Source organism: Nilaparvata lugens, chromosome 8 (assembly GCF_014356525.2).
Source record: "Nilaparvata lugens isolate BPH chromosome 8, ASM1435652v1, whole genome shotgun sequence".
NCBI classification, from domain to species: domain Eukaryota; kingdom Metazoa; phylum Arthropoda; class Insecta; order Hemiptera; family Delphacidae; genus Nilaparvata; species Nilaparvata lugens.
This window is the reverse complement of record NC_052511.1, coordinates 40,931,109-40,987,511: the sequence shown is the minus strand read 5'-3', so window position 1 is coordinate 40,987,511 and position 56,403 is coordinate 40,931,109. Positions and strand designations below refer to the sequence as shown.

The 56,403-nt window shown below is 34.1% G+C and overlaps 2 protein-coding genes and 1 long non-coding RNA gene across 3 annotated transcripts; 1 reads left to right on the top strand and 2 right to left on the bottom strand.

The window, feature by feature from the left end:
- Positions 1-12,514: 12,514 nt before the first annotated feature.
- Positions 12,515-22,806, bottom strand: LOC111045425 (RE1-silencing transcription factor). The gene is made up of 4 exons (XM_022330838.2): positions 22,753-22,806; positions 19,318-19,572; positions 18,211-18,384; positions 12,515-16,363 (listed from the first exon to the last, which is right to left on the bottom strand). The coding sequence occupies exons 2-4, from the start codon at positions 19,415-19,417 to the stop codon at positions 14,220-14,222; spliced, it is 2,418 nt and encodes an 805-aa protein (XP_022186530.2). The 5' UTR covers positions 19,418-19,572; positions 22,753-22,806; the 3' UTR covers positions 12,515-14,219.
- A 1,618-nt stretch (positions 22,807-24,424) lies between these two features.
- On the bottom strand, positions 24,425-27,327 carry LOC120352742. Its single transcript, XR_005572080.1, has 2 exons — positions 26,997-27,327; positions 24,425-24,455 (listed from the first exon to the last, which is right to left on the bottom strand). It is a non-coding gene; the product is annotated as an uncharacterized LOC120352742 (long non-coding RNA).
- A 118-nt stretch (positions 27,328-27,445) lies between these two features.
- Positions 27,446-54,854, top strand: LOC111059922 (eukaryotic translation initiation factor 3 subunit B). The gene is made up of 12 exons (XM_022347549.2): positions 27,446-27,674; positions 29,553-29,865; positions 30,700-30,886; positions 33,376-33,533; positions 38,074-38,263; positions 39,417-39,562; positions 43,342-43,480; positions 47,390-47,579; positions 48,592-48,806; positions 52,315-52,518; positions 53,356-53,464; positions 54,319-54,854. Exons 1-12 carry the CDS (start codon positions 27,539-27,541, stop codon positions 54,405-54,407), a joined length of 2,076 nt encoding a protein of 691 aa, XP_022203241.1. The 5' UTR covers positions 27,446-27,538; the 3' UTR covers positions 54,408-54,854.
- The last annotated feature ends 1,549 nt before the right edge of the window (positions 54,855-56,403 follow it).

The following is a 56,403-nucleotide window of genomic DNA, read 5'->3' as shown; positions in this document are numbered from 1 at the left end:
ATACAAGCGCGATGAAAAATCGAAATTATTGAAAAGATTTGCAATAGGAGATGCGTTGAGTAGGTACTTTCTCTGACGACATTGTTGCAAGCGAATCAGCCTGCAATGAAGATAAGCATCGCTGGGAAAGGATTTGAGCAAAAGACAAAACCGTAAATGACATATACTGTTACTGGTACTATTATTTGATGACCTAGTCGAAAGTGAAAGCCTAATGGAAGGAAAGATAAAGGAGAAGTGATAGGAGAAGTTGCAAAATAATGTGTAATAGAAAAGGAGGAGAAATGGAGGAGGTGATCGAAGTGGAGGAAAGATAAATAGGCGGTGAAAAGAGAAGTTGCAAAATAATGTGTAATAGAAAAGGAGGAGAAATGGAGGAGGTGATCGAAGTGGAGGAAAGAGAAATAGGAGGTGAAAAGAGAGAAAAAGGTGGAGGAGGAAATATGGAATGGAGAGGATTGACTGTGGAAAGGAGGAGGAGATAGAAGAGGGAGAAGCTGAAGGATGGAAAAAGAAGGAAGAATGAAGGAGGAGGAGGTGACTGAAGTGGAAAAAAGAGAAAGAAAAATACAGAGAAGTTATGGAGTGGAAAGGATATTGACTGTGAGAGGAGAGAAGGAAATAGAAGAGGGAGAAGCTGAAAAAGAAGGAAGAATGAAGGAGGAGGAGGTGATCGAAGTGGAAAAAAGAGAAATAGGAGGTGAAGAGTAGGAAGAATGCAGAGAAGTTATGGAGTGGAAAGGATATTGACTGTGAAAGGAAAGAAGGAAATAGAAGAGGGAAAAGTTGAAGGAGGAGAATGGGATAAGAATGGGAATGATCGAAAGTAATGAGAGAATGAGAGAGCAGGGAATGTAGAAGCAAAAGGAGAAGAAAGATGAAAAGCTGAAGTAGTAGTAATAGTCTAGCTAGAAGTAGGAAAAAAACAACTGTCAAGATTAGTAGGGTTAAAAAAAGTAGATTGACAGTGAGAGTGATGTAGGAGAAAGAAAGAAAGAGAAAGAAGAAGAAATGAAGTAGTATGAGAAGGAGAAAGATAAGAAAAAAAAGGACTGAAGTAGGATGAGAAGGAGAGGATAAGAAGTAGAAAGAGAGGAAGAAGAAGAAGAAAAAGGAGAAGAAAAATAAGTAGAAGAAGATGAAGGATTGTGGAAGGATGAGGAGGATAAGAAGAAGAAAATGATGATGATGATAAGGAAAACTTATTAGAAGAAGAACACAAGTGGTAGAGGAGAGAAGAATAGAGAGAATAAGGAAAAGAAGCATGCATGCGTTGGACGATAATAAGAAAGAAAAAAGGGTCAATTCAGAGAAGTGGGTGAAAAATCATGGAAAAGAACAAAAATAACTTCCATAGTGGAGAAATAAAGATAGAAAGAAGATGAAAGAATAAATGGGAAAGGTGGGAGGTGATGAAAAAATAAACACAAAGATGAATAAAGAATATTAGGAAAGAATAAAAACTATTATTAGAAGAATGTGGCTAACAATAAAGAAAGTATAATAGATAAAGAGAGATAGGCTATTCAGGTGGAAGGAGCTGAACTGAAAAATGATAAGATTGGATTTCTCTATTCATGGATATAAAGCAGAAGAGAGATGAATGGAAAGGAGAGCAGCAGGAAAAGTAGTCACTTGTGAAGAAGAGAAGTCTACAAGAAAAAAGCAAGAAAGGATGGAAATGAAAGGTAATAGGAAGGAGAAAAGCAGGAGAGAAATAAGATCCTGAAGAAGAGAAATACAAGAAAATGAGCAGAAGAAGCTGTAGTAAGAGTAGAACGGAAATGTTGAAGAAAATGAGAAAGATTTACTGAAAGAAGGCGACGAAGATGATCTACCGAAAGAGAAGAAAAAAGAAAGAAGATGACGACGTCGATGAAGAACAAGAAGAAGAAGAAAAGAAGAAGAAGAACAAGAAGAACAAGAAGAAGAAATACAAGCTAATAAAAGAGAGAAGAAGTACAGTGAAACGTTGAACAGTTATAAATGTTTGGGGATGAGGTAAACGTTACTCTTCGTTTGGAGAAGAAGACGTCTTGACATTGATGTATCGATGCAGTCTCTGTGCCATTGTTCATTTCGTGCAAATGACTTCTTGGCAATCACAAATATTTTTCTACGCTGGAGAATCTTCATGAACGAGAGATTTATTATGTTGAAAGCCCGTGACAATGTAGGGAAATTCACTTGATTCTTATCTCAGTTTCACTATCATCAGGTGTCACCCACGCTATCACTGAAATGTCGTCATGTCATGGTGGCGATGAGTGTCATTGCTTTCTGATGACATAGACTGTCTTCATTGTGATGCAGTCTCATAATTCGATAATATCTATCTGGTTGCTAGATGAAATTTCAAAGTGCATAATTTGAAAAACTTCACTCGAGAGTAAGATTTAACTTTTCTTCATGTACATCTGGATAGTGCCTTTTAGTTGAAGGAAATATGATAATTATTGGACAAAAATCTAATCTTATTTTCTGTTTATTAAATACTGGCAGGTAACCCGTGCCCCGCAAGGGTCCCTTAAAGCACAAATAAATTGAATTTAGTTTTATAGTTTCATGTTTATAAATTTAGTAGTTTGGATGTCTCGATGCGTCAGTCATGTATTTCGTATATTTTAAACATGTAAAAGCCAATTCCTTCCTTTAAACCGTATATAGTACAGATATAGAGAAAGGAGATAAAGATAGAAGAAGAATAAGAACATAGAAGATTCAGAGGTAAAACCTTTGAATAAACACTATTTCATCTATGACCACTCTGAAGCAATGTATAACAAACTGGAAGCATGATGAATTGAAAACTTGACTTACTAAAATCTTGAAGAATATGAAGGCCTATTATAACCATCCTCGGTAGATTCAAAATTCCATGTTAATCTTCAATTCAGTAGCTCAGACCTAATGATGTGTTATTCGTGTGTACATGTACGGTTCTTTCGTTCAAGACGAATCTTTCTTTTATTATATTATTATATATTTATATTATCATTTCCATGAATGCAATCTCTCATTTATTTCCATCTGTAGAGAGAAATGCTAAAACTCAGTAGATTCCTATATAAATTTAGCTTCTAGTTTTGTCAATTCACTACTGGAGTGCCAGTGAAAATTTTAAATCCCTTGACTTTTCACGTAATGTCCAATGTACCTAGAATGGATATATTCTACTTTCATTGGTAATGGAAAATCAATTATCAATTCCAAAACGTCCTGCACATCAATGAAAGTGGAATAGATTCTAGGTAAATTGCTCCTCATCATATAATAACCACATCACATTATTGCAGCACACGTCCTCAGGAGTATTCCAGGTAATTTTGTAATGAGATGAAGAATATATTGTCGTGTTTCACGTTCCATTTTACACGTTACTCCAACACTAAACAGTCAGTACTTTTCACTATTCCAGTAAAATGGCTTACGTGAGTTAAATTTAGTCACCAGTTCTTTTCGTGACAACCTGGATGACAGTGCAAAAGATGCGTATAGTAGGCTACTAGATTCATTATTGCAACATACACAAAAAATATGATCTGGACATAAACAAAGATATTTCTTAATCTACATTAATTGAGAGGGTAATTGCTGGGATCACATACTGAATGAAATATGAATGAGAAGAAAACAAGATAAGAATTTTGCAAATGATACACAGCGATGAAAACAAAAGAAGCAAAGATAAAAGTTGAGAAGGAACAGAAGGTCTGCTTATCATCGTGACCTGAGACAGTCGTGATCCTTTTGCTTTATTTCTACGAGCTTTGTATAACAACACCCGTCTGTGTATTTCATCAGTTCTGTTGAGTTGTTCTCGTTCTCAGTGCTTTTCGTATCTCTATACTTGTTGGTTCTTTCGCATGAATCCTCCTCACACTCTCAGTTCGAGGTCTGTGTCAACTGAATGTGTCACGTTTGATGTCACAGTGTGTCACAGGGTAACCTGGCTAAACGTCTTCGACACTTATTCAAGACTGACGTGTGTTGTATGTGGGATGATGTCACAATGGTACCTATATATTACAACCAATGCTTCAGCTGTATATATATGTCTACAGGAATGTATGTGAATAAATACTGGGTCGATTCAGGATACTGGTTGATAATAAGTGGATGTGATATGCGGATTTCAGGATATGTGATATGTGGATAATACTGATATGTGGATATCAGGATTGTGATATGTGGATGATAATGTGAGCATTGAAATTGAAGTATTGTAGCATTGTAGCTTACTCATGTTTTGATGCTTACATACGTCTTGGTTATTATAAGAGATGTTAGTTGCAAGGATTATTAGTTCAAGTCACACTGACATCACACGTCAGTCTTGAATAAGTGTTCTCAAAGTCGTTTGGAAAAATCTGTGAATTCAGAGGTTGAAAAAGTAAAAAACTCTCAAAAAAATTTGGAGAAAGGGAAGTCTAAATTGTGCTGATTAGCCCAAACAATAAAGGTTTTTTAGATAGCTTAATGTAGCACCTCAAGTCACAAATCAACCGCATCTACAAAAATTCTTCTTACAAGGCAAAAATTATGTGATATTATTGATTAAGTTGAGGATAATTTTGTTTCTCAGTAAATTGTATTCTGTAATCTGTTATGTATATGGATAGGTCGAATGAAAAAGTTGGAAGTTTGATTATTAAAGATTTGAGAAAGATTATTGGTGGAGGACGAATAAAGGATATTGAGATGGAATTGAAGAATAATTTTACAATAATACAATAAGTACATTATCAAAATGAATCGAAGAATAATTAATTGAATGATAAAATATTGATTAGATAAAATTGATACATCTTGTAATTGTGATAGATTGACAGATAATGTTGAAGATAGGGGAGTTCAATCTTTATTGATTATTGAACTATTGAATTGGAGGAGTTGTATTGAAAATCGGTTATTAATGGAATACTATGAGGTATTTGAACAGGTTAGTTCGAAAAATTTGCATGCTATGATTCTCTATTTGCACAACTGAGCTATAAATCGTCGTTATTTTGAATTGAATGAATTTTCTTCTCATATTCAGGCCTATACTCAACTGATTTTTGATATTGAATTAACTTAATAATAATTGGGAACGCATTCAATAGTTAGTAGCTTCCAGTCATCCATATTTTCTCTCTTCACAGATAGTATGCAGATGTTTAGGAGTACCGTGATAAAGTTCATTATAAAGTTATATGTAAATGATAATAACATTTTTTCTTCATCATTGTTAGTTATCACGGCTTCTCATTGAAAAAAACTCACTGGAGAGAATAAACAATATTATCATTCAGTTAAGAATTCGTATTCCAATTTTAATGTCATTGAATTGAGACATCTCATGTAGGCCTATTGTAGAATCAGGCTAATAACATAATTTCCAGTAATGTAAGGTATTACAGCAGAGTTTTGTAGTCTGTTAGCCTTCAGTCTAGTGACAGTAAATGAAGGCTATTCAAATAATGACGAAAAACTTTGAGTATTGTCAATTGTGAAACAGTAGCGGCAGTAGAAGACTAGCTGTACTCTTGAAGATTGGATACGGCCCATCTATTTAATTCCCAAATCTGTGCAGAGGCAGAGACTAATAATCGAGGTATCTGTACTCTATGGTGGAGGGCTTCTGAGATGAAAAAGTAAAACGAAAGTTTCGAAAAAATATAGAGAAAGGGAAGTTCAAATTGTGCTGATTATCCCAGTCAATAAAGGTTTTTCAGATAGCTTGATGTAGCACTTATCAAGTCACAAACCACGCATCTACAAAAATGCTTCTTACAAGGCAAAAGTTATGTTATATTATTAATATAATTGAAGTTGAGGACAGTTTTGTTTCTCAGTATGTTTTATTCTGTGATCTGTTATCTATATATATGGATAGGTGGAATGAAAAAGTTGGAAGTTTGATTATTGAAGAAATGAAAAAGATTGGAGGATTGAAGAATATTGTTGAGATGGGAGTGAAGAATAATAATTGAGAGATAGAATATTAGGAAATAAGTATTAATTCAATATTTGTTATTGTTATAGATTGGCAGATAATGTTGAAGATAGGAGAGTTTAATCTTCATTGATTATTAAACTATTGAATTGGAGGAGTTGTATTGAATCGGTAATTGATGGTATATTATGAGTATTTGAACAGGTTAGTTCGAAAAAATTGCATGCTTCAATTCTCTATTTGCAGAACAACTGAGCTATTAATCGTCTTTATTGAATTTGAATTTAATGGATTTTTCTCTTTCGTATAAATTTGCTCGATTTTTTATATTGAATTAACCAAATAATAATTAGGAATGCATACGGTAATGATATTTTTTCTCTGCACAGAAAATATATAGGAGTACCGTGATAAAATTGATTATTAAGTTATATATGTAAATAATGATGATAACATTTTTCTTCATAATTTTTAGTTATCACGGCTTGTCATTGAAAAAAAACTCACTGCAGAGAATAAACAATATTATCATTCAGTTAAGAATTCGTATTCCAATTTTAATGTCTTTGAATTGAGACATCTCATGTAAGCCTATTGTAGAATCAGGCTAATAACATAATTTCCAGTAATGTAAGGCATTACAGCAGAGTTTTGTAGTCTGTTAGCCTTCAGTCTAGTGACAGTAGATGAAGGCTATTCAAATAATGACGAAAAACTTTGAGTATTGTCAATTGTGAAACAGTAGCGGCAGTATAAGACTAGCTGTACTCTTGAAGATTGGATACGGCCCATCTATTTAATTCCCAAATCCGAGCACTGTGCTGAGGCAGAGACTAATAATCGAGGTATCTGTACTCTATGGTGGAGGGCTTCAGAGATGAATAAGTACTACAGTAACAAAGCAAATACACGATTCTTTGTGTATGGTTTCGATTGTAGGGAGAACTTGTCCCAGTTATCTCTGCGAATCTTCAAATAGGATCGTGACACTCGTTAAGTGAATTGAGGCTCAGTGCTCTCGGAGGCTAGCCTAGAATTCAGTAGATTCCCACTCGTAAGGCTACTGGTGTTTGATTGCACGCCTTTTTTCTCGGATCGCCTACAACTCTAATCTCCGATTTGGTGACCTTGGATCGGTTGATTCTTGATTAATCGTTTGGAAAATAGGTTGGCTGCGATATGAATCATGGATTCGATCATCGGCTTTCATGGATCGTGTAATTGAAACTGAAATGAACAGGATGTGCTTGGTTCAGTGTGATACTCGTAGTAGTAGAAATATGTGAAATTCCAAATCAGTCATATTTCGAAGCTCCCATCATTAGTGTGTTACATTAAGAGTGCCTTAAGGATGAGCATGGCAAAGTTGAAAGTTGTAGGGTATAATCTATATAACTAAGGTCCAGCCAGCTGGTCAGCCCAAGATCAAAGCAGTGAAAAGTGAGCTAACTTGAAAAAAATGGCTGAAATGTTCTGAGAATAATTTTGATGTATATACTGCATAATGTCTTCTTCTCCTCATCTTCTTTGGCTGTGCCTTATCCCATTTAATGGGTAATATGTAATATATAATATATAATATATGTAATTACATACATATTGCCAACTGACTGATGACCTATTTAGTGTTAGTCCTATCAGTGTTGCCTGCTCGTTGGTTATTGCAATCCTTCTACTATAGTGAGGTCCACGTTATAATGGCAGTAGAGAAAGATAGGATAACAATGTTGCCGATCCTCACTGTCTTGTCAATGCCTTCTTGACGGTAGCTGATACATGTTTATTAATGTAATATTAATTGTTCATTCTCGTTTAAAATAATCAATTATATTTTATTAAGCAAGGAATTATATTTTTCAATAATTTCATAATGAATTTGCATAATTAAGATGGAATATTTTGTTAATTAATTATTAATTCTACATTGTTGAAAGCCGATCTGGCAACAGAGCAAAGCGAGAGAGAGATAGCGCTATCCGCTTTGTTGAATGATGAATAAGGATAGCAGTACCATTGCTAATCAAACACTGCCATTATAACGTGGACCTCACTATAGTATAGCTACATACTGTATATAACTGCACTAGTATATTGATTGCATTTATTTCTTCTAGCTGTGATGTGATCTAATCTGATTATCTCAATGTTTATCAAATTTTATTATTATAATCAGCAGCCTGCAAAATTTATATCACAATAGATAAAATACCAAAGCAAAAAACAATCTTGTTTAATCTTAACAATGCTAGAAATTTATACTGTAGGCCTACTGAATCACTACTGAAATAAAGTGTGCTTTAAGAAAAGTTGGACATTTTACTAGGCCTAATTTCACTATCAGCAAAGTGCCCACAGGGGGGTGGACACCCATGTCTATCATAAGTATATCTATGTATAGTACCTATGTATACTATGATTCATTTGTAATTGATGATGTGCTTCTTTTTTGAAGTGTGAATAAATTGTCACTTTGATAAGTGATAATAGCTTAACCTAGATTCTTATTTGGACTGTAGTATAAATTTGAAAAGGGACAGTTTTGGACATAAGAAGCTTCTGTTGTGCCTTCTGTTATAACTGTAAAAATATAATTGTAGGGTACCACTAAATATAAGAGGAAACGAACGAAGATGGCGCTTAGTAAAAAAACTATAAAACGTATTTGCTTATATGTTTTTATAAAAATCGGGTCTAATCTTCTAAAAATTCTTCATCATCTTCACTTCAGGGATTATATCAGCCGGGACCGACAGTTTAACGTGTCCATCCGATAACACGGGAGTGATCTGGTTAAAAAACTTTTGGTAATGAGAGGGTTTGAACCCGGGATCTCTATGCTGCTACGCAAGCACTCTATTCACTAGACCACGGATCACTCCATTCTAAGAGTGTGAATCCAATTATTCTCACTTCCATATAGGAGAGTCGGAATTGCAATGGTATAATAGAACGTTATTCTGGTTTCTTCTTGATCTTCTAAAAATTAACAGACGTAATTAAAAACAATATCGATTTCACGATTTGATATAATGTTGAAATCGAGCATTTAACAGTTTAGCGATCCATTTGTTAAAGAATGGAAACCAAGGAAATGAATGTAACTTTGATGGAAAATTGGAAATCTAGGCTTGAATGATTTTCATCATGATAATAGCGGCTAGCGCTTGCTTGACCTTGACTCAGTGTGCTGGCAATGTCAAGGTCGAGCGTCAATGCCCCATTAACGGTTAACGGCTGTGTTGTATGGTAGCCTACTCGTCAAATAACAGGAGTTTCGACTTGAAAGTCACAACTTTTCTCATAAAATTTATGAATTAAAAATAATTTATCATCAAGCTTACAACTCCGTTCATGTATCTCTTTTATGTTAGACTTAAAATATCGCAATATCTACACTTTATTGAACGAGCATAGTGAGATTATTTACTATTTAACTCAACCGGGATTTGCTCTTGTCTTGAGGTGCCTCTGTGATTCATTTTAACAGATTTTCATTAGTTTTGGCAGGATGCTCCTTTTTAAATTGCGCGTAGATGCATGTGTAAAGGTTTTTTTTTGTATTTTAAGGATAATAAGCCTAATATAAAGTTCGTATTGTAAAACATTGAATTCTATATTCTATTCAATCCCCCATTCAAATGCAAGAGAGCCAATTCTCGATTACTTGAAACAATACATGCAGTACCAAAACAGATGGAAGGTTTATCGGGCGAACTTTAGCGAACTTTGAAAATGCCAAAAATCTATCTTGCGAATCTTGCTTATCATAATTTTCAATGTCATTATCAATGGATCATTGATAATAATTATTGATAGTGTCATCATAATTTATTGGCGTATTATTATAAATCAATCCCCCTATTCATTAGCCCTGTTGTTTGAATGCACCTGAATTGTCCACCAGGAGATAGAAGAACTGCGAACCATTAGGATTAATTTCATTCCGGCAATATATCTTTATCAAAAGTAATCGAAATCCATTAATTGCATATAACTACTATTTTCTCATTTTTTCTCCAGCAATGGAAGTGAATCACAATTCAAAATTGAAATTCATTACATTTATATACTGTACCGTACCTATTTTGCACATGGATGAAAAACATAATTTCTGTTCATTCATTTTGTAACCATGTAACATTTGCCATCATCAATTCAATTATACTCATGATACCCTTTTTCAAGCTCAGTCACACAAGTATCTTATTCGTGACAAAATTTAAAGAAGAGTAGGTATCAGAGTACATTTCATTCAACAGACAAAAAAACGTCCTCAACTTGACCTTGTACCATTATAGCAAGGTCAAACTGTAACTGTCTCTACTCACTTTTCACTACTACCGTACGTCAACATTTGCTACTACCAATATAGCATGTGACATTAATGGTGTATTTGAACAAGTTCTGCGCATCACGATCCCTCTTTCTCTGTCAACGTTGACATAAATTGGACGCATCAAGGTGCATTTACGATTCCTGGATGCAAATTTTATGTGAAAGGAAAAGGATAATCTGGAATAGTGAAGTAGGGCTAATAAACAGTGGGTTTTGTAACCTTCTTATTCTTCCTCCTACTCCTTCTCCTCACCTTCATTTTAGTTATCATCTCCCTCTGTTTTATTCTTCTTTTTCTTCCCCATCATGATCGACTACATCTTACTCTTGACTTCTCCGATCCTTCATTGCTTCTCTTTGACCTCTTCTTCATTGATCATCTTCGTTCTCTTAAAGCACTTTTTCATCTGTGATTGATATCTTCTGATCCTTTTTTCGATCTGCTTTTCTTTTTGACTCTTTTCTACTTCTGTGTGTTGTGAGGCACTTTTCGTCTCACTTATTATTTTTCTTCTCCTTATTCTTTTTCTGTTGCTTCTCCTCAATACTATTTTTCAAATACTCATTTTTCTTTTCATCTTCTCCTTCATTTTTTCATCTGCTTTACTTATCCATAGTTTCCTTCTTCACCAACAAATTTTTCACTCCTTTTCCTCCTTTCTCATGCTTATTCTCCATTCCTTTCATCTCCGATTCATTATGCTCTTCTTCTTTTCCTACTCATTCTCCACTTTTCATCCTCTTTTTCTTCTTTCTCTCCTCCCCCTGTCTCCTCTGCTTTTTCTCCTACTTATTTCTCACTTCTTTTTCTTCTTCTGCTTCTTTTCCATCCCTTTAATCTCTTATTCTCTTTGCAGTCCATCTACTTCTTTTTTTCGTTTCCCCCTCATTACCCACTTTTCCCTTTTCTTCTTCTTCTTCTTCCTCTCTTTCTTTTTTTCTGCTACTTCTCCTCAATCCTCTTCTCCTACTTATTTATAACTTCTTTTTTCCATCTTCTTCTTCTCCTCCTTCTTTATCCTCTTTTCTGCTCCTTTGCCTTTCCCTACTCCTCTCCCAGTTCTTCCGCTTATTTCTGTCTCCTTCCATTTTTCTTCCGCTTCCCCTCAATCCTCATTTTCTCCCAATCATTCAACACTTCTTTTTTCTTCGCTGCTTCTTCATCCTTTTTTCTGATTCTTTCTTAACTCCTTACTCATGTTTTCCTTCTCTTCTTCTTGTTTTTAGTTTCCTAACTCTTTTCTGCCGCTTCTCCTCAATCCTCTTCTTTTCCTACTCATTATCACTGCTTTTTCTTCCTCCTCCTTTTTTCTGCTTCTTTTCCATCCCTTTAATCTCTTATTCTCTTTGCAGTCCATCTACTTTTTTTTCGTTTCCCCCTCATTACCCACTTTTCCCTTTTCTTCTTCTTCTTCTTCTTCTTCTTCTTCTTCTTCTTCTTCTTCTTCTTCTTCTTCTTCTTCTTCTTCTTCTTCTTCTTCTTCTTCTTCTTCTTCTTCTTCTTCTTCTTCTTCTTCTTCTTCTTCTTCTTCTTCTTCTTCTTCTTCTTCTTCTTCTTCTTCTTCTTCTTCTTCTTCTTCTTCTTCTTCTTCTTCTTCTTCTTCTTCTTCTTCTTCACCATCATCAATATCATCTTCTTCTTCTTCTTCTTCTTCTTCTTCTTCTTCTCCTCCTCTTCTTCTTGTTCTCCAATTTCTTTTGCTCTTTATTTTTCTCCAGCGTTGATGATGGTACACACACATTCACAGCCAGAGAATGAGAGAATGTTCAATTAGTTCCAATCAATAAGAGCGCTCATCAACTCATCATCCTTCAAATGTCCAGAAATCTTGGCAATCATCATCACCATCCAAAGATGAGCAAATAGGAAGATTGATCGTGCCTGCTTAATGCTACTCTTGTCCTTAAAACAACAACCATGCAATAAATCTTCATGTCCCTAGAAGAAGCATGACCTCATGACAGTTGCAGTTGTAGAGAAGAGTGATAATTATTTGGGTTTACATGAATCATTATTTTAAAATATGCATTCATTTCGCTACAATAATCATAAATATGATTTGTGCATTCATTAAAGTATTTTGAGGGCTACTTGAATGTTCAAATACAATGAATTACTAGTTCCCTCAATTTATTTTATTTTTTGGCACTTGATAATGGCAAGTTGGCCCTAAACTAAACGTGTATGAATTAAAATGAGGGTACTGGTGATTTGTGTATTATTCACAGTAATTGTAAATAAATAGACCTAATTATTGCAGGTGATAATGAATGAATCTACTTTCTTATGTATAGTTTTGTACAGATAAACATTGCAATGCTGCTTTGAAGCAAAGTAAACTTTACATCCTTTTATTATCAAGACTTGACTGATAGGATATAGAGCGCTCTCTTTCAGAAAGCTACAACCATGTAGCTATTAGGTTAACATGAATATACCTGTATCTGGAAGTTGGAAATTATGCGGAGAAAAATATACAATTGATGCAAAAACTTATTTTATTATGCAAACTATTCATCACAAAAAAGCATGTAGGTACTGTGTAAAAAAAAAGAATGTTAGACTATCATCTACATCCTTTATATTATTATCTCCAATATTCTTAATATTGGAATTACAGTAAAACTTTTCATTGAAACAGTTCTTTAATCATGGATAAACGAATCAATATTTTAAAATGATAGACTATTCTTTTTAACTTACTATTTAATAGAACAGTACAGTAGTCATCAAACTGATTTTCAAATCATGAAACGGATAACTTGGGAATTGAATAAGATTTATAAAAAATCAAATTACCATGAACCATCTTCAACAATATACCGTAACTGTGCTGAAAAAACTACAGTAAGTCATTAACATCAAAATAATATTATTTAAACAAATAGACTTTTCGAAAGGTTCCTATAATTGACTTACAATACATGATATTAATCTTATATCACTAAAATATCACTTGAAAAGATATAGAAAAAACAAACAGTATATAAATACAGGAATAAAATAAAAAATGATCTAGATCTATAAAATAAAATAAATGAAGAATAAACTCTATGTGATGTGGCCATTTTTACGAGAGAGATTACTCGAAAACCCTTCAGCAGTTTAAAATAAAAAATATATATAAATATTCAACTTCAGTCTCAGAGGAATAATGTAACCATGCTCAAAAGTTTAGAAACTTTTGACAATTTTCGACGATTTTTTGTATTATTTGTACATAACTTGATTTTTATTACTTCCCTCACTTTTATTAGTTGGTTAATTGTGCATCTAAAATAAAATTCGATTCACTTGCATCTTGTAAAGAATGTGGAAAAATTAAATATTTCACTTTAACTAAGACAGAAAAAACTACTTGAAATTCCACTACGTCAACCTATGTCTTTCAATGTTCGCTAAGGAATAATAATTATTGCAATGTTGAACTAATTGAATAGCTTTTTTAGAGTTACTAGATTTGGCAAGGATAATAAATTATTGCTCGCAAATAGTCCATCTCAGTTATTCAAAAAATACACGAATAAAATAAAGAGTGATTGATCTCAGTATTTAAATACACACGTATAAAATAAAGAATGAAACAAAAAAGAAATTGTAAACCATATTGTGTAATTTTATATAATTTCACATCATAGTACCACCTTTCGTGACACGACCGACACATCTTCAACAGGTTATACAACAAAACGTAGTACAAGGATGTAAATTCATTCAAAATCAAAATTGAACAGTGGTTTACAACTTATTTGTTTCATTCATTATTGATAAACAGCTATTACAACTATATTTTAATAAACTAAAGCATAACAGAAAACATCGAGACATATATGAGTTCAATAGTGAGACATCACCATTTATAGGAGTAGAACTCATATCAATTTAAATTAACCAAAAATAGAACATTGATAGAAGTATAACTCCTCATAATTCAAATGTTAACTATTAACTAATTTCTGCGCTATCGTTCAAAAAGTTACCGAATGCCGATTTCGTCCAGAGACATTTTTTCAAAGGCAACTGCCTGGGTCCACTACAAGCAGGTATAATCGGCGGTTTCGGCTGATCGACGATCACCGATCTAGTAACCAGAGGAACATCATTTAACCGGTTATATTGATCTTCGATTCTGTTGTACTCCATCCTCAACTCTTCAAGTCTATTCATCCTGTCTCCTTCAGGTCTATTCATATTGTCAACTCCGAGTCTGTTAGAATCGTCCTCTCCAATTCTATTCATACTGCCTTCTCCAAGTCTATTCATATTGCCTTCTCCAAGTGTATTAATATTGTCCACTCCAAGTCTATTCATATTGTCTTCTCCAAGTGTATTCATATTGTCCCCTACAAGTCTATTCATATGGTGCTCTTCAAGTGTATTCATATTGTCCCCTCCAAATCTATTAATATTGTCTACTCCAAATCTATTCAGAATGTCTCCTCCAATTCTGTCCATACTACCAACATCAAGTCTATCAAAATTTCCCTCTCCCAGTCCATTCAAATTCTCTTCTCCAAATCTATTCATACTGCTTTCTCCAAGTCTATTCATACTGGCTTCCTCGACATGGTTTGAACCTCTGTTAACATGATTCTCATAAGATTCAAAACAATTATCGTTGGGTTGATAATCATAATCATAGTTGTGATAGTTGTAAAGTTGTTGAGATTCTAAATATGAGTCACGGGGAGGTATAAAACTGTTGTCAGCCGTGTTGTGTACAACATTTTGCATCTGATGTAGACTATAACTGTCACTTATTTCTTGTTCATAGAGGGGATCAGTTATACTATGATCTAAAGCGTTATCAGCTAGTAAACAACTATCAGAAACCATACCCATATTGTTAAAAGATTGTAAACGGTTGGATAATCTAGGCGTTTCTGGGTTGATGTTTTCATAAACCTTAGAATCAGCTGGTTGACCGAATTGTTGTATGAAGGCTCTATTAAATCGAATAGATGCCAAGTCCAATCCAGGACGTGCTTTCCTATTATTAGAGGAGGCTCCTCTGGAAGTATCTTCAGATAATATTTCCTGGCAAAGATTTTCGAACGCATTAGCTAATGTTCCTTCCTGAGTGAACATTTGTTGTTGTTTTCTTGGTGAAAACATTTCAAAGTTAGGTACTGAGGTCCTATTATTTGTGACAGTAGCAGCTGGCAACGATACCCTACCAAGGTTACTGCTACAAGTTGTTACAAACTCTGAACTAGGCTTCAATATTCGGAAACATTCAACCGGTTTCTTACCGCCAGTTTTCCCTGAACTCTTTGGTACATAATTTATCACACTCTTTGAACGTTTTGGCTTCTCCACAACAACATTCTTACGCTTTCCACATTTTTCCACTCCTTCATTGCTTTCTTTCATGTGTTTCGTTTTATTTTTGGTGACATCTCTAGTTGTGATCACAGTTTCAATATTGGGGATCCCAGTTTTTGAGGTGTGAACAATGTGTGTGACTTTGGTAATAGTGGGGACACAGTTTCCACGATCGTTGTCGGATAGTTGAACGGGGGGTGTGATAGTTCTGTAAGGGAGAATTGGTTCACTAGATTTTCGACTAATATTCTGCTCGGGGTTAACTTTCTTCACTGAGTTCTCCACAACTTTATTGTTGTTACTTATAACTGACACACCTTCAGATGACAAGGAATCTGACGTTTCTGGAGTATTTTTAACAGTATTCACTATCACTGACTTCGAAAACGACGGTAATTCCAATCTTGAACTAGATTCCCTTTCTTGAATTTCATTCACTTCAGACCCCACTAAATCATTACTAGATATTTCACGAGCACCATTTTCCATCACATTTTTACCAACCTGGTTATTATCGGATGTAGGTTCTATGTTTTCTGGTGAAATATCCAAGTTCTTATCGACTTTTGAGGTCTTTCTTGATGAAACACCTTTAGTGACAGATGATTTTCTTGGGACGAAATTTTTCGGCTGTACAATGGAGACTATCTGCTGAGGATGACCCCCAACCATGGTTTCCGGATGGAAGTTTCTAATGTGCCGCTCCAGATTATCTTTGCGGCGAAACGCGGTGACACAGATTGTGCACTCGTAATCATGCAGTTCTGAAACAAAACGAGAGGTGACATTAATTTATTAATTGATTCATAAAAATGTAGGAATTGATTCAATAAACAGATAATTTAGTTGATCACTTAGGCTTTTTAGCGTGATACGGGCTAATCGACTAGTTGAAATATAAACTGATTCAAGGAACAGATAGTTGATAGTTGATCACTTGGACTCTCTAGTTTGATACGGACCAATCGATTAGTTAAAATAGGAAATAGTTGGATTCAAAGAACAGATAGTTGATCACTCTTGGGGTCTCTTGTTTGATACGGACTAATCGACTAGTTGAATAGTAACTGATTTAAGGAACAGATAGTTGATCACTTGGATTCTCTAGTTTGATACGGACCAATCTATTAGTTGAAATAGGAACTAGTTGAATTCAAGGAGCAGATAGTTGATTCACTTGGACTCTAGTAAGATACGGAATAATCGACTAATTGAAATAGGAACTAGTTGAATAGGCACTGATTCAAGGAACAGATAGTTGATCACTTTGGCTATCTTGCTTGATACGGGCTAACCGACTAATTGGAATAGGAACTGTATCAATGAACAGATAATTGATCATTTGGACTCTCTAGTAAGAAACGGACTAATCGACTAATTGAAATAGGAACTGATTCAAGGAACAGATATTTGATCACTTCGGCTTTCTTGCTTGCTAAGTGCTAACCGTCAAGTTGAAATAGGAACTGATTCAATGAACAGATAGTTGATCACTTGGACTCTCTAATTAAGATACGGACTAATCGACTAATTGAAATAGGAACTAGTTAAATGGAACTGACTCAAGGAACACATAGTTGATCACTTTGGCTATCTTACTTGATACGGGCTAACCGGCTAATTGAAATAGGAACTAGTTGAATACGAACTGATTCAATGAACAGATAATTTATTCACTTGGACTCTAGTTTGATACGGACTAATCAATTAATTGAAAGAGGAACTAGTTGAATAGAAACTGATTCAAGGAACATATAGTTGATCAATTGGGCTCCCTTGTTTCTTACTGACAAATTTACTAGTTGGAATACAATGCTAGAACCAGAACATTGATACAGTTGAACTAAATTCAGTAGTGTACAAAATATACTACCCTCTGCAGTTTAAATAAACCTTAATGAATAACCTTCAAAAGAATAAACCTAAAAGGAAACATGAAATATGAAGTAAAATGATAGACAAATAGTTCCAAAAATGAGAAGAATATCCAGGTTTCAAATTCATCTTCAGAGCCTGAGTTTTTTTAGGAGTCAAATACTCATCCAAGAATCAAAATGACACGTTTATCTAGTCTGGATCATGAATAGCTCAAGTTGAATTTCTAGAGTGAAATTCAGGGAACAATTCATAGTTCATAGTAGACAGCTGTTTTAAGTATGTTTGGCTTACATTTTTTCAATGTATGTCTACCTACAGAAAAACTTCTTCATCAATAATGTGACATCATCAATAATCTCTCAAAGCAAATTACAACTAAGGCTTGCAAATCTTTTTTTGTGTCTTCTCCGCATCAGTGACCAGGGAATCGTCTTTCATATTGAACCACTGATATTGGAAATATGTTTATGTAAAACCCCGTCTTCTTGTAGACTAAGCTCCACTATAGAAAAAGTAATGTAATTCTCAAACATTTGCGTACCGTGAATGATATTTTCAACAGAACTTTGCTCATTTTAAAACGCTGTTTCCCAGCACATTAGGATGAAGATAGTTTTAGTTATTTTCTTCATAAAATTACTTTGTTACCGTAATCATAGCTGGTTAACAAAAAGTTGAAATTGAGAAGAAAATTTACGAGAAAAGTAGGATGAAAGCAAACTACAGTACTTACCGGAGTGAGTCTGCAGATGACGAGTGTAACTTGTCTTCAGATTGAAACTCTTATTGCAGCCGTCAGCAGTGCACTGATAAGGCCGGACACCAGAGTGCACTCTTTGATGTATCGTCAGGTCAGATTTCAGGGTGAATTTCCTGTCGCATACATCACAAGAGAAGTTTCGGATTGCTGAAAAAAATACAAGTGGTTGAGACAAGATTCGAGAAAAAGAAATATTATTTAATTTTCCCTACATGATAATAGTATCATTTTATGCACTTTCGTTCTTAACTAATTATTTTACAATATTGTAATCAATTAAAGTTGATTGAGATACATTTTTCCTGGATCTTAGAGTTGACTTCATCCAAAAATAAGGACCAACCGGTTTTTACAAGACTAAATTTTCATTAAACAAACTCATGTGTAAATATTATAAGAACTGCCAAATAATATAATATAAATATTAAAATTTTACCAGCATTATGACATAATATTGATTGAGCAAAAATCTTTGCTTTTTCTTTTGTTGGAATATAATGAAGGGGATTGGATCAACAAGAATCAAAAACTTTGATAAGCTGAGCACTTGACTACTAGGTATTCAAAGTCTTGATACCGGATCTGAAATTGATTTACCTTCATGCAAACTTTACCATAAACAATAGTCATGATGAAGAATATGCAACTCAAATTAATAGTCCTCTAGAAACTGAGATAGATGATCTCATGCCTATCAGCTTCAAATCTAGCTTTGAAAGTTTTAATTCAAAATGAAAAAATTGTATTTTGTAAAAGTTGTATTTTTCAACTAAGAAATTCCAATTTACTCGAGCAGACACTAAAAAAAATCAGGTTTTCTATGAGCCTAGATAAAACTACCCAGTAGGATAAGTCAAGGTATTCTATTTGCATCACATTTCATACAGAACAAATCCTCAACAACTCCGGAAACAGTTTTGAATTCTATGAACAGCTATGCAGAGTTGAATCTGTCAACAATCATTCAATCATCTTATCTAGTCATTCATTAATCATTCAGTCATTCATCAATTCATCGTTCATTCGATGATTGAGACATTTTATTTGAATTATTCTATTTGACAAAGTTGATTGGCTCACCAGAATGCGTCAAGCGATGTCGTTGCAGCACAGTTTTGCTGGAGAAGCTTCGCATGCAGAGATCGCACTTGTGAGGCCTCAGCCGCAGGTGGCCGTTCATGTGGACCTGCAGCGCCTGCTTGGATGCGAAAGTCCTCGAGCACAGAGTACACGAGTGAGGCCGCTCTTTCTTGTGCGTCAGTCTTTCGTGTCGTTCCACTTTGTCCTTCTGCGCGAACTTCTTCGGGCAGAAACTGCATGCAAACGGTTTCGTATCTGGAAAAGAGTTGGCAATAAGATGTACAAGTAGCCCAAATTTACGTTGAGCTATCTTTACAAAGTACAATTTGAAAAATAATAGACTACTAGTTTTATGATATTCACTTCAAATTAGAAAGCTACGCAAGTTCTTTGATGATATTTAGTTCGAGCTGTCAGCATTGATTGAATGGTGTTGAGTATAATTTCAAAAGCAATACTAGTTCTATGTTGAGATTCAATTAAAGAATAATGAGATAAAAAGCAATACAAGTGCTATAATTGACCGAGCGAAATGAGGTCTAAGATTCAAGTCGACGGTTTTGCATTTCTCTTTATGTTTATATGTTCCGCATTTACAGCGAAACGCTGCAATAGATTTACATGAAATTTGACAGGTATGTTCCTTTTTGAATTTTGCGTCGACGTATATATAAGGTTTTTTTGAAATTTTGCATTTTAAGGATAATACAAAAGGAAAAGGAGTCTCCTTCGAACGCCAATATCACCGAAAAATCAGACTATAGAATTATTCATCATAAATCAGCTGTCGAGTGGATTATTAATTGCATGCAATTAATATATCAATGTAATTTGGTAAAAAATCAGCTGTCATGTGGACTATTAATTGCAGGCGTCATTGCATGCAATTTTTCATGCACTATCAACTGCATGCAATAACTAGATAGTATTTTCTCGCGACTTTTCTCTGCTTTCAGGTCGGGCTGACCTGTCTTACATACTGTTGCCAGTATGTCTAGTAGGAGATTAGCTTTTGATGTTAGCATTTTTGATACACCAACCCCAACAGCCATTAGCCATTTTCATACCGACATCTCGCGACATCACGACATACAGACAGGATTTACTCTGATGGGCAGTATAAGAGGAGGTTGTGGTATATAACTGCGCGAGGTCTACTGTTCACAGGGCTACTAGTGAGCTTTAATTCAAACTATAAGCATTGATTGAATGATGTTAACTACAATTTATGAAGCAATACTAGTTCTATGATGAATTGATAATATTTACTTCTAACTATTATTATTGGTTGGATGGAGATGAGTACTATTAAAAAAGCATTACTAGTTCTTTAATGAGATTTAATTAGAACTGTTAGCATTGGGTGAATGGTGTTATCTATAATATTATGAAGAATGCTGAGAGTTAGCGAATCATATTGAAGCAGACCTCATACTTGAGTTTTGTTTCAGCTGGTCAAACAAAATCGAGAGGAATTGAATATTCTCACAATTTTCGGAGGATAATTTCATGTTATTTTTCCATAATATGGATTCCGTTCATATTCTTCTTATTGTCACCTTGTCCAACTCTAAGCATTAGCTAGCTATTATCATAGTATATCTTTTCTTGTTATCTATAATATTATGAAGAATGCTGAGAGTTAGCGAATCATATTGAAGCAGACCTCATACTTGAGTTTTGTTTCAGCTGGTCAAACAAAATCGAGAGGAATAATTGAATATTCTCACAATTTTCGGAGGATAATTTCATGTTATTTTTCCATAATATGGATTCCGTTCATATTCTTCTTATTGTCACCTTGTCCAACTCTAAGCATTAGCTAGCTATTATCATAGTATATCTTTTCTTGTTATCTATAATATTATGAAGAATGCTGAGAGTTAGCGAATCATATTGAAGCAGACCTCATACTTGAGTTTTGTTTCAGCTGGTCAAACAAAATCGAGAGGAATAATTGAATATTCTCACAATTTTCGGAGGATAATTTCATGTTATTTTTCCATAATATGGATTCCGTTCATATTCTTCTTATTGTCACCTTGTCCAACTCTAAGCATTAGCTAGCTATTATCATAGTATATCTTTTCTTGTTATCTATAATATTATGAAGAATGCTGAGAGTTAGCGAATCATATTGAAGCAGACCTCATACTTGAGTTTTGTTTCAGCTGGTCAAACAAAATCGAGAGGAATAATTGAATATTCTCACAATTTTCGGAGGATAATTTCATGTTATTTTTCCATAATATGGATTCCGTTCATATTCTTCTTATTGTCACCTTGTCCAACTCTAAGCATTAGCTAGCTATTATCATAGTATATCTTTTCTTGTTATCTATAATATTATGAAGAATGCTGAGAGTTAGCGAATCATATTGAAGCAGACCTCATACTTGAGTTTTGTTTCAGCTGGTCAAACAAAATCGAGAGGAATAATTGAATATTCTCACAATTTTCGGAGGATAATTTCATGTTATTTTTCCATAATATGGATTCCGTTCATATTCTTCTTATTGTCACCTTGTCCAACTCTAAGCATTAGCTAGCTATTATCATAGTATATCTTTTCTTGTTATCTATAATATTATGAAGAATGCTGAGAGTTAGCGAATCACATTGAAGCAGACCTCATACTTGAGTTTTGTTTGAGTTGGTCAAACAAAATCAAGAGGAATAATTGAATATTCTCACAATTTTCGGAGGATAATTTCATGTTATTTTTCCATAATATGGATTCCGTTCATATTCTTCTTATTGTCACCTTGTCCAACTCTAAGCATTAGCTAGCTATTATCATAGTCAAAACATTTTTCTATTTTCGTTTCTTAAGATACATCTTCTTCCCTAGAAAATATACATAGCAAAATTGTTATAAAGAAAGGAATTTCAGTACATATACTGAATATAGAAAGAATTTCAGATTTTTTTTATTTCAGTATTTTGGATTTTTTTTTCAAATCTTTCTTAGTGCGCCTCTAGAAGGCCCACTGAGCCTACTTTCCGAATTTGGATGTATTTGGTCCAGTATATTTTTAGCTCTGTGAATCAGTGAGAGAGGAAGTGAGTCGGTGACATTTGATTTTTCATAATATTTGATATGGGGAACAATTTAGAGAAGAGGAGTAACGGGATAAGAAAAGAGGTAGAGTTTAGAGATGTGGAATAAAGAGATGAGGAAACATTTAGTGATGTAATTAAGGAGTTACCTTCAGCAGCTAGAGAAGCTCTTAGTAAGTTCCTATTTGAGTCGGAAATTTATAATAATGGATTCAAAATTACAAGAATTGATCTAAATCAATCATTTCGAATCAAAAATCTTTCCATTTCAAATTAACAAAATCCTTTTCAAATGCATCCACAATAATGATGAGATAAACAGTAAATTTTCAGAGTTTACTGTACATTTCACTTGATGTTCAATTGAATATTTACCACTATGAATCCGTAGATGATAAACAAAGTGACTTCTTGTGATGAATCCTTTGTCGCAAAAAGGTGATCAATAATAATTTTAAGGAATTACACCCCAAAGATTGAGCATATTTTCTACAAATATAAATTTTTTGTCCTGTTCATATTTTTCTTGTTTGATTTTTACTTCGGGAGTTGGTCACCATTATGTTTTATTTTACACCTACCCTCAATATCAATATTGTTTGTATTTAACAAATACTGAACCTTATTCATATTTCTTCATCAAAATGCTGTTACGGTAACACAATAAATTATATTCACACTCTCACTAAAAGAAAATGGACACACTAGAAATACTCACGAATACACGAAACACACTAGAAATTACTATATTCTTCTACACGCAAAAACAATTTATACAACGAAAAATGCAGTGAAATCTATCACAACTGTATACAGTATAATATAATTATATACCCGAAATCATATCGTATAACCTCAAAACTGTCACGCTTTCTACTTCTTGTTTACCGCTTTTTTACTGTTTACTGCCACCAAATTTGAATTTATTGGTTATGTTCAAGATGGCACTGCTACTGAATCCGTATCACGAATATTCACGATTCATTCCGAGGTTTACCGAATGCTTCACTTGCCTCGGCTAGGTTCGGCTACTCTCGGATGAACTCGTGCAAAATTGGTTCAGACAGGATTGTGAACCAAATCCGTGCTAGCAAACCGATTCCCCTCCTCCGTTCCACTACCTCACCCAGCCCTGTTTTTGGGTTCACATCGGGGAATGAACACTGCTTTCCACCTCCACGCGTCTCGTCATCCCATTCGGTGCTGTATCAAGCAAGCCACTCCGGGATCTCAGGCACCGGCAGCAAAACATCAACGTTAAGTTTACGTAGATGAAAAATGTTGTGATGTAATTTAATGAGAATAAAATAAAAATATAATTATTTGAGTTGCAAATTCATCATTGTATAGGAAGTTGATTCAATTCTGGGGGTTCAATGAACCATTGAACACATAGGACGAGCCGCCACTGATAACCCTCTCAAATTATTTAATGTAATCCATTACAAGAATTACTAATTTTATGTATATTTATACTATTTACGCTAACAAATTATTATAAGAGGGTTAGTTGAATTTTCAATAATAGGAAACAGCTAGTACCCTTATAATATTTTAAAATTGAACATGACAAGTTTAAATTTTATGTCAGTATCTTTATATTATTATTAATATACTTTTTTAAATCCACAAAGGGGGACTATACTTACAATCAAATTAATAGATCTTGTAAGAACTATTGAAATGCACTGCAGTTATACAGGAAGGATTAGAATTGTTTTTTTTTTTTTTGACTGATCAGTACAGTTATTCTAACATTAATGAAAATTAATCATACATAGAAACTTACTTGAAACCTCTTCAATGTGTTCTGGGAGTACAAATTTCTTTCGAGTTCTTTTGATTGATAAATTTGCAGTTTCATTTCCATCAACTTTAATTACTGGTATTCTGCCAACACCAATTCCATTCCCGCTGTTTGCAAGCCTTCTATGAAACTTTTTCTTAAATTGTAATTCTTCAAAACTAGAGTTGCTTGAAGAAGCGCTATTTATATCTGGAGAGCAATTATTGGATGCTTTTTTATTTTCTTCCATGATTTGTTGTGCTCGCTCATCTACCATTCAGAAATAGCTCTCCTAGAAAATGAATAGAGGATTACAAATAAGATTTTAAACTAATTGCTGCGATTGAATGAAATACAGAAAATATGACCCTTACGAAATGCAGCTTCTATATATTGGCCCAATGTGTACAATTGACGACCAGCGCCAAAGTGTGGATGGGTGGTTTGCCAACGCTGGCTTTCATTGGCAATCGCTCCGATTTTTGTCGAGCAAAGACCAGCCCAGTCAAGCCCAATGAAAGCCAGCACTGGCAAACCAACCAGTCACACAGTCAGAAAATGCGTGCTGTTCCCTGTTTTTGTCACAGTCATTGACAAAGTGAAGGTCTAGTCCTGATGACGCCAACAGGGCTTTACTGAGCACCATGGGTGAAATAGTTAATCAAATTCCAGACTCAGGTCATAATCAAGCTTCATCAGTGCCTGAAACTCTCTATGAGTTACATTGTTTCAGGCCATTGAATGCCGTGGAGCTGACAAACATTGTAGAAGGTTTTAAAACCACATTCAGCCAAGAAATCTGAGGCCTATCTACATATGTCCTGAAGAAAGTTGTTGGTGTGATAATTGGTTCACTTCTTCTGTTGGTCAATGTCAGTCTCACTGATGGAGTGTTCCCAGACTGCCTGGGAGAAGACTGCCTCAAGGTTGCAAGAGCTGTGCCCATATTAAAAAAAAGACAATCCTGATGATATTGATAATTTCAGGCCAGTTTCTATTGTGACTGCTATGTTGAGGCAAATAAGTGAGTATTTGGGAAGTAATAACCTCCTTGGTGATATGCAGCATGGTTTTAGAGGGGGCAGGTCCACTACATCAGCAGTGCTCTCTCTTGTCCAAAGGATACAAGAGGCTTTTGAGGAACATGGAACAATTGAGTTGGTATTGTGCGATCTATCAAAGGCTTTCGATTGTGTGACCCATGTCATCTTGTTGAGAAATCTGGCTAGATATGGGTTCCGGGGAAGAGCGTGGAAGATTGTCGCCGACTATCTTAAGGATAGAAAGCAGGTAGTTTCAATAATGGGTGCCAAATAAAATAAAGAAGATATACCACATGGTGTGCCTCAAGGCTCAGTACTTGGCCCGCTACTTTTCCTGTTGATGATTAATGACTTGCACTTGGATGGTGCTAGCTTTCTTTTTACTGGTGACACCACAACCATTGGTCAGAGAAGACGGCCCCATAATGCCGAATTCGAAGCTCACACGCTCTTCTCTGGAGCCAAGAAGTGGTTTGTCAATAATAAGCTGAAGTTGAATAAGACCAAGACTCCTGAGATGGAATGTAATCTCAGCAGAACAGATACTCTTGATGTTAATCATGTGACATTAATTGGTTTTGGTATAGATACCAGACTATCATGGGAGTCATATATCACCAAAATTTGCAAAAGGATTTCTAGGATTTCTATCTGCTCCGGAAAATGAGATGGTTGATCAGAGTTGAACGCCTGCTGATGCTGTACCATGCGGTATTTGCCAGCCACATTCAGTATGGCATTTTGATATGGGGGCACTCGGCGCATGTGATGAACATACTCTTGCGCCAGAAGAAGGCACTCCTTGTCTCCGTGTCCGAGATACACTATATTCCAGCGTTTGGTTATCCTTACAGTTCATGGCATGTACATACTGTCATCGATCCTACATGTCAGGAAAAACATCTACATACTCACCAGAAGAGAAAGTGCATTCATATGAAACTCGAGGGAGGGTCAACTTGGATGTGCCGCGCTGTCGCCTGTCAAGAGTGAAGAGCACTTTACCAGTATTGGCTGTGCAAATGTTTACTGCCTGCCAGACTCAGTTAGGGCGCGCCCAGTAAATGTATTCAGTAACCCATTGTCGCGGTGGTTCATTGAAAATATTGGAAGGAGCTTTTACCAGTTGGATAATTTTTTAATAAAAGCTTTGCTGACTGTAACACTGCCTACAGTTTATGAATCATATTTCTAATTACTTGACACGATCTATCCAGGAATAGCCTATCTGGCCTTCATCACGACATTGGATATTTTCGTCTACTCTATTGTTTTTGCTGTATAGCCTAATTGAGTTTTTATAGACCTGATTGTTATTAATCATTATATTGCATTACTTTTTTATTGTTTTTTGTGTTAATTTTAGTGAATATTTTTGATTTCTATCATAGATATGTCGCTGGCTACCGCTGGCCTTGATGGGGCACTGGTCTCATGCAGTGCGGATGGTAGCACAAACGCGACCAAGCTTACCAGGCTGGGCTTGTTTCTTGATTTCCTTGCCAAGGACTGAGATATTCAGATAGGCAGTGTCTGAATTTTTTGATTACAGTCAAATAACCTGCCTGGTCATCTGAGCTCTAGAGGTGCTTGACTTCTCAAAAGATATTCTCATACAAATCATGCAGTGAGTAGAGTGGCCTTTACAGTTTACTTTTATTCTTTACTAGAGTATGCAGCCAAGAGTCCCGTTATAAAATACTATTTCAAAATATAATAATTTCATTATAATAGAATTAAGTGATTTCATTTGAGAACCGAAAAAGATCTAAGCCTAATTAGTATATTACCTTTGAAAAGTGAAGTACTGTCAGTAATTAAAAGAAACACTTGATGCAAAGAAAGCTATATTACAAATTCCAACATGTTGTTGACATCTAATACGACAATATTTTGTCAAAGATTGAAGTAGAATATCAATTATGATAAGAAAAGTTTTTTGAAAAATTTTTAATACTTTCAAACCTAACCTCAAAATTTTACCTCTTCCTTCTATAAATACTAGTCAGCTGATTAGCAGACGTCTCAAAAATAATGTTTATTCCGTTTTATTCGATGACTAGGAATTATTGTTGTGGAATATTGATGAAATTTTAAATTTCTGTAGAGATCCTCTTAAATGAAGCTTTTGAAGATGCAAAATGGAAAAATATCAATATGACTATTTTTTGCTATGACAAGTTCGATATTCACGATAGGTTGGTATGAAAGGCTTTTTGTTTGTAAAGTTGGCTAAACTACTCGCCACTTCTTTCCGGTATTTCGGCCGTGGCCACCCGACTCTTCCATGGTTTCGTAGCGTTCTCGCGTGTCTCATGAGGTTACATTTATAATGGGTCAAAAGAAAAAAGACTCTGATAAAGGGTCTCAAAATAGTGAAAGTGCGAAAAATGCTAAAAATCAGCAAAGTGACGACGAAGAGCCTAATTTCAGTGACCCCGAGGGTTATGTGGATATTTCCGATGAAGGTAACTTTGATGCCGTAGGCCTACTACCAATATTGAAACCTGTACAATTTCTATTATTTATGAATAAATAGTGAATTTTGCATAGTAATGAATCTTTAATTAACCATATAAAAACAATAAGTGACATTAGAAATGCATGATTATGGGTTCAAAGTCTATCTCTTATTAGCTTTGTAACCTTATTTTAGCAATAATTATTATCAACTATAAGCAATTTACCATCTGTTTATTGTATGTATTTGGGATTTACTCATAAAATATGTTTTCTGATTATAATACAACCAATTTGCACATTCTAACTAGCATTAATTCCTAGATTACGAGACTCCAAAGTCTCGATCGATTTTTTTTTGTCCAAATCGATCAATTGGTATTGGACGATAGAATTAAATTTATGATTCATTGCTGCATATTGTTGGTTGTAAACATACTTTCAAAGTATGCTTTCCTTGTTTGTTTTCTTCTTTTTAATCGTAATACGTAAACTAAATTATTATCTCAAATTATTTTTATTCAACTTGACCAATATGTAGCAGACTAAGTAGCACTGAGTTACTTCTTGATCAAATAGCCTAAAGCCATTTACAATCTCTAGTTAATCTTATTTTAGTTTCAGCTAGTTAAACGGGTTTTAGTAGTTCACTCAAATTAAGAATTCGGTCACACTCACAACCAGCACTCTTTTAATCAAATCAGCAAATAAGTTAGCTTATTCAGAATATCAAATCCTTGCACTGACTTAGAGTTTTGGGATTATATATTGTTATCTCTCATTTTGCTCCATTGTTGCACTTTAGTTAGTTGCCATTGTGATTTTTTTTACCCATACCTTGTTTTTACAATGCTAGAAGGGTACATCTTTATTTTATTAAGTTAGTTATCTGTATTATCTTTTTCCACTGATCTGCCGCTATTCAGGCCTATAGTATTTTATATAGAATATATATACTGTAAGTATGCTTGATGGTTTGACAACATTAGCGGCGTGGCTAGTCATCGCGGCCAGAGCAAATAACCTCTGAATTTATTAGATTCGGCGATTCATAAGATCGTTGTGTTGTTTAACGTTATGGCAACAGATAGCCTAAATTGAAAATGTTGGCTACTATAGGCCTATTGCTTTTACAATTCATATCTGATAAATAATCGAATCTAATAAATGTAAAGGTTATGTGCTCCCAGTAACTGTTTGTCACTATCAACATAGGCCTAATTATTTTCTCAGTAGGCCTACTTGGTCTAAGGTCAAATTTGATGCCTCTCACTACACTCCTGGTTACTTATCTTAACTAGAAATTAAAATATGAAATAGTTTATTCATTCAAAACATACAAATTTAAATTTATAAGTTAAACAAACAATTAACTACTCACAAAAAGTGAGTAGACCATGACGCCATTAATCCTAAAAATGTGGGTAATGTATGAAAAAGAAGGTATAGGTGTACGATACTTGAAATTCGCCGATTGTCATATAATTTTTGGAACTACAAACGTTTTTTGCTCAACATTGTTCTCAATTAGTGAAGCTAATACATAACCTACGTTTTAGAAAGACATGAAATTCTGAAAGGGAATAATTTTGCGCTAGGCCTGTTGGGCATTTTCTGATCATGTATTTGATTTGTGTATTATAAAAATAGATAAATAAGATGTATTTATTTTTTAATAAGATGAAATACTATAGGGCATCCTGCTTGCCAAAATTCGCCAATGCTTAGATAATGTTTGCAGAATTGCTAGATGACACCCTCAAAGATAAGATCCACCAATGCTTTTTTTTCTAATAATAATAAACAAAATAATGTTATTGTTTGCACCACTTCTAGATAACATCCTCAAAGACAATATTCACCAATTCGTTGGTCCATGTTTTCAGAACTGCTAGCGGACATCCTACAAGACAAGCCGCGCGAGATCGATGGCGTGGACTCGATCATCGCCGTTGACGGCCTGCCCCAGGTGGAGCCGGAGCGCTTCCCCAAGCTGCAGAACGTGGTCACCAAGCTGTTCTCCAAGTTCGGCACCATCATCAACACGCACTATCCGCTGCAGGAGAACGGCTTCAACAAGCGCTACTTCTTCTGCGAGTACAGCAACCCTGAGAGCGCCATGCAGGCCAAGATGAATCATGCGCAGAAACTCGACAAGCAGCATATACTGTTTGTCTGCTCGTTCACCGACTTCAAAAGGTCAGTAGTAAGTAGTTGAATCTCCTACCTCTTTGTCTATTAGTTCCATCAAGTTCCATGAAAAACATTACACATTACATTTATTACTTTGTACACTGCTCTCTCTCGAAGATAGAGAGGCCCGATGCTCTTTCCTTCACTAATCACTCTTACTACATAACAGCGTTCTCCCTACACTACTCTCTTCAAGCTGCAAACAGTGGAAGGAGAAATTGGTTTTCCCTTTTCATGTTGAAAGTAACATCTCTCGAACTATAGAGCGACGTCTTTCAAAAGACGTATCTCCTAATTTTAATCAATCTGCCAATCTGTTCGCGTCTCAGAAGCTACGTTATGGCTTCACAGCAATGATGGATTTTGACGCAATCTATTCAGTAAACTGATCATAGACATAGATATAGGAGGAATTAAGGAATTAAGCTCCGCCATGGCTAGCCGTCGCTTCGTATCTCGGACAGCGTATTCGCTCTTTGATAATGTTGGTGTTTTGATTATAAAATGAAGTTCTAGTAGACTGATGGAAATGGAGCAGATGTGATGATTGAAAGGACATTGGTATTTTTGTATAAGAAAAGTATGTTTAAATGTATGTGTATCTATATTATGTCGAGTTAGTAAAACGTTTATATTTAAAAGTTGAAAATTAGACTACTATTGATAGTTTGAATTGATGTCATTACTTATTAAAAGAAGTTCTCTTGTTGAAAAAATTCAAATCTTTACAAACCAAAATGAGGTTGTTGAATAAAAAAAATTTGAGAAATTTCATGTAAATGAGGGTAGTTGGTTAAAAGCTGATACCATTTATAACTGATTAATTGTTGATTTGATCAGGTTTGAAGAGATTCCTGACAAGTGGGAGCCACCTCAACCCAAGCCATACGAGGAGCAGAAGGATCTTTACAACTTCCTTCTCGAGCCAGATGCCTACGATCAGTTTGCGATCATTTGCAGTCGAGACAACACCGTTCAGATCTGGCAGAACACCCTGCCCGAACTCACCAAGTTGGAGGAGCGACCTGTGAGTACGCTATATTCTCTCAATAGTTCCAAATGTTGATTTCTGTGCTGTTTTACAGTTTACTTCATATGTAACTTCTAGCTATTTTGCTTCTGTGCTTGTCTCAACGTTCTTTTTAAGTAGTTTCAAATGATAATTTATATTTTTATTTTCCATCATAGTAGATGCTTGTCCATCTTAGACTCTTATCTTAATATTTCTGTTATGAATTTACAAACGTTACAAGAACGTTTCCAGTCTCGGCTCCTCTTAACTATTGTTAGAAAGAGTGGACTTTGAGTTTAGAGAAGTCTTCAGTGAAAATTGTTGGAGTAGTAAAGAATTTACTACAGTAATGAGAATAAATGTAAAACTCATTTTGTGAGATTCACTTCATATAGTGTCAGCATCGGCTGAATGGGAAGGAGGATTAATTTTACTTATGAGCAATGCTGATAATTATAAATAATTCTTGAAAAATAAGTTTTTACATTACCCTCATTATAGTAGGTTACTTATTTCCTACCCTACTCCAATGATTTTCAGGGAAAACTAGTATTAATTGAAGCTGAACTCTCACTTTTGTTCGTATATTGAAAGCCACATGATGCTGAAACTAAACTTTCGTTCTTCTGAATTTTGAAATGAATGAAATTTTCTAGTACTGATGGCTTTTTTATTATTTCAAGTATTGAGTGCCCTCATCTCTTTCAAAGTTTCGTCAATATTGTTTGTATTGTGGAAGCCATATGATGTTGATACTAAACTTTCGTTCTTCTGAATTATGAATTGAATGAAATTTCCTAGTACTGATGGTTTCTTCTGTATCAAAGTGCTCTTATTGGTAGTTTCAACGATTATAAATAGTAATGTGTCAACAAGTTTTGAAAACCAGTTGATTTTTTTACCACATGATGTTTGATGAAAACTTTCGTTCTTCTGAATTGTTGAATGAATGAAATCTACTTCAATCTGATGGGTGGTTGATATTATTCTGCAGTGATGTTTGATGAATGGCTGCATTATTTTTATCAAACTGAATAGTATTGAAAAATTGTTATTCAAGATATTATTCGAAATATTCTTTTCCAATATTGTTGAAAATGAATCATTATACTGACCTATAATGAGAGGTCATAGTTCAATGAACTCGCGATAGTATGCATATCAATCGAACTACTATTGAAAAAATGGATTTATATTATGAGGCTTGCATTACTTGATAATTGATTCAAGGTTATTATTTCTCTCTCACTATTTTGTAGATATCAATTAATGTTTTTAATAGCTATCAGATAATTGCAAAAGCAAGTAAATGTCTTGTTTGTTTTTCTCATGGAAGTCTTACCTTCAATCTGTTATAGCATTAATAAAAATGTATTCTGTTTTTGGAGGAATGGGATTGAATGTGTGTTTTTATTTCAGTGTATGCCCGCAATATGCAACCCATAATCAAAATATAAATCTGAGTACCCTTTTTAAATTATTTCGTCACAACATGTTTCGTCTACTAATGCCATTTTCAAGTCATAATAATAATTAAAATATTATTGGTAACCCATAATAATTATTACAACGAATATTAATTATTATTGTGATTTGTAATGCCAATAATTGAATAAATTAATAAGTATATTTTCAAGCTCTTGTTATGATGAACATTTTGTAAACTGAACTTGACCTGATGTTTACTATGGCTTAATCTTTGCTGAACAAAGACTTGATTAACGGATTCTGTATTGAATATTGGCCTACATTTGTGACATTCTACATAAATCATTACTGTATTTATAATTAAATTATCAACTCATTCATTAAATTCCTTGATATTTATCAGTTATTTCAAAACTCACTTTAACTGTCATATTGAAGTAAAACATTTATTTGAGTTTTCTCAACGGACAATATTGAAAGCCACATGATGTGTAAATTTCAACTTTCGTTCTTCTGATCAAAAACTGAATGATTTCTTTTCATTACTGATGGCTCTATGGCACTTGGATAATTATTCTTTCATTATATCTGTTTGATTTAATTCCATCGGGTTTCTTTTATTTCAATAAGTAAAAAACGTTAAGAGATGACTTAGCAATCCCATTGTCTTAGAGTTTGTTCTAATTCAGCAAACACAATGTCTTCGAAGAGAAAAATTATTGCTAAAATTCAGAAATTCATTAGAATTTACGAAGGACAATAATTCATTTAAGGATTTTAGTGATACGTTTGCTGAAATCCATATTATGAAAAATAATTATCAACTTAATTGTAACAGCACAAATGTTTTCAAATAGCCCAACATTTCAATATATGGAAAATATTTTGTGGACATGGAAAATAATTATTATTGAATGCATTTCAAATCGAAACAAATTCTAATTCCTACTTCACCAATCACCACGGCCTACTACAATATCTTGAAATGAATCCCACTTTCTATTTATTATTGATTTTCAGTAATTAATTTTGTTTTAATTGAGTTGAAAATTTATGTTTGATGCATTTTTGGACAGGGTTGGACCGATTTGTACGTACAATGGTCACCATTAGGAACCTATTTGGCCACTCTCCATACGAAAGGAGTCGCGCTGTGGGGCGGACCTGAGTTCACTAGGATTATGAAATTCACACATGCAGGCGTCCAATTCGTAGAATTCTCACCCTGCGAAAAGTAAGTTCATTATCACTTTATGAGTAAATTTTAAAATATGTGAACATAACTATGATTTAAGTTGAAGTATTCAACCACTATTATTGTGTTGGAATTATAGAATTTTTATGACCTCAATTAATGCAAATAAGTACAAGATTTTTGCTATTGATACTGTATTGGGTAGAAGTTTATTGATACATTGTAGCATGCATGATAATCTTCAGTAATGGATTATAACTAAAGTGCGAGATAAATTACTTTTAACACGGCTCTTTCTCGAAGACGGAGAGGTCCGATGCTCTATCCTCCACTAATCTCTCCCACTACCTAGCAGCATTCTCCTTCTTTTGTGTCTGAGTGAGAGAGCTTTGTAATGCGACGCGGCAACACTCCCCTCCATCTATTGCTGGCAATGTTCCAAGAAGTGAACTGGTCAGCAGGTATATTGGTTTGTGTATGTTACGGAGATGTGTTCATCACAAGAACATGAAGCAAAATGACACGGCGCATCCAATTGTGCGCAGGATGTCCTTCTGTGTCTACGCTACAAACTGTGGAGGGAGAAATGGGTTTCTCCTCTTCATGTTAAAAGTAACTTATCTCGCACTTTATGATTCAAATTGTTCGAGTCTAGAGTCACTGTCCTAGCTTATTCATAGCAGTCCAGTGCTGATTGAGCTCGCAAAAAAATCTCTACTCTTATTCCTGTCATTGAATGGGTTTCATTGATAGTACCTCATGTTAGATACAGTTTTTGTTATTTACCAAAAGCTAAATACAAAAGTTATTCAAATATTCATGTCGTTATAAAATAATCTCAATGAACTCACAAGAGTTCAATGATTTTCTATCAAATATTCATTATTTTCGAGCCTAGAGTCACTGATCTAGCATATTTATGGCTTTTCAGTGCTAATAGAGCTCGTAAAACAAATTCTGCTCTTATTCCTGTCTTTGAATGGCTTTCATTGACAGTACCTCATGTAAGATACATCAACCGTGTGAATTCATTAAATACAATTTCCCTCTTGGTTGAGTGCTCTGTAAATCTTGACTTTGGGACTAATCAGCGTAGTTGGTTTACTAAATTCTAATCTATACTTTAGTAAGATTTTTGCAATAACTTAGATCACATCGCATATATCAGGATACATCCGAGCCTAGAGTCACTGGTCTAGCATGTTTATAGCATTTCAGTGCTAATTGAGCTCGAAAATCAAATTCTACTCTTATTCCTGTCATTGAATGAGTTTCATTGACAGTACCTCATGTTAGATACAAATATTCGTCTACTAAACTATTTTAAAAAAATTATGTGTGTATACCTTATCGAAGGAACTGATTCAACCATTTTCAAATGGTTTATCAAACCCTTTTTATAATCCTATGTAACTTATAAATTTGTCAATTCATTTGGATTGACTTCCATTTCTCTTCTGATCCATACTTTCGAGCCTAGAGTCACTGATTCAGCGTAATTTTAGCGTTTCAGTGCTAATTGAGCTCAAAAATCAAATTCTGCTCTTATTCCTGTCATTGAATAAATTTCAATAACAGTACCTCATGTCAGATACAAATTTTTATACAACTTGATATTTTACAACAGTGTTGTGAATACTACTCATGATATTTCAATATACTGTACGAGCCTAGAGTCACTGGTCTAGCATATTTATAGCATTTCAGTGCTAATTGAGCTCGAAAATAAAATTCTGCTCTTATTCCTGTCATTGGATGAATTTCAATGACAGTACCTCATGTCAGATACACGATTTATACCTTGATGTGCACTTTTACCTTGATTTTAATTGTCTTTTTCCTCCTGCAAAAATGTTTATGGTTAAGATTTTCTTATTTTTATAAATTTGTGTACACTCCCTTGAATATTAATTTCTATGCAGGAGAAATTAGTGATTTATGTTTACATTTACTTTTTTAAAATATTTATGTCGAGTCTAGAGTCACTGTTCTAGCATTGTTTTAGCATTTCAGTGCTAATTGAGCTCGAAAATCAATTTCTACTCTTATTCCTGTCACTGAAGAAATTTCTTTGACAGTACCGATGTCAGATACAAGTATTGAAGAGACTTACAAATAAACGTGAGACGGACTAAATCTGTATACATGATATATCATAGTTCCGAATCAAAAATAAAGAATATTAAACTTTATTCAATATCACATGGGAAAATCCCTTTTAGAAAATGTTAGTTCTACGAATTTAGAGGAATATATAGTCGCAAAGTCGCATTATTTTTCATTATAGGCTACACATTTTCGAGCCTAGAGTCACTGTTCTAGCCTGTTCATGGCATTCCAGTGCTAATTGTGCTCGTAAATTGAATTCTGCTCTTATTCCTGTCCTTGAATGAATTTCGTGGACAGTACCGATGCAAGATACAATATTTCGACCATGTTATAAAAACATAATATTAGTTATTAGCGCTTTAACCATTCAAACCATTGTTTGTGAATGATCCTTGCTATCTTGACTCACTCACATTTATTTGTAAAAGTCTAAATTAATAAATTGATTCCCATGTTATTTTTATTCATTTATTTATTCACAATGCAAATGACACTAATGTAATAACATTGGTAGATTAAATAATAAGGTAGTCCTTGTGCTATTTTTCTTCCAAATTTATAAGTGACAAGTCCAAGATAAGGTTAGAATTACACGTGTATAATTTTTATAAAACTAGTCCAAAATAATCTTGTAAACTATAAATTTTGAATTTAGATGACTTGAATTAATTAATTGATTGAAAAATTCCAATCAATTACCACTTGTAACGAATAATAATATTGATTTATTCTAATCATGGACTTGTAGTATTTGTATCACTTCAATTACATTTTTTATTAATCTCTTTAACCTTATTCATTCTAGTTTCGATTTTCCAAACAATTACAGCAATACCTTTGCTCTAAAACTCTACATTTTTGCATTTGCATTGAGAAGCCTCATTACTACCTCAATTGAAAACTATCCAATAAATAGATAATGTGTCACCCATATCATGCTAAAAATTCATGTTTTTGTTTTATAATATAAATATTTGCTTATTGTTATATTCTTAAACGCGTTATTTTCGAGTCTAGAGTCACTGTTCTTGTGTATTCATAGCATTTCAGTGCTAATAGAACTCGTAAAACAAATTCTACTCTTATTCCTGTCATTGAATGAATTTCAATGACAGTACCTCATGTCAGATACATTATTTTGCAGCATAGTTCTAGCACTTGAAAGTGTTTGACTATCGGCTATGTTATTATTATATCTTTACATCTTATATGTTTTGTGTTGATGCTTGTTATAGAAATATTACATCCTGTAAGAAACTACTTTTCATTCTAAAATTTAGACTTCTGATAGTATCTTCGAAACTGGCCTCTTGTCGGCCGTACTTTTATTTTTGACTCAATTGTCTCCTCTACCTTGTCATTTCATTCACTCTATAAAAAAATATTGTGAATATTACCCCCTTTGAAATGCATAAATTGATGTTAATTTAGATTTCAATAGTTCATAATTTACCTTTTACTGTTCAGATTAATATATACTGAGTTTTTATCGGCTAGCGCTACCTTATTACGAGTAATTCCAATCATCATTCTCTTCACATTTTGTAGATACCATTAAACGCTACACAATCTCCTGTAAAATAGTTACTTGATCTCTTATTTCACATTTTTGCTCCAGTAATTGATCATTTCTAACAATTTCATCATTTCTACCAAATACCATATTCCTGTCATTAACTCTAATTACCGTGAAATACTTGCTAGGATCTTCCATTCTACCCTGTTACAATTTATGATGCTTCAACCATTTAGAATCTTTCATTGTACATTTTTATTGTAATAATCTTTATTAGCAAAGAAAAAAATCATCATATATTTATTTATTCACCAAAAATATTTACAAAATTACAAAATTAAGATACGGATACACCCAAAACGGCTTACATTAAAATAGATAATTGAAGAAAAACAGTTCAAGCTTGGTAACAGAAATCAGATCACACTATCTCAATTTTAGGATACATTTATTTTTAAATTCCGGTAAAGAATCTCTATTTATATTACAATTTTCAAACATTTTATCATTAAATTTAATAGTCGAAGCATAATTGAAAATGAAGAATTTTGAAAGCAAGTGGTATTTGGTTTTATAATATGAAATGTCCTATCAACTCTGAATGCTGTAGACCTTGGTACCACAAAAAAATAACTTTTCAAGCAAATCCGGACAATCCAATTGATTATTACACAACTTATGTAGTATACATAGCAAAGCACCTTTCTACTTAGCTCTAACATTTCATACAACCACTTTATCGAAAAGAAAAAATACAATTCTGCCACTTAGAAAATATATATTGTAAATTCTTAATATGCGGTATAGCTAGGAATTAAAATTCCAATGAGTGTGAGCCCATCTCGATTCACTAGACCTTTATGAGATGGTAATACGATAATAATGAAACTTATGCGTAACAGAAAATTATTACTGCGGTCGACAATAATTGTTAATGTTGTGATTGTTTTGTAGATACCTGGTGACTTACGCGCCCCACACGGAGCAGGTGAACCGTAAGCTGGTGATCTGGGACATCCGGATGGGTGTCGAGAAGCGCAGCTTCAGCATGAGTGGACCCTGCATCTGGCCGATATTCCGCTGGTCCAAGGACGACAAGTATTTCGCCCGTATCTCCAATAAACTTAGTATTTTCGAAACGCCGGTAAGTGCCATTAGGCTGGGGCCACTAACGAAACGTCTCACATGTCTGTCCATTCGAAAACCTGATTAAGATAACCTTCTAGGCTATCTAGATGAATAATTTAATTGAAATCTAGCCGATCTGAGATCCTCCCCCTGTCGTGGTCGACGACGGCATTTGGCATTTACGCACAAATGAAACACCGCCTTTAGGTGTACTCGAAGACTGTTCGTCTGTCAGTCTCATCGGACGTGAAACGTTACGCTAGTGTGACTAACGTTACGTTAGTAATTTGTTACGTTATGTGTTAGATTACATTCGAATTTACAATCGTCAATTCGAATTTCCGAAATAAAACATGCAAAGAATTGAAGTGCAGTTCGAAAGTGATCAATTTCAATTCGAAATGAAAAAAAAAACAGAATACACCATCCAAAAATACTTGTGTAAAAATAAATATACAGTGAGTTAATTTTTCTAATTTGTTAATTTTCTTATGTATTTTAAAATATGTTTCATAAATGTATGTATTCAGGTCTACTTATTTTTATTTATAAAATATAATTATAGTACCTTTTTTGAAATTAATATAAAATAATAGATTAAAACACAAATTATAACAACTAGTTTCGATGTTCCACATTATCTTCAGGTTTTAAAAAATAAATTTCAAATAAACGTTTTACTAATTGAAACGTTAATAAATATGTATATTTCAGTTTATGATTTGGGCAATTGAGGCGATAGCCTCACAAACTATAATTCAATTGATCAATTATTACGTTTTAAATTCAGATTGAAGTAATTTTTGTGAAACATTTGATTCACTATTTCTACAAAATGTCCTTATTTTTCCTATACCTTGTATTTTTTCTCATACGTTCATATTTATTTTAGTTCAAATTTCTCAATTATAGTTTTGTTATAAATACGCCCATTTACCTTAATATCTTCATAAGTTTATTTTAATTCCAATTTTTCAATTTTATATCATTATGGGGATAATGATATAAAAGTATCTGAAAACTGGCAAATCCCAAACTAACTGATTCCTTAATTCCACCTTTTTACTCTGGTAATTTTCTCTCGATTCTCATAATTATAATGTTATGTAGGCTTACTGTGATGTCATGTATTCATGGTTTGTTTTACTGATAGAAATCTTATTTGGCAGTCATTTGGCCTGCTGGACAAAGAGAGCTTGAGAGTTGATAACATCAAGGACTTCAGTTGGTCGCCCACTGATAACATTATTGCCTACTGGGTCTGCCCCAATGATCAGAACGAGCCTTCAAGAGTCGTACTCATGGATGTGCCTAGGTATTCATTAATATCCATTAATTAATTGATTGCATGGATTGAATTAATAAAATTATAAAATCAATTGAATTAATAACATTGATTAAATTAATAGTTTCATATTATTCAAGTTTCATGAAAGATCTTAACACATTATATATTATTAGTATTTTATTTATAGCCTATTTTTATTATAGATGGTTTATGTTTTCCAAAATCAAACAGTTTCTAGTTCCGTAGTCTTGAAGCTTTTGTGTGGTATAATCCTCTTTTTGCGAGCCTAGAGTCACTGGTCCAGCATATTTATAGCATTTCAGTGCTAATTGAGCTCGAAAATAAAATGCTGCTCTTATTCCTGTCCTTGGATGAATTTCAATGACAGTACCTCATGTCAGATACAATAGTTTGTGTTTTAATTCAGTATTTTAAATTCTTTTCTTTAAGTATAGAATTTTACATTGGTTGCTCATTTAGAAATAATTGGAGAAGCGAGATCAAAATTCTATACTGTACTACATGTTATAATATCGTCAATTGAACAGTTAGTAGTGTTTAATCATGCGATTTCTGAGCCTAGAGTCACTGATGTTTCCAGATTCATAGAATTTCAGTGCTAATTGAGCTCGTAAAATAAATTCGGCTCTTATTCCTGTTATAGAATATATTTCATTAACAGTACCTCATGCTAGATACACAATTTAGTTTTGTTTTTGAGTCATGTCATTGATTCTAATTTTACTACTTGATTTACATTACTTCCGTCAACATATTTACTTGTAGCAAATTCATTAATGTCTTACTCCTACGATAACTTGCATCAATGCAAGTTAGTAGTATTGACTATTTCAAAACAATATTGGTCGAGTTCTGGGTGACCCACCTGATCTCTGATCCACTGCCTCTAGTGCACCACAAAATTGCTGCCAAACCATCTTTTTTTCGGTGCACCGCTAGTGTTCCCTTGGGATGGCTGACATAAACCGATCCATACAGTTGGCGCGCACTTTTGAAATATATTTTATTACGGTGTAAACACTGGAGTGACCACATACATAACTTATTTTAATAGAATAGTCATACAAAACTAAGTTAATTGTCGATAATACAAATAACAAACTTACCCGCCAATAATGAATGGACTTCCTTGTTCTCTCTAAAATATCTTCAAAGTAATAAATCACCTCGAATTTGCTTTGATATTCCATTTTAACGTTTACCGTTCTCGTGAGTGTCCAGTTCATATGACAGCAGCAGACGCTTGAACTTTCGACCAATAAGAGCTTTCCGGTTCCGGTTAGTACTTTGTGGATCATATCTTTTCTACCGGCTCATAGATTCTGCACCGGTGCAGGATAATCAAAGATGGCGACCGGTTCATGAACAGTCAAAAGCTTCCATGGCACGCTGTTCTTCTGTCCCGGTGCACCAAGGGCAGTGGATCTGGTCACCCGGAACTCGACCAATGTTGATATTTGGAGAAACTATGTTCGGTATAATTGTCGAGCCTAGAGTCACTGGTCTAGCGTATTCATAGCTTGTCAGTGCTAATAGAGCTCGTAAAGTAAATTCTGCTCTTATTCCTGTCTGCGAATCAATTTCATGGACAGTACCGATGCTAGAAACAATATTTTCCCTTATACGTCTCAACTATTCCATCTAAGCCGGCCGCCGGAAAGTTGGATGGCACTGAAAATAATTAACACTGAATAATTTTCACTTGAAATAATAAGAAACATTTTTAAAACCCATAGTCTACAGTCTATGCTCATGTTTAATGAATGAATAGAATGATTGATAGTGTGGGGTAATCGAGAATACTGTATTGAGGTTAACGTTATAATTGAACATAATTCAACGCCTAAAATAATCTTCTAAATTGTGTCTTAATAGGGCTACCCGTCTTTTCCATAGATATACTGGATACTAGATAACTAACTGGTATAAAAGAAATTCAGAATATTTGTTATTGAGCAATCAAAATTCAGTACTGAACTTCATATCTCTTATTAATAGAAATATAAATCTCAGTAAAAGTTTCAACATTCATGCAATTTTCACTTGAAAATGGAATGAATGTTGAAACAAGTTGTGATAAAATAATTCAAAAGAAGGGTACTGAGATTTTTATTTATATTTATATTACAAGTACCCCTAAACAGAAAAGAGACAATAAAATTCATATTTCTTCTATTGGGTTGTTTGCATTTTTCAATCTTGAAATTTTCGAGCCTAGAGTCACTGATGCTTTCTCATAAGATTTCAGTGCTAATTAAGCTCGTAAATCAAATTCTGCTCTTATTCCTGTTATAGAATATATTTCATTAACAGTACCTCATGCTAGATACAAGATTTAGTTTTGTTTTCGAGTCATGTTATTGATTCTAATTTTACTACTTCATTTACATTTTTGTCTTCACCATTTTCATTTGTCTCTAATTCATCAATGTTTCCTCCAAATATAACTTTGTCAATAAAAGATTGTTTTAAAAATAATTTTGTTTTTTGGATAAACCATTTATTGTTTGCTATACCGTACTTCCGTCGAGCCTAGAGTCACTGGTCCAGCGTATTCATAGCTCTTCAGTGCTAATAGAGCTCGTAAAGTGAATTCTGCTCTTATTCCTGTCTGTGAATCAATTTCATGGACAGTACCGATGCTAGAAACAATATTTTTCCGTTATAATATAGTAGAATCTAGAATATTCTACCTAAGCCGGCCGCGAGAAGCTTAGATTACATTAAATATAATGAACACAATTTTGAAAATCTAAAATCCACAGAATGTGCTCATGTTTAATAAGTATATAAATAATTATCATCATAAGTGAATATAATGATTTATAGGGTTTGTTAATCGAAAATAATTAATAATAATATTATTCTCGATTAACAAACCCTATAAACCATTACATTATATTAGGATAAAATGTTCATAATGAAAACTCTAGGTTGTTGTCAAAATATCACTTATTTATTTTAAAAAATCACAAACATGTTTCAATACCAATGGTGTCATCTTCAGTGTGAGTTAAAATAAATAAGTGATATTTTGTCAACAACCTAGAGTTTTCATTTTGGTTAGGTATCACAATATCTCACCATCAACAGTATTTAAAATATTTATAATAATTGACCATAGTTTTAACGCCTAAAATAGTGTTCTAAATAGCTATTCTCTAGCTTTTGACTATTGGTCTGAAAGAAATTTTGAATAATTATTGCCATTGAGCAATCTAAATTCAGTACTGTACTTCATTCCACGGTATATAGAAGAAGACGGTAGGTGTCACGCGCATTTTTTTTGCTAAATTTCCGGTGTCATTTTATATCCAATCATCTGTTTCTAACAAATAAGTTTCATAAATTGCCAATAGGTGTTAAAAACTTCGATTGGTGGCGATGACGCAATCTAGCTGGCTGGCTACTGCGCACACATTTCATGACCCCTACCGTTTTCATCTAAATTCCGTGCTTCATTCCTCTTCTATTGTATTATTTTCGAGCCTAGAGTCACTGATATTTTCAAATTCATAAAATTTTAGTGCTAATTGAGCTCGTAAATCAAATTCTGCTCTTATTCCTGTTATTGAATAAATTTCATTAACAGTACCTCATGCCAGATACACGATTCAGTTTCGTTTTCATATTAATCAATTGCTTTTAATATTGCTCTTTAATGTGCATATGAGTCACATGGCTCATTGTCCATGAGTAACTAATGGATGAATTATTTAATAAATAATAATGGTTGAGTAATTGCTCAACAAAATAATTTATGTCATTTGTTGTTTTGTTTACAGCAAGGTTGAAATACGAACGAATACTCAGTTCAATGTGGCTGACTGTAAACTGCATTGGCAGAAGTCGGGAGACCATCTCTGTGTCAAACTCGATCGTTACGGAAAGGTCAAGAAGGAGAAGGATGAGTGCAAATACACGGTAAGATAACTGAAATGTGCCTTTTTTTAAAGTGTTCTGCCCTAGGGCAGGTCTAAACATGATTCCTCCTTCTTCATTCCTCTCTGTCCTGTGCAATTCTCTTCATCTTGGAGTACTTCCCCCTGATATCATCCACCAACTTCACTCTTTTTCGTCCCAGCACCCTCCCTCCTTGCACAGTCCCCTCTATTGTCTCCACAAGTAGTCCGCCATGCCTCAGCAAGTGTCCCAGCCAGTTCCGCTTTCGTCTCCTTATAACTGCCATAATATTCCTTTCCTCTCCTACTCTACGCAGTACCTCCTCATTCCTCACTTTATCCATCCAGCCGATCTTCTCCATCCTCCTCCACACCCACATTTCAAAGGCCTCCAATCTCTTCTCTTCCTGCTTTCTGAGAGTCCAAGTTTCCGCTCCATAGAGAGCCACGCTCCACACAAAACACTTGGCCATCTTCTTCCGCAGTTCTATTTGCATTTTGCTACTCACCAATCCTCTTATATTGCTGAATGCCTCCTTTGCTCTTCAATTCTCACTTTACTTCTAAATCACATCGCATATCCTCTTTAATCATACACCCAAGGTACCTGAATGATGACACCTGTTCAATGTGATGCAAACCTATGTTGATTGTTGCTTTCTTTGGAGTCTTGCTGATCACCATACTTTTTGTTTTCTTCACATTCACTCTCATCCCATACTCTTCACAACAGTGATTGATATGTTTTAACATATCATTCATTGCGCGCTCATTTTCAGCCAGCACAGCCATGTCATCTGCAAACTTGATACATTCTATCCTTCTCCCTCCAATCTTCACCCCCCCTTTACCTTACCTTTAAAAAACCTTCTGACCTTTAAATGTGCCTTTAATAAAGATAATTCGAAAATGTAATATTTTTTATTCTAAGGTTGTATCATCATGAAGATCATATTAATCGCATAGTATTAGTACTAATTAGGCTAAAAAATAAAATTCAAATTGCAATGCTTTTAAAGATTCCCTATCTACTTGATAGATCTTCATGTTTTAGTAAATACAGTATTCCAATCACAGTTTATGTAGTTGATAATAATTAATAACATTAGTTGATAGCAATTAATAACATTAGTTTATAACAATTAATAATATTAGTTGATAACAATTATTGTTAATGGATATCTAAGATAAGTATTTTAATCATAACTCATATGACATTTTTCGTATTTTAAGTGTCTTGAGATTTCCAAGTTTTTGTGATGATGATGAAAATTTAATCTGAAGTAAATGTGATGTTTATTATGGCTTAATCTTTTCTGAACAATTGCTTGGAAAGTTGAACGTATAGCTATAGGAGAATGGCAGGTTTGAAAATTGACGAATCAATCTATTCAGTAGCACAATTCTGTAAGTCAATTTTTATAGTTGAAAATAAACATAGATTAAAATCCTTCGATGGTTTGAGTACCGTGGAATTTCGATAAAATACATTTGAAATGTTTCACCAAGTGTAGTTTCTAATTGGCCGTTTTCACTTACACCGACATCTCGCTGACACTACACCCAGAATGTGTACAATTGGATGAGAATTATCAATTACTGAAAATTCTTCCAATTATTATTATTTTTAATAATTCTAGAGTATAGTCAAGCTAGTAACTCATTTATAATTTGAAGCTTTTGTTATGATGATAAACTTTGTAAACTGAACTGAACGTGATGTTTACTATGGCTTAATCTTTACTGAACAAAAGTTTATTCACAATAATTGCGTTTGAACGGATTTCTTATCATTTTAACATTTTTTCTTATAATGTTCAACTATACAGGCCATCCCATTCATTATGAGATAGAATAATCATATAGAATATTAAATTTTCTTGCTCTACTCATCAGTTTGAAGAAAAGTTGGATTCAATAGGTTTTCCTTAGTGAAATATGATTAACAAGTTTTTGATTTCACTGTATTACTTGAAATTACATTTATTTTATTTCACTACTCCATTCCCTAAATGTTTGTTATGATGATAAAATCTTGTAAACTGAACTGATCGTGATGTTTATTATGGCTTAATCTTTTCTGAACAATTGCTTGGAAAGTTGAACGTATAGATATAGGAGAATGGCAGGTTTGAAAATTGACGAATCAATCTATTCAGTAGCACAATTCTGTAAGTCAATTTTTATAGTTGAAAATAAACATAGATTAAAATCCTTCGATGGTTTGAGTACCGTTGAATTTCGATAAAATACATTTGAAATGTTTCACCAAGTGTAGTTTCTAATTGGCCGTTTTCACTTACACCGACATCTCGCTGACACTACACCCAGAATGTGTACAATTGGATGAGAATTATCAATTACTGAAAATTCTTCCAATTATTATTATTTTTAATAATTCTAGAGTATAGTCAAGCTAGTAACTCATTTATAATTTGAAGCTTTTGTTATGATGATAAACTTTGTAAACTGAACTGAACGTGATGTTTACTATGGCTTAATCTTTACTGAACAAAAGTTTATTCACAATAATTGCGTTTGAACGGATTTCTTATCATTTTAACATTTTTTCTTATAATGTTCAACTATACAGGCCATCCCATTCATTATGAGATAGAATAATCATATAGAATATTAAATTTTCTTGCTCTACTCATCAGTTTGAAGAAAAGTTGGATTCAATAGGTTTTCCTTAGTGAAATATGATTAACAAGTTTTTGCTTTCACTGTATCAACCTACTTGAAATTACATTTATTTTATTTCACTACTCCATTCCCTAAATGTTTGTTATGATGATAAAATCTTGTAAACTGAACTGATCGTGATGTTTACAATGGCTTAATCTTTTCTGAACAATCATTCTTTAGAATCTGTTGAACAAGTTTATGCTTTCACTTGACTGCGTAGTTTCAAATCACTGTACAACTTCTTTACTACTTTTTTCCCAAACGTTTGTTATGATGATAAAATATTGTAAACTGAACTGAACTTGATGTTTACTATGGCTTAATCTTTTCTGAACAATCATTTTTTAGAATTTTATGCTTTCACTTCATTGCGTGGTTTTAAATTACTGTACATTTCTTCACTACTTCATTCCCTAAATGTTTGTTATGATGATAAAATCTTGTAAACTGACTGACTATGATGTTTACTATGGCTTAATCTTTTCTGAACAATCATTATGCAAAATACTACTTTCATTTTATTCAATGCTTTCTAGGCCGAAACTTCCATAAAATGTTTCGCAATATATTAGTATAACATCAAAATGTTTTATTTAGGCTAGTCCAATTTTCCCCTACAGAAACTGGAAACTCACTTGTAAAAATCCAAATTAAATTTTACTACCTTACGATTCAGTGCTTTCATAAATACTAAAGTTGTAAATTTCCCCAACTCAGTCTTTGTTATGATGATATTTATTAATCAGACTTAGCTATGGTGCTAATAAAGGCTTAATCTTTTCTGAACAGAGACTTCTGCATGACCAAACTCTTGTCAAACCGTGAAAAATTTGTAGAACACAAAGCGTACCTATACTTTGTCCAAAATGGCATGAGCTCTGAAGGATTAGGTCGTCCTTCCTTACTACTAACACACAAAAGCGCAGTCTCCTTTTGTGTGTGTGAGACGGTCTGTCTACCTGTATACTACATAGTATACATAGTATATCAATGGCACCAGTAGGCCGGGTGTGTGTGTGTGTGCCTGCACGTGGGGGAGCGAGGGTCGGCTTAATCTTTCAGCGCTCATGGCAGTCTGGACAGAGTATAAATAAAAATAGATCTCAATAATTAAGTATAATGTAATAATTGCTTCGTTTTTTCAATTGGCCACTCGCTTTACCCTACAGGGATTTCTAGCATTAGTACCTAGTATTACCTTTTCTTCATTTTTTAAATTGTGGATATTTTTTTGAATTAACAGGGAATGTACTACAATTTTGAAATCTTCCATATGAGAGAGAAGAATGTGCCGGTTGATATCATCGAAATCAAGGAGCCGATCCATGCGTTTGCGTGGGAGCCGACAGGCATCAAGTTCGCCATCATCCATGGAGAGGCACCCAACATCAGTGTATCGTTCTACGGCGTCAAAACCAAAATCGAATTGCTCAGTAAGTAATTTATAGGATGAACGACTGTTCAGTGTTCTAATGCTGTGTATAATATAAAATTATATTGGAAGAGCAAAAACAAGGATTCCTTTGATATTCCTCTCCCAAATTTAGATTATGAGTTCGAAATAAGGTTAAATTATTTCAATTTGAAATTTATACAACTTAAAAAAAAATATTCTAAAGATTATGAGTTGGAAATAAGTTTAAGTTATTTCAATTTGAAATACACAACAATTTTGATGAATCTTTGAAAAATCTTATAAAAACTTTCATATCGTGTCTTTGAAAAAACAGAAGCACATTTCATTTTGTTCGTTTATTCTAGTACTCTTTTGTTTCATCTATCCTTTTGTTAGTTTATCTAGTATCCTTTTGTTTCATATTTGAAAGACATTTAAATTTTGACGAATCTTTGAAAAATCTTATAAAAACTTTCATATCGTGTCTTTGAAAAACAGAAGCACATTTCATTTTGTTCGTTTATTCTAGTACTCTTTTGTTTTTTCTTCTATCCTTTTGTTAGTTTATCTAGTATCCTTTTGTTTCATATTTGAAAGACATTTAAATTTTGATGAATCTTTGAAAAATCTTATAAAAACTTTTATATCGTGTCTTCGAAAAAACAGAAGCACATTTCATTTTGTTCGTTTATTCTAGTACTCTTTTGTTTCATCTTCTATCCTTTTGTTAGTTTATCTAGTATCCTTTTGTTTCATATTTGAAAGACATTTAAATTTTGACGAATCTTTGAAAAATCTTATAAAAACTTTCATATCGTGTCTTCGAAAAAACAGAAGCACATTTCATTTTGTTTGTTTATTCTAGCATTTTGAAAGACAGGACAATTTTTATGAAAAATCCCATAAAACCAACCTTTTATATCAAGTCTTTGGAAATTAAAATGAAAAAGTACTAGTTCATCTATTGAGAAAAAACTAATTAGTAGCCCTGAAAAGTACATTTTTTTAATACTTGAAAATTGATCGTTTGAATGTACTTTGCTTTGCAGAAACGTTCGAGAAGACGGCCTGCAACACGCTGTTCTGGTCGCCGGCGGGGCAGTTCATAGTGTTGGCTGACCTGCGCACCAATGGTAACCTGGAGTTTGTCGACACCAACGACTTCACCATCATGAATGCACCCGAGCACTACTCGGTCAGCGACGTCGAGTGGGACCCCACCGGCCGATACGTCGTCACCGCCGTCTCCAACTGGAAGGCCAAGGTATGAAGTCGACCGTATCAAAATAGTCTCTTACAACGGTTCACCACAGAATACATACAGAAGGGAAACTCGACCAGAATCGTGTTTCAAATCCGCCAAATAGTCTGATGCAACGGCTGTGTACCTCACCACAGAATTCATACATACAGAAGGGAAACTCAACCAGAATCGTGTTTCAAATCCGCCAAATAGTCCGATGCAAATTGCAACGGGTGAGTACCTCACCACAGCATACATACAGAAGGGAAACTCGACCAGAATCGTGTTTCAAATCCGCCATCTTGAAGGGAATTAGATTTAGCCGGAGCCATGTAGTGGCAATGATTTAGCCGCTTCTTCGGTGTCGAGTTTTCAGCTGTTTAGCTTTGGCAAAGAATTGCAGCTTGTATCAGAATCGATTCAACTTTTGTTAATAACTTGATACTGAATTGTAATCATGAATATACAGAATATTAAGAATATTTAAAAAAAAAATGTTATTGATTTAATTAATGTGATCTCATAGTATGATTTGAAATTAGTGACAAAACTAATTCCCTTCTAGATTGCGTCTTGGCGCTCTGGGAAATACATTGGTTAGAAAAAAAGTTTCCTTTCTATATGTATTCTGTGACCTCATCCCCACCGTACCCATAGATGTTGCCAAACTTTTGTTTGTCCAAGGAATTTAGCCTGTTAAAAAATATATGTATTAAAAAAAAGTTGTTATAAATAAGATCGATCTTTGTATATTTAGGTCTCTCCAATTTGAAGTCTAGCCACATGATGTAATCAAATATAACTTTCGTTCTTCTGATTGACAACATGAATGATACTCTATTTTACTGATGGCTATCCACATTGAAAAATGGAAATATAATGTTCATTTTTAAAGCTATTGCAGCACTGCATGACAAGCTTTATTGACATTATGTTGCTTTTACCTTTTTATGTTTCCTTGTTATATTACATTGCTTAATTCGATGAAGTTATTATCATTGAGTCTGTTCTGGTCATCTTCTTTCAATCATATAGAGTAGAACCAACTTATACAACTGATTTAAAGGAAATAATTCTATTTCATTCTATTCTATTCTCTTTCTCTATTTCCGTTTCACTTAATTAGAAGCTAGTGTTACTCCTCTTGACATTATTAGATATTTGGTTGTTACTGTGAACTTGATACAACTGATTGTGCTGCAGGACCCCACCGGCCGATACGTCGTCACCGCCGTCTCCAACTGGAAGGCCAAGGTATGAAGTCGACCGTATCAAAATAGTCTCTTACAACGGTTCACCACAGAATACATATAGAAAGGAAACTCGACCAGAATCGTGTTTCAAATCCGCCTAATAGTCCGATGCAACGGCTGTGTGCCTCACCACAGAATACATACAGAAGGGAAACTCGACCAGAATCGTGTTTCAAATCCGCCAATAGTCCGATGCAAATTGCAACGGGTGAGTACCTCACCACAGCATACATACAGAAGGGAAACTCGACCAAAATCGTGTTTCAAATCCACCAAATAGTCCGATGCAACGGCTGTGTGCCTCACCACAGAATACATATAGAAAGGAAACTCAACCAGAACCGTGTTTCAAATCCGCCAATAGTCCGATGCAACGGCTGTGTACCTCACCACAGAATTCATACAGAAGGGAAACTCGACCAGAATCGTGTTTCAAATCCGCCAAATAGTCCAATGCAACAGCTGTGTACCTCACCACAGAATTCATACAGAAGGGAAACTCAACCAGAATCGTGTTTCAAATCCGCCAAATAGTCCGATGCAATGCAAATTGCAACGGGTGAGTACCTCACCACAGCATACATACAGAAGGGAAACTCGACCAGAATCGTGTTTCAAATCCGCCAAATAGTCCAATGCAACAGCTGTGTACCTCACCACAGAATTCATACATACAGAAGTGAAACTCAACCAGAATCGTGTTTCAAATCCGCCAATAGTCCGATGCAACGGCTGTGTACCTCACCACAGAATTCATACATACAGAAGTGAAACTCAACCAGAACCGTGTTTCAAATCCGCCTAATAGTCCGATGCAACGGCTGTGTGCCTCACCACAGAATACATATAGAAAGGAAACTCGACCAGAATCGTGTTTCAAATCCGCCAATAGTCCGATGCAACGGCTGTGTACCTCACCACAGAATTCATACAGAAGGGAAACTCAACCAGAATCGTGTTTCAAATCCGCCAAATAGTCCGATGCAACGGCTGTGTGCCTCACCACAGAATACATATAGAAAGGAAACTCAACCAGAACCGTGTTTCAAATCCGCCAAATAGTCCGATGCAAATTGCAACGGGTGAGTACCTCACCACAGCATACATACAGAAGGGAAACTCGACCAGAATCGTGTTTCAAATCCGCCATCTTGAAGGGAATTAGATTTAGCCGGAGCCATGTAGTGGCAATGATTTAGCCGCTTCTTCGGTCTCGGAGTTTTCAGGTGTTTAGCTTTGGCAAAGAATTGCAGCTTGTATCAGAATCGATTCAAGTTTTGTTAATAACTTGATACTGAATTGTGATCATGAATATACAGTATAATATTAAGAATATTTAAAAAAATAATGTTATTGATTTAATTCATGTGATCTCATAGTATTTTAAGTGTGATTTGAAATTAGTGACAAAACTAATTCCCTTCTAGATTGCGTCTTGGTGCTCTGGGAAATACATTGGTTAGATGAAAAGTTTCCTTTCTATATGTATTCTGTGACCTCACCCCCACCGTACCCATAGATGTTGCCAAACTTTTGTTTGTCCAAGGAATTTGGCCTGTTAAAAATATATGTATTAAAAAAGAGTTGTTATAAATAAGATCGATCCTTGTATATCCAGGTCTCTCCAATTTGAAGTCTAGCCACATGATGTAATTAAAAATAACTTTCGTTCTTCTGATTGACAATATGAATGATACTCTATTTTACTGATGGCTATCCACATTGAAAAATGGAAATATAATGTTCATTTTTAAAGCTATTGCAGCACTGCATAACAAGCTTTATTGACATTATGTTGCTTTTACCTTTTTATGTTTCCTTGTTATATTACATTGCTTAATTCGATGAAGTTATTATCATTGAGTCTGTTCTGGTCATCTTCTTTCAATCATATAGAGTAGAACCTTATACAACTGATTTAAAGGAAATAATTCTATTTCATTCTATTCTATCATCTTTCTCTATTTCCGTTTCACTTAATTAGAAGCTAGTGTTACTCCTCTTGACATTATTAAATATTTTGTTGTTACTGTGAACTTGATACAACTGATTGTGCTGCAGGTCTCCCAAATCTCTTTCAATCTACAATATTCTTTTGTTTCAAATGAAGTGTATTGTTTCAATATTATTTACCATTGTTTTTTTTAACAATATACATACTACCAAGAACTTTGTTTCCTTTTCATGATATTGTAATGTTTCAAGTAGAGTGTATTCTTCCAACACTTGTTTTGATGCAACTTGTTGAATACAACTTGTGATTTGTGGTGTTGTAGGTTGACGCCGGCTACTGGATCTGGACATTCCAAGGCAAGATCCTGAAGCGGTGCAACGTGGACGACTTCTGCCAGCTGCTGTGGCGTCCGCGACCGCCATCTTTGCTCGACGCCGACAAACAGAAGCAGATCAAGAAAAACCTCAAGAAGTACAGCGTCCAGTTCGAGAGCAAGGACCGGCTCAGGCAGACAAAGGCTTCCAAGGTACAATGAATGAATAAATGTTATTTCTTTTAAAATACAAACAAGCATTGATAAAATCTACATAATATTTGAAATGCAGTATCAGCAACAATACATCATTCATAAAGTCAGTTTCTTCATTCCACATGGCACAGGATGCCCCTACAAGACTAAACTTGCAGTTTATCCAATAGCATAGTTAGAATATCTTCAATTGCTCAATGAGGGTCAACTTTTTAAGCATGAGCATTCATTACAAAAAGTCATCAGGTGTCTGGATACCTGATAGTCAGGATAATCTTTTTTAATTCAATTTTACTGTAGCTCTAAAGTGAGACTTGATTGAAACTTAGCTTTTAGGCTTACAGTATTTAGTAGTACGTGTTATTTAATATAATATACATTTTATACACTTATCTTCTATTCACATTCTAGTTGAAATTCACATGTTGTATGATTTGAAACATTGAAACCTCGCACAGGTTTTTCCCAATTACCCAGCAGACGTCCAGATTACCGGTCGATCATCCGGATAACCGATGTCCAGATAATTGATGCTCTATTGTTTTCAAAACAAATACCTAACGACGAATTCGTCTTGTTAGTTGTCTACTGTAGTAAATTTGGCATTGTGGAAACCTTATTGAAAAATATCGGGTGAACAAAATAATTTAATAATGAAGATCATAAATTGTCAGTCATTCGATTATGAAAATGTCGATTTTCGATTGCTACACCTATCAATCTAGCGATTTGTTTGAAACTATGGAGGGTTAGTAAGTCTAGTATAATAATATTGATTTCGTCTTATTTGCATTTTGTTGATCATTTTACTAATAATAATGTTTTTGTTGATAGGAATTGATTGAGAAGCGAAGCAATTTGATGAAGAAATTCGATGAGTTCCGTGAAAGAGCAATGGAACAATGGGCTGCCCAGAAAGCGAGACGTTTGGAGATGCGCAACAGTAAGCTCATTATAATAATTTTCATGTTTCATCCAATAATATTACTCACTGCCATGGCCATACATATCTAAGTAGATATCTAGCCGCGCCAACAAAGTCCCTCCACCTCTCTCGATTGTCCGCGTCCTGACAACGTACTATCCATTACCCAAGATAAAAGCGTCTGTAGACATCATCCGCATTATCGAGCTGCTTATTTCATAAAGCACATAATATTCCTTTATTTTGGCTTTGATTGTATATTCTATACTCACTTAATTTTTCTAGTTCATTATCGATTCCAATTATCTCTTTGAACTTATTAAAATCTAAATAACTGTGATTTTTTTGTTTGTTTCGAAAGTGTTTATGAACCTAATGAGCAAATTCACATCGTCTTATGAACTATCTCATAGCTTTGCTATTAGGCTATGCTATAGTTTTTGTGATATTTCTATGGTTTAAGAAACTTCAATTTAATTTATCTTTCAACATTAGCTAGTTCAAAAATATTCCATTCTGTTTTACTGTCTCTCTCATTCTTGGTCGTTTTATTTATATTTGAATTTTTGTTAGGCCTACTATTTGCTTATGAGCCATTGAATAGAATTTCGGAGGCTCAACACATTCAAGTTTTACTTGAATCATTGTTGAAATTTCACTATACACTATGTTATTCAGAGTGCTTTAGAATCATATTCATTATTTCAAGCTTTGTTGATGAAACTCCAATTTCTAGAAGACGGGATTAGTTGTACCATAGAGAAAAGATAGCAAAAAGCTATCGGATGAGCTTGAAGCTATATTTTTACTCATTGTATTTCCATTAACGAATACTCTTTATTCATTTTAATTATATCTTTTTGTATTTTCAGACATTGACACGGACGAGCTTGAAGCGGAAACCGATGAAGAGGAGGAGGTGGAATTTTTGGTAAAGGAAGAAACAACAATAGTCGATTAATAGCAAGGAGATCTTCTGCTGTTATCTCGGATTAGCAGTACATGTGTTGAGGCTTTCGGCCAGCCGATTCCAGCTGGTCTGGTCGATTACTCGAATAATAATTACAAGTTTCAACTGATTTGTTTCTTCATACTGATGAACCTCATAACCAACATGGATAGTGTTTGCAATGGATTTATCAACGAGCGGAAGTACTTCAGTCCAACTGAATTCACTTCAACGCGCCAAAACTTGAAATTTTTCAAAAGGTTACTACTTGCACATCTATTATCCGGATTGATTTTTTGTCTAGCTTTATATGTTTTTTATACTAGGCTAACGCTTAGACTCATATTAAGGTGTTTTCATAGAAGCGGTTCCAATTTTTATCATATTCCTTACCGATTATTGTATCACGTTAATAAAAGATGCATCAAATTGAATAAAAAATTCAAAATTCAGTAAAAAGACTTTTACTTTGGGTAACTAGTGGGTTTGGTTATTTGTGTCGTAGTGAAGGTGATATAGTGGTAGAAAACAATGTTGAAGAAAACTACTTATATAACTTATTAGGGTGCAAACATGCTGGAACGGTCATCAATATTGAGAGTGCTGCTTTTGATGCATGAAATTCGATGGTGAAGCACCATGTGCGCCACTATTTAAATACATGCATTACATTCAACACTCAATCTTCGCCGCTCCACCATTTTTGCATCCGTAGTGCCTAAACGTTACTACTTTTTTTAGAAGAAATCTGTTAGAAAAAATCAAGTGGTTTTATTAAATAAATTAGGTTAGAAAATGGAAATGAATAGAATAAACTTTATCATTCCTGTGTATTTTCTGTTTGAAAATATCTTAAAGGGAAATATTTACCTCTCAACTGACTCCTGAACATAGTATCTACATTTAAACTTTGGGACTATTAGAGCACAGTGGCGTATCATAGTTTGTAGTAATGGAGGTGTTATTGAGGTAGAAGTCTACATCGAATGAGATTTCTACTTGTAATAATTACAATCATTAAAAATAACGAGAACAAGTTACAATTTTTACACCTTGACAATCCTTTTGATTGTGATACAAGTTACAATTTTTACACCTTGAAAATCCTTTTGTTTGTGATTGAAGGATTTACAATCTTTCGATTGTAGAGTATTGTTGCACTTGGGCCTAATCAAATGTATTATTGTGGAACTAAACTTGAAAATTCTGATCATTCAATAGAAGCCATAGTGGATCTTAGAGGTTTAGAACTAAATAATATAGTACTATTAGAAAAGACTGATATTAAAGTAAAGGTGCTCTGGGATCCATAGAATACTATAGTTTAGAAGATGTTACTTCACTAATTCATTTTGAGTACTGGACCGATTTTGTAATATGAATTCTGAAGAAAGTACTGTTGGAAATGTGACTAGTGAAACCACGTTCCAGTGATCAAAGTGAAATGATGAAATACGTTATTTCAAACTATTAGATTCTATTTGGGAAGTATTCTATGGGTTAAATGTTTGTAGCTTGAATATCCAGAGATGTTTAATTTGTATTGTCATTACTCTACACTAACGTTCATCCTAGTAGAAAGTTCTACAGTTAATCCCTGGTATAATGAAGGTGGATCGAATCTTGTTATAAGAAACTTGATTGAAGACACCTGTCATCGTCAATTAGAAAGCACTCCAACGTTTGAGATGCTAATAGCAATTACTTGTTATATATGGGAGCTCTCTTATAATCTATGGTATTGCTGGCAATCGTGTACATTCTTTTAGTTCTAGCCTAGGGATCGTCCTAGACTACCCTTCGAGCTAATCGAGTGTACACTAGTGTTGCAACAGGAGATTTCTCTAAATGGTACACTAACTACATAAAGCTGCATACAGATTTGAGCGCCACGAACACGCGCATTTCACTTTTGATCAGCTGATGCTACGCTTATTATATCTGTACCTTACTGTTTCTGTAAAAATACAGATATAATCAGCTGATGAAAAGTGAAATGCGCATGTTC

Bases quoted from the DNA above. Each gene is read 5' to 3' on its own strand.
- LOC111045425 (XM_022330838.2), bottom strand. From the start codon at position 19,417: ATGAACGGCCACCTGCGGCTGAGGCCTCACAAGTGCGATCTCTGCATG. The intron at 18,385-19,317 runs GTGAGCCAATCA...TATTTTTTTCAG, and splicing joins ACATCGCTTGACGCATTCTG to CAATCCGAAACTTCTCTTGT. The intron at 16,364-18,210 runs GTAAGTACTGTA...GTTTTGTTTCAG, and splicing joins TCATCTGCAGACTCACTCCG to AACTGCATGATTACGAGTGC.
- LOC111059922 (XM_022347549.2), top strand. From the start codon at position 27,539: ATGGGTCAAAAGAAAAAAGACTCTGATAAAGGGTCTCAAAATAGTGAA. The intron at 43,481-47,389 runs GTAAGATAACTG...TTGAATTAACAG, and splicing joins AGGATGAGTGCAAATACACG to GGAATGTACTACAATTTTGA. The intron at 47,580-48,591 runs GTAAGTAATTTA...TTTGCTTTGCAG, and splicing joins AACCAAAATCGAATTGCTCA to AAACGTTCGAGAAGACGGCC.